Source organism: Protomyctophum parallelum (genome assembly GCF_964188405.1).
Source record: "Protomyctophum parallelum genome assembly, chromosome: 3".
Lineage (NCBI taxonomy): Eukaryota > Metazoa > Chordata > Actinopteri > Myctophiformes > Myctophidae > Protomyctophum > Protomyctophum parallelum.
The window spans coordinates 54,668,374-54,740,462 of NC_139698.1; the positions used below are offsets into that span (position 1 = coordinate 54,668,374).

Genomic DNA, 72,089 nt, shown 5'->3' on the forward strand with positions numbered 1-72,089 from the left:
GCTTAGGGTCGACGACAGAGTACAGCATCTTGCAATGGGTCTGGTCCACAAGATTCGATACACCACCAAGATACCCATGTACCTGTCTAAATACTTCCTTAATGTAAACGAAGTCCACACCCACAACACCAGAGGGAGTGCAACAAACCATGTACAACCCAGATTCGGCACAAACAAGGGACTAAATTCTTTTCGCTCCTATGCCACCAAAATGTGGAACGCCCTACCAACAGTCATTAAGACATGTGAATCCCTTGACTCCTTCAAAACCGCTCTCAAAGGGCACCTACGGATGGCTGCAATTCGAAACTGGCCTCTGTAAAATCTGAATCCCCCCCCCACCCCATTTCCCCTCACTGTATATGTATCTTTTCCCTTTTTGCTTCCTATATGATGAATTCCTGTTCTGTTCTTTAGCTACATAGAAGTGTCTATTTGTATGTCTCTAAATGTTTTGATGAATTGAACAATGTGGACCCTGTTGTAAACAAGTGTAATGCTTAATTGGGTCGTCCACTCACAGTTGACAGTCTTTGTATTGAGTTTGTGCTTAAAATGTACTGTAAATTCTACAAACTGTTAATAAATATTTCAATCAATCAAAAGCCTTATGGCTCATTATTGCGGGACCACATAACATCACGTGTACTCATACCTCAAATCGCCTCTGATTGGTCAAAGTTCAGGAAGGTAAACGCTTCTCTTGCCTCCCGCGGCGGTGAAGTGCAGCTTCAGAGTCCCGCCTCCTCCTCCTCCACAGTGAAATCCAACACCTATGACATCACATGTGTGGTCTTGGCTCCTCCCAGGCAGTGCCTGCAACACGGCTCAGTGTGTGAAAAAGCAGTGCCACTGAAGGATCCCACACCACATTACTCCCTTTGCCACAGCTGGAGAGTGGAGACATATCGCTGGTGAGACGCAAGGCAATTCCTCCCATTTAACGAAACATTGTCAATGGAATAACTGAGGAGGACAACAGGGAAACCACATTCCTGATTTACTTTATTTTTTTCTTCTTCCAAGAGACCTCTATCATCAAGGATAATTTTACTTGGGATTCTGTTGGATTGGCTTGGATTCTTTTGGAATTGGATTTTTTTTCTGTCTTTCTCTGGCTCTCAGGAATAACTGATTAAAGATAAAGGGAAAAAAGGATTTATTTGTAAAGGACCAAATTTACATGCATGGGTAAGTGTGACATTTGTGCCCACAGCATGGTAGTAGCATGGTAATGATGAAACAACCAACAAAGGATTAGTTCTAAACGAAAGTAGAAAGCCAATTCTGTACAGTTGTTTTTTTCCCTTAAGTCTTAACTGGCTTAGCCTTCATCTCCAGCAAAATGAAAGTTAACTTACCTCTTGTGAACAAAAACAAAGTAACTTGATGTGATACACTTCAATAGAGAGGTCTTTTCTTACTATTATTTTGTCCTGTTGCCTTTTGTCCTTGTTCACTCTTGCTTGTTAAGCCAAAACAATAGTTTAACCTTGTCTTGGCTTAACTCTATTGGTAGCCCTACAAGCATAACCCAATGGTACTGAAGTTTCTGACATTTTTGAGACCCAGACCATGGGGTCCTATATTTGCACTAAAGTTGACCCACACTACCACTACTTCTCAAACTTTTCTCTTTAGTGTGTTGTTCTTTTGTTGTGTTGTTTTGTTTGTTCGCTTTTCTCTCTGGAACCTTCATGGTGCTATCGTTTTAACTCAAAGAAAAGAGATATATTGTTCCTTACCATATAGCTTTGCTTTAAAAAACATTCGATTACACAGATGGCCGTGGGCAACAGCATGTGAATGAGAAATGTTGTGCAATTTATTTGGTTGCATGGTCAGGCTTTTCAGGGTGCAATTTTCTTCGCCCTTAGAGAGTGCAGTTCTGACCGTAAGTTCAGTTATCTTATGAAGCCATTCTAATGCCATGTCATATAAATGCTGGTCTACAACTAATAAAATATATTTTTTCTATTCAGTGTAATAAGTAAGCTGTCAGTTTACTAGAAGTATATCTTCTCCGTTCATGGGCTGTGTAAGCCATAATTAACTTAGACCTAAATAATACATTAACCCAGCTCTCAATTATAAATCTTATGAAAGAGTATCAAGCTGGCAGTTTAGACAGTGAAGGAGTTAATGTGCCCCACGTGGCCCACTCCTTCCCATCCTAAATCTCATAAAAAGATAAAATAGTGCTGCTTTTGTGATTTTGGTTTAAGACAGCCTTCACTGGAGAGTGTCGGCCTGTGTTCAGACAGTGTAGCCATCCTGTTCGTTAATAGCTTGGTTAATCATGGTTAATTTGTCCACACCTGCAACCACTTTACCAACCAACTAGCCCCTTTCGGGACCCTACGTAAAACTTTTTTGATATTTTGTTTAGTTTTACGTTGGGTCCCTGCTCGCTAGTGTATTTTCGTATGGAAATTCCTAAATGCGGATGTGGAGATTCTCTCTAAAACGCCTCCCCGCGGCATGTGACGCCATTATTTTCCTTGAGTTATTCTGAATTCGGTAACTTTAAGTAGCTATACATCCCGGTGCGAATATCTCCTGTGGCGCGGAAGCCGTTAAGTATTTTTAATCTTTGTTTGACCGATTTGGTCGCTTTATTTCTTCTTGTTTGTTTACCGTTTATTGTACCGCCTCCCGGTGTGCGGTTGGCTTGTGAGGCTACGTCCCTGCCTCTGATCTGCTGTGTCATAGCTATAGCGCCACTAGCTAGCCAGATAGGCGGTACAATGAGGTGTCAATAAACAAGAAGAATCCAAGCTTCCAAATCGGGCAAACATATATTAAAAATACTTAACGGCTTCCGCGCCACAGGAGATATTCGCACCGGGATGTATAGCTACTTAAAGTTACCGAATTCAGAATAACTCAAGGAAAATAATGGCGTCACATGCCGCGGGGAGGCGTTTTAACATGTAAACAGAGCCAGTAAATGTTTTAATCAGGTGGCATGGACGACGAGGAACAGGACCCAATGCACTGGGTCGAACAAATGTCAGAAACTTCAGTAGCATTTGGGTTCTGCTTGGAGGGCTACCAACCAACCATATCTCCCTCGGTAGAGGTATGTTGTGTGCGTGCTAAGTGCTGCATGTTGTCATTTGGTGAGATCACAGCACTTTGCATGATTTGAGCCCATCTGGAAGGCAGTGTTTCAATATCCTAATGGTGAACATTGCGTGGGCGTTGGTCCCCGGGGACTCCGTCTCGGCCTCTCGAGAGGTCCCCTTGTTTTTGTGGCAATCTCTTTTGTAATGATGACGCGTTGGTTGGTGTCATTCCTCTGTCCTGACCTCACCTTATATTCCAGTATTATTTATTTTGTATCAGCGTAGGCCTACCACACATTTGCTTCCTAACGCAAATGTGTGCCACTTTTCTTTTTCTCTGCCCCAAGCAATGTTTTTGTTATGGGCACTGGGCGTGCTCACGTTCAGAGACGACACAAATATATTCACCTCTGCAGATCTGTTCTCTCATATTTAGCAGAGCATTGCATTTTTGGTTATGACTTGGTTATCAAATGTCTTGCTTTTTCTATTTTTTTATATATATATATATATATATATATATATATATATGTGTGTTTTTGATAGTTTTGAGTGTTTTTATAGTGTTGTGACAAGTTACTAAGTAACGAGTTACCTTACGTAACGGAACTGCTTTTTGTGGTCTCTCTTCTTTCCCATTCAGTAATGCCATTCCATTATAGTTACTGTGTTTTCAATGGGTGAGTTACCCACGTTACGTAATGTGATCATCAAAGTCATCATAACGATGATGATTGGTCAACATAGGGTAACATTCCAGGGTAAGCCAATCATACACAGAGTTGGGCGGGTAAGGTGGAACGCCTCTATAACTCTATGGAAAGCCTTAAGGTGGAAAGTCTGGTGACGCACGGTTAGGACACTCAGGAAAAGGGGGAGAGAGATGGGGAGTGGCACGCGGCAAAGGCCATCGGGCTCGGGAGTCGAACCCGTGGCATACCGTTTAGCTGGCTTGGCAGCCTAGGTGCCTAGACGGTTGAGCTAACCGTCCGGGTGAAATATCTTGCTTTTGATTGTTGTTATGATGCGTACCTTCTTTTATATATATATATAGTTTTTTTATCTCACAATTTTTGGAACCCATTTTTCACCCATTGCCAATTGCCTAAACTATATTCCTGGGTGCTACTCTCCACTCTGCCAATGCTTCCTTCAAGGCATGAGGAGTGAGCAGGCCGCTTCTTACCACCTGCCAGGGGGGAGATGTAGTGAGTAGAAATAACTCTATAAAAAAAAAAGATGCTATACTTACTATGCAGAATATATCTTGGTTGTTCACTTACATAATATTTAGATATGGATATATTCTGTGTGCTTGTCCAGTATGTCATTTAGTTAGGTCTAGATGTTGTTTAGACAATCTCTTCTCAAACATTTTCATAAAGGAACCCCAATGTATTTGGCTGCGGACGGACCCCTATTCTAAAGTATATTGTGCCTGTGCCCCATATAAAAAGATCCCTCTTTGGGAGCCAGTGGTTTTTTAGACTACTATTAGAATTTCCTAAATGCATAAATTGTGAATTGTTATCCTAATATACTGTATATTTTCCCCCCTTCTGTTTTCTCTTCCTAGGTGTTCGTGTGCCATTGGGAAGTGTCTAGTTGGGGGGGCGGGAGGAAGCAGTGCCAACCCGGAACATGGTGCCTAACATTCACCTGTCAGTGCCCCTCCTGCCCAGAGGGGCGGCGCCGTTCCTACTTCTACTCAGCTACATGGTGTTCTCCTCTCAGGCTGACAGTAAGTAAATGACAACTCCTCCATTCATATTTCAGTGGCATTACCGTTGCTCATTGGTTTTATCTACCGAATTATTTTGAGTAACGAATGATAATATAGTAGATAGTGTGGTTTGTCAGACTTCATTTGAAAATAACTTGTCATACATGCATATTTTATGACCAGTTACAAGACTACAGAATATCCCTTGCTGCAGATGCTCTCCTCTAAGTGCCTGTCATTTTTGTATAGCTATTATTAGCTACATTGTTGGATATTTAGGGAGCAAAGAAAGAACTCATGCTGTTCAGTTTCCCACTCACTTTTAGCACTGCAATATCCGATATGAAAATATATAGTGAATGTTTTTTTTTTAACCCGAGATGCAGAATTTCTAGTGAAAAGACGAATTTGGGGAATGCAGTGAAGCGCTCTCATTGGCCCCTGTGCCCCGCTGTCGATCTGAATGAAGGTTGCAACTGCAAGACGGCACTCGGAAAAAGATGTGTCACTGTTGCTGGGGTCGCGGTTGCAAGGCAGCACCCTTCCGAAGACGGGGTCAGGGACAAAATTAATTCACACATGACCTCAGCTACGGCGCTGTCACAGGGTCACTGTAATAGCAAAGCCACAGATAAAGTGCCTGTGGATGCCAGTTAAGCCAGAAGCTGTCTGTTGCCCCCTTTATGTCAGAAAATGTAGGGGGGCGGGTCTCCACGGAAGTACTAATCTAGGGGAGGATAACAAATGAGGTTACTGGGGTCGAACAGGGTCACGGGGTGACTGATGTGGACATTGACGGCTCCAAATTTTGCCGGCCCTGAAGTCAAAGGTCAACAATCAAAATCCAGTGGGGGAGATATGGGAACTTGTTTAAGAGGATTAATCGCTGTAGGGCTCAGCGATAGTCCAGTACCTGCCTGTAGACCCTATCGCAATTTGGTGTTGGGGGAATTTCTCACTTGAACTGAGTCAATGGGTCCCTAGACATGAAAAATCAACGAGGTGCTTGTCCGCCATAGTGCCACGAATGGCGCAATGGCCACATCAAAAATGGCCACCATCGGCTATGATGAAAATCCAACCTTTTTGTTTTTTGTGTTTAAGCACATGTAAAACATTAATTTTGACTAATTGTGGTGTGTGGAATTCATTTCTGATATTGTTTTGATGATTTGGGGTGATTTTGACCTTGAAAGGTCATAGTCAAGGTCATTTTGCTATTCCACAGACCTTGGCCATAACTTGTCCATTTTTAGGAGTAAGAACAGGTCTATTTCAACTAAATCTGACTCTTAAAATTAATTTCTGATATTGTTTTTACCATTAGGGATCATCCTGTCATTGAATTATTGATGTTAATGTCATTTTTTAATAATTTGATTATGATTCTTTAGTCGCTTTTATTATATATTTTCATGATTTGTTTTCTTTACATAAACAAAATACATGGGCATGAGAAAAACAACAACAGCACCATATGTGCTGTGTGAATAAGCCCATTGTACAAAAGACTCTGTCCATGGCCCAAATGAGCCAATTCATTGCTATGGCAACCCCATAGTGGAGGTAAGTCAATATATCATAAGAATCGTTCACTTGATGGTACAAGCACCAAATTTGGTACACAAGTGCTTCAGAACCTACTCTCTCAGAAAAGTACGATGTCCACTTGAAAAAACTAAATGGCCACCATTTTTCAAGATGGCCGCCAAATGAAAAGGGCCTTTTGTGGCGGTTCTGGACAACCGTGGGTCCGACCAACTCGAGACCGGGCACTGCACTCCCTGTGGGTGTGTGGAACGTGTATGTCGAATTTGAAGTGGGGCGAACAGTTCTTGAGTTACGTGGATTACAGACGTACAGACACACACACAATTTGTGCAATTAGCAGATCATTGGAACGGTTGTTCGCTTGGTGATACAAGCGTGACATTTGCCGTGAACATTCCTTTGGTCAACTCTTTAACTTTTTAAACTGAGCCATCCAAAAATCCAATATGGCGGTGATATTTCAAGATGGCCACCAAAATTAGACTGGTTTTGCATTTCTGCATATATTTGGCTATACCTTTGTGATGTACTGAATAGTGATCGACCGATATGGTTTTTGGCCGATATATCCGATCACCGATTAGTGGACAATCAAAAAGCCGATAGCCGATTGTTGGTGCAAGAAGCACCAACATCGTTTCAGTAACACTTCCCCCTCCATCAATTGCAGCACATGTACTGTAGCAGCATATATAATTTTCAATATCTATCTATCGATCTATCTATGAATGCACCAAGTGTGTGTGTGTGTGTGTGTGTGTGTGTGTGTGTGTGTGTAATTGTCCAGAACCGCGCCAAAAAGGCCTCTGCCCGGGCTCTGGACCGGGCCCATGCCCAGTGTCCATATATGGATCTGGCCTGTTCTGACCTCACAGCACTCCATATTTGGACCTGACACAAGACAGAACTCCACAAGCTGGCTGCATATACTCCCTATTTGGGCATGCCTTACAAAGAACTCCATATATGGGCATAAAAGGGAGACAGACATAATATCTGGGTGGGGCATTCATTTATACAACTTTCATCGTACCAAGTAGGTCAGTGCCCAATGGGCTGTAGAGGCCCTACGGGCACCGTTCTATAGTTTATCAAAACCGGATTTTCAATGAAAGTGGTTGTTTCACCATGTTTGCGCATTCATGAGAAATATAGTAATCGGTCGTTTCTTTCCGATTATTTGTTTTTAGCACCGATACCGATATTAATTAAAATCATGAATATCGAAGCCGATAATCGGTCTATCACTAGTACTGAACCATACTGTATAATACTGTACGGCACTGTAGGGCACCATACTGTACCATACCGTACCGTACCTTACTGTATGGTATCATACTGTACAATACTGTACTGTACTGTACCGTACTGCATGGTACCATACTGTACCATACTGTACCTTACTGTATGGTATCATACTGTACCTTACTGTACTGTACGGCATCATACTGTACTGTACCATACTTTATGGTATCATACTGTACCATGCCGTACTGCACGTTACTGTACCGTACTGTACTTTACCGTAGTGTACTGTACAGTACCGTGTGTGTGTGTGTGTGTGCGCACGCACAGGGAAAAGGGGAGGACCCTTTTGGTTTTGTTTTCTGCATCTTCCTCTGTGACCTGCCACCTTCATGTCATCTCTCACAGCATCCTTAAACCTCGTCTTTGGCCATCCTCTTACCTGGCAGCTACATCTTCAGCATCCTTCTCCCAATGTACCCTCATCCCTCCTTTTCACATCACATGTCTAAACCATCTCAACCTCACCTCTCTTGCTTTATCCCCAAACCTTCTAACCTGGGCTGATCCTCTAATTTAGTCATTTCTGATCAAGTCCTTCCTTTTCACTCCTAATGAGAACCATAGCATCCTTAATTCTGCCACCTCCAGCTGTGCCTCCTTTTCATCAGTGCCACCGTTTCCAACCGTACGGCATGGCTGGTCTCACTACCATCGTATACATCTTCCCTCTCACTGGTAGCCTTCTGTCACAAATAACTCCTGACACATATGTCCCATATTCTCAATACACTGGCTTCACTTGCTAGAACATTTCCATCTCTATACTCACCTTAACCTGTTACACTACTGTCGACTGTCTGGTCAATTGGTACAAATAATTTTCTCCCTCCCTCACCATCTCTCTTTGCACTTACTGTACATCTCATATACTTTATCTTAGCCCTGACCACTTCTTAGCCCACACCACCTGACATCACATCTCTCTCTTCTTACCCATCATCTAAAAAAAAACCCAATGGGCATTGCCCATTGACATATATTCAAGTCTGTGTGTGTCTGTACATCTGTAATCCACGTAACCCGAGAACCGTTTGCCCCACCGACTTCACCGAATTCGACACACACGTTCCACACACCCACAGGGAGTGCAGTGCCCGGTCTCGAGTTGGTCGGACCCACGGTTGTCCAGAACCGCCACAAAAGGCCCTTTTCATTTGGCGGCCATCTTGAAAAATGGTGGCCATTTAGTTTTTTCAAGTGGACATCGTACTTTTCTGAGAGAGTAGGTTCTGAAGCACTTGTGTACCAAATGTGGTGCTTGTACCATCAAGTGAACGATTCTTATGATATATTGACTTACCTCCACTATGGGGTTGCCATAGCAATGAATTGGCTCATTTGGGCCATGGACAGAGTCTTTTGTACAATGGGCTTATTCACACAGCACATATGGTGCTGTTGTTGTTTTTCTCATGCCCATGTATTTTGTTTATGTAAAGAAAACAAATCATGAAAATATATAATAAAAGCGAATCGAATTATTGAAAAATGACATTAACATCAATAATTCAATGACAGGATGATCCCTAATGGTCAAAACAATATCAGAAATTAATTTTAAGAGTCAGATTTAGTTGAAATAGACTTATTGTTCCTGTTCTTACTCCTAAAAATGGACAAGTTATGGCCAAGGTCTGTGGAATAGCAAAATGACCTTGACTATGACCTTTCAAGGTCAAAATCACCCCAAATCATCAAAACAACATCAGAAATGAATTCCACACACCACAATTAGTCAAAATGAATGTATTACATGTGCTTAAACACTAAAAAACAAAAAGGTTGGATTTTCATCATAGCCAATGGCGGCCATTTTTTATGTGGCCATTGCGCCATTCGTGGCACTATGGCGGACAAGCACCTCGTTGATTTTTCATGTCTAGGGACCCATTGACTCAGTTCAAGTGAGAAATTCCCCCAACACCAAATTGCGATAGGGTCTACAGGCAGGTACTGGACTACGAGGGACATTGTATCCCTATGCTACATTGATCCCCTTTAAAACGCTTTCTACAAACCAAGGGATAGCATTTATGCATTGCTGCTGCTGGTCCATGTGTTTAGTCTCACATGGTCTGATATCATCTATTCCAGCGACTGAGTAGTGTTGATTTTGACAGCAAATTTTGATTTTGTTTAGTTTAGTCGTAGTCTTTTGAATAAAATGTAATTAGTTTTAGTCACATTTTAGCCATTTAAAAGATTTTAGTTTTATTCTAGTTTTCGTCGACTAAATATCATACAATATTAGTCGACTAAATCTACAGTTGATTTTGTCGACAAAAAAAAATACACTTGAAAATAGTTTAGTTTAGTTTATTTGCACAATAAAAACAGTACAAAAGGGTAACATCAATAGAAGTGTGAAGTGTGTGCAGGTGAGAAAAGAAACCCAGGGAGGGCTTATATGTGGTTCTCACCAAAGTTAATATACAATTTAACAAATAGTAATATACAAATAGTAAGACAAAGTAATCAAACATAGGTATGGAAAATAACAAAAACAACAAGAAATTCATTATTTACACTTGTGAAGTGTGTGTGTGTGTGTGTGTGTGTGTGTATGTGTGTGTGTGTGTGTGTGTGTGTGTGTGTGTGTGTGTGTATGTGCGCGCGTGTCTGAGTCCGAGTATGTCTGAGTATGCACAATAAGGCTACATTATGTTAGAATCAATTGGAGAGGGTAACTTCAAGAGGCTGGCCCTCAATCTATGTTTAAAGTTACAGAGTGAAGATGCAGAGTTGGCAATAAGTATGTGTGAATTCCAGAGTAAACAACCTCTGACTTTTATGGAGAACTGGCTAAGAGTGGTACGGCTGAAGGGAGGATGAATATTGTGGGAGGTTTAGGTGTCTGCCCCGGGGGAGGTTAGGGTTAGGGTGAGGGAGGAGGTAGGTTGTCGTTCGGACCAATGCTCCGTCGGATGAAAGTACTGCACTCGAATATTGTCGGATTGTCTAGTATTATAATCATGAACTTTTGGTCTTTTTGGTCTTAAAATATTCTTTGAAAGTTATAGGAAGCATATTTGGAAGGTAAGTGCATTTATATATGAAAGAACAGGATTGTAGTATGTTAATGTCATAGATAGACAGTACATTTAGATCCTTAAACAAAGGAGCAGATGGAGCCAAATTGTGAGAAGAGGTAGCTATTCTTACAAATTTCTTTTGAATAATTAATAGTTTGTGTAAATTGGATGGATAAGTACTTGCCCAAACGGTATTGCAATAAATGAGATATGGATAAATCAAACTGTAATAGAGGGTTAAGGGGCAAGCCTGATGAACCAGGCCCCTAATTCTTCTGATGATACCAAATGATCTTGAAACTTTGTTGGTTACTGTATGTATGTGTTCTTTCCAAGACAATTTTTCATCCACCAGGATTCCTAGGAACTTGGTGGATGAAACTTGACTAATTTCAATCCCACCAATAGAGATCTTAGCTCTATGATGACAGTATTTTTTGTTTTTGCTCACAAAAACTATAAAATTAGATTTATTTACATTTAGTGATAACTTATTTGCAAGAAACCATTCGGATAGCATAGCTATGCCAGAATTGGCCTCCTTTATGAGGGATTCACATTTTTTGTGAGTTAAAATCAAATTAGTATCATCAGCAAACAGAATTGGGGTAAAAGATGAGGATACAGCAGCCAGGTCATTGATGTAAACAATAAATAATAAAGGTCCAAGAATAGACCCCTGAGGGACCCCACAAGACAACTTGACTTTGGATGAAGAACAACCATTGGCATATACATATTGTTCACGGTTGGAAACATAACTATTCAGCCATTGTAGTGTTATAACATGAAATCCATATTTATGTAGTTTATCAAGTAATATAGTATAATCAACAGTATCAAAAGCCTTAGAAAGATCTAGGAATATGCCGAGAGCAAATTCATTGTTATTAATGGCTGAGTAGATTTTGTCAACCAGCTGTAAAAGAGCCATATCGGTGGAATGACGTTTCCTAAAACCATTCTGATGCTCATATAAGATATTGTGTTCGTTTAAATGGTTAAACATTCTATTGTAGACCAGTTTCTCCAACATTTTCGAAAAACATGGTAACACTGATATTGGTCGATAATTATTAAAATGTCTACAAGTCTACAAGTCTACTGCAAGACTAGGATGTGTGTGCTTTTAATTTGATGCAACTATTTAAAGCTTCCTCCCTCTTAGCAGGGGAAGGGCCCGGGGGATTCCTAGGTCTCCCTACGGGCATGTTAATGGAACTGTGTGGACAGATGTTAGCAGGGGTTCTGAGAAATCGGGATGATGCTAATGGGGTCTCTCAGGGCGACCGTGGCATTGAAAGCCATTCCAAGAATCCAGCTCAGAATGTGAGCACTCACGCGTGCACACTGCCAGGCACTGCTGAGGACTAATCACAGCAGTGTCATTAGATCAACTTCCCAGGCTTCTCCCTGCATCTGTTATGAAGTCACCTGCTGCCCAATGAGAGTTTATTACAATCCTGCGCAAATCAGATCTTCAGCTCTTGGGGGAAGCCAGGAAGAAAATGTCATTTAAATGTCAGGCATGCTAAGGGTAGTGTGAGGGAGGGTGATAGGTCAGATGAGTGTATGCGTCAGATTGTATCGAAAACTCTTAATATAACACATGCGTGGACAACTAGCCACTGCAGAGCAGCCAATATGTTACTTGTTGGCTTGAGTTCTTTACATGTACCTCATGTACATCACCTAGGGAACAGGAACCTTTCCTCTGTGGTGAGTCTGGTGATAGTGCTGTTGTGATTTTGCAAATTTCTTTGCTTTAATGCAGTAGCTCTCAGTACACGTCTCAAAGCAAAACAACAGCGGCCCGCAAGGAATAATGCTACAAGCGACAAATTAACGCATATATTTGATAACAGGCTGCAGATGAAAGGTGGCCCTAAGGGGCCACCTTAGGGTGTGGTTATTAATCCACTAATCACAATAACGAATGTTATTTGGCCCTCCTAGCTTTCAGTCATTTTTGACAGCATAACAACATCCAAGGAATTCCCGTTGGACCTCCTACAGACTTGACAAGTGCCACCGTGCAACCATAATCGGTGCAATCCAGAACTCTGATTAATCTGCCAACATTATTGACTCAGGCATATTAGCATAAATATAGCCCGCTTTAGACTGCAGATTGTGATGGTAGATTTCTACATGTATTTTCTTTGGATGACAGGCCTGTAGGTGCTGTCTCTACTTGGACGCTAGTGGCTCATGGGGATGAGACCGTGGCTGCAGGATGTTGTTCTGTTATCGCATAGACTTTGCTACCACTGTCACTCCAGCCACACCACGTTAGTATATACACACAGAACCTCAACTCTGCCACCCGCACGTTTGCTTTCACACACACACACACACACACACACACACACACACACACACACACACACACACACACACACACACACACAGTCACGCAATTTAATGTTTTCAATTCAATTCAATTCAGGTCTTTATTGGCATGGGAAAACATACGTTGACATTGCCAAAGCAAAAGTGGAACAATACAATCAAAACAAAATGTATGTATACACACACACACACACGCACGCACGCACGCACGCACACACACACACACACACACACACACACTCATTTCCACCACCCACCACAATAACCCGGCTAACTGTGCATGGCTGTAATGCCTGATGAAACTCTGCTGCAGAGATGTCCTAGAGACTCTCTGTCGCCACCTTACTCGGTCTCTTTATATTATCTCTTCAATTCAATTCAATTCAAAGGGCTTTATTGGCATGAGAAAACATACGTTTACATTGCCAAAGCAGATTATTATTATCTCTTCATGCAACTCTCTCTCTCTCTCTCCGTCTCTACCCCTCTCCCCCCTCCACCCATCGTCAGTGGCATTAGTGATGCCGCCAGGCGTAGGTGGGGTTGGGGTGATTTACCTTACAGCGCATCAAAGGGAAAAACCTCCCCCAACAGCATCAGCCACATCTGACGGTGGTGCTATGTTATGTTAACTAGATATCGATCCCACCCCCCCCCCCCACCCCCCCCCACCCCCCCCCCCCCACACACACACACACACCAAACCACAACAGCAGAAGTACAAGAAAGAAGAAAGGACTCATTCCCCCACCTCCCCCCTAGATTCAGAGATTAAACACAATCTGGCAGGGGTTAGCCAGTAATATGGAAGTTGTCGCACACATCTACACAGCTTGATTTCCCTATGCTATGTGTAACCAAGTGGAGTCTCTAAGTACTCCTAATGTCACAGTAATACTACGCCACTCCCAATTACAGGGTGGGAGACCCGGAATACATAAGGTAAGTGTTCAGTTTGAGTGAACAATAATTGTCGGTTGCTCATGTACATAGAACTTTATTTAGAAAAGTACACAGTATTGGCATTTAATAAAAACATTTACAAATGTCACCAATATAGATTGCAACAGTCTTAATTAGTCAGATCATAACTTGGGTAAATAGCTGTACTGAGATGTACTATTTGATTAATTCCACACACAGTTAGCACAGCAAATCGAAGCCACTCTGAGCCAAAAGTAATTGGCATTAAACACTTTAAACACAGCAAAGATCACTGCAAAATAATATCAAAAGGCTAAAAGCCATAAACACAGCAAAAAGGTCAGTAATCAAGTGCCAGTCTGCAGCATAACCATTAACCAAGTATATGTCTGTCTTTAAGGGTAGCCTATTACAGCCGTTGTTCAAGACGACAATGCGGGACTCGTTTAAAGCCACCTGGGCTATTTCAGTGATAGATCTAATACAAAAGAATAAAACTGTAGCAGCATAGAGTTTAAAAACCAAAACAAAAAGGTAAAAAAGAACAGAGCAAACATTGAATTAGCCTCATTGAATTAGCATCACAATTCATCCTGGGTCTAACGTGCTTGTTCTAGTTGTACTTAATACAATTTGGACATTGCCATCATTAGCATTACACTAGTACTATGAAGTGCATTCAAAGTATTTATGTAGGTTAGCACATACCCTGTTAACAGGTGTCAGGGCAGGTTGTTTGTACAGTGCGCGTTTGCTCGTTCAGAACGCCATCTGTGTAATATAAATGCATCATGAGAACTCACATTGTATACATTACAAAAAGACGTAATGCTGTCGCAATACAGACGTTAAGCCTACCTCTAGTCTAGACTCATGTCACACACACTTGCAGTCTCTCGTTCCAGCTCGTGTGTACCACGCACACACACACAATAGCAGGGCTCTCGTTCACAGCGTCTACCAACGAGAGAAGCATTGACATAAATAACTGGAACACCATTTCTTAGATTCACTGATTGTTTGTGCTGTCGCCGTACGAGGCAAGCCTACCTTTGTTTCTAGCAGTCGGTGTATACCAACACGCCTACAATGACAGGGCTGTCCGCTCTAAGTCAGAGCTCCACCAACGTCTAACAATAGAAGATATAAACGTAAGTACTTGGGAGGTTGTCTACATAAGTCAACCTAGAAACCAGACAGCACTATATTAATTAAAGCTTACCTCGACACGGCGACGCGGACACAAACATGAAGCAGCGCCAGACAGCTTAAACAAAGACGCCGGAAGTGGGCAACCTGGGTAATACGCAGCCTCCCCCTATGCCTGACTAGCTACGTTATATGCTGAGCTGAGGGGGTGGTGCTATGAAACGTATTGGTTCAGTCCCACTGATTACATATGCATATCTGCAACTGTAAATAGGAGAATACAAAAGAATGCATGGCGTGTCATCTTTCTTTGTTCCCACCATGTAAACCCTCAGTGGGGTGAGGCTGAAATGTGCACTCTGTGTTGTTGTTGGAAGTGTAATGGAATCATGGCTGGGCGTGGTGTCCTCTCAAGCACCTGTGTTGTTGTTGTAAAAAGTGAATTTACCTAACAACGACTCAACAGCAACCACCCTGGCCTTGAACCTTCTCACTGTTGTGAAAATACAAGAGAACAACTAAAAAGGGGAAAAACAAGAATGACGAGTCATAACTGGCAGGTGTAGAAAGCTGTCGTTTATGAACATCTACAATATAATCCGTTTTTGTGCCGCAGCCCCTGCCTCATCTCACGGCTTCACGTTGCATGTATACTACGGTCACTCACTACTAGAGGTAGTATAGTGAATGTAGGCCAGGATGCTTTTCAAGCACCTGGCAAAAACCCAGAGGTTTTGTAAATCAAGCTGCCTCACACTGGAGGCTCATAGGGCCCCTGCCCTAGTGCCCTATGGACCCACATGGCTCGGGAACCGTTGGACTACTTACTTAGAATCCAGGGTTATCTAAATTATTATCGTGTGCATATTGTATTGATGATGTTATTAGCAGAGTCACGGAACACTGCTGTAACCCTCTTGCATCCTGGATTCTTTAACTTATCAAAACATGGCAGCCTTGTTTTAGGTTTGAGTTGGTTACATCGTAGCCTGGTGGTGGTAAACCATCTCGGTCACGCAAATTCACATTATCGGGGGCTTGGGGCAGACCAGTCATGTGAATTCACACGACCAGAATGGTTTACCAGGCAAACGTAGTACAATGTTTTACTGTGGATGGGGGAGTTGCTTGTTATGTATGGAGGGTGTACGGGACAGCATGGGATTTTTAAAAGATTGATCGTTACACAACAAAGTGACTATGAAGTGTATGGCAGTGTCCTTACGCACCGAACGTAGCAGTGTTGCGAGTTTGTCGCCCATCAGTGGCTTACACACACAGTAAAAGCCTCTGTGTTCATTTATCCCTGAGAATAGGACTGTACCTCATTAAAAGCAATCAGAAATGGTGATTTTGATCATTCACAGAACAATGTATAAGTCGTCTCCACTCATCAAGCTCACATACAGATTGGTTAAGACAATGTTTTATTCATTTAAATAAGTTCTGGATTTGAGCTGTTCTGTGCACAGTGGCTTATGAACCCCGCCACTTTCTTCTCCTTTGTTAGTTTGATTGATTGTTTTTTTTTGTGGAAATGGAAAAGTATTTCTAGATGATGATGTCATGTTTTACTTCACACACAAAACTCTTACGAGTATTCAGCTCTGGCCTCATCTTAATTTCTTATTCTCTGTGCTTTTTTCCCCTCCTCTTCTTAATCTTGGAACCAGTCCTGACTATAGTATGTCCCTTGTACGAGTAATGCAACGTGTGGTAATGCAAGTCCTTATCTCGTCTTTGCCCTAAGGTTGAATGTAGCACCCGCGCTTTGCAATAGATTAGAGTACAGCTACGGACGGTGGAAATGTGCCCGCTTCCAGGCACTATGTTGTAGAAACAGTGAGAAAAGGTGAGAAATTCGACATGATGCCCAGGCAGGCAGGCAGGCAGGCTGCACACACAAATGCAGCAGCTTTTCTTCATCTGCTATGATGCAACTATAGCTGCAGTCAGTGACAGTGGCTGTGAAGGATTGTTAATGTAAGCCTTTGTTGTGCTCTGATTAATCACTGCATGATAATAGTGTTTGCTATATTATACTGTAATAGTCGCTAACCACCTCTCCTCTACTTTCCTCTCCCTTCTTTTCTCAGGTCCGCCAAGGTTTGTCAAATCGCACGAGGACCAGACAGGCATCTCGGGCGGGGTTGCCTCCTTTGTGTGCCTGGCTTCCGGGGAGCCCAAGCCCTGGATCACCTGGATGAAGAAGGGCAAGAAAGTCAGCTCCCAGCGGTTTGAGGTGGGTGGTACATTGTTATGCACAAAGAAGCTGATGTACAGTAGGCATGCGCACACACACACAGACCCACGCACGCACGCACGCACGCACGCATGCACATATACCACACACAGGCCGATAGAATACAATCAATCATCCTGTTATTGAGTATCACACCAACTCTCTTCTCTTCTCCGAGCAAGACCAGACAGCGAGACCCCCCTCCACCCTCTTTAATCTTCTTCCATCTTGATTCATGTAGTCTCTACTCTCACCCTTCCTCTCTACCTCCCCCCACTGCTCTACTCTCACCCTTCCTCTCTACCTCCCCCACTGCACTCCACCATCTCTGGCCGTACATCCCCCCTCTTATCTCAGCAACTCCCTCACCCCGCCTATCCCACCCCCCAACGGTAACAAGACTACTCGCCCCGTTTCTGTTTTCCTCCCAGAACTTTCCCCAGTGAGTGGTGGGAGAGGCTGGACAGCAGACGGCTGGACTTTGAATTTCTCTAACTATAAACTTTCATGACAGCAGAACAGCCTAAGTACAAATATAATTTATGAAAAGCTACTACAGTGAAAGTCTGTTCACAGAAGTTGTTGTAGGATATGTGGGGGATTATCTGACGAGGTACCATTTGAGGGGGCAAAACCTTACATATACTAAATAATACTAAATTGTTTATAGGTTCAATATAAGTCAAATAATATAGCCTTTCCACAGGAGTATCTTTTTATATTTTTCCAAAAAGAATACAAACAGCCAATAGCATATTACAAAGTTATCCCCCTCACTGGGGAAAATTCCGGGAGGAAAAACGGGCAAGCACCGGGGCGAGTAGTCCAGTATTCCCCCCCAACTCCCCTCCCCAGCATCACCTCTTTGAAACCTACATGAAGAGTAGGGGAATGCCTTTGGTTGGATCACACACAAGCAGCACCTAGAGAGGGTTTCCTTTGTAATGTTATTCAGTGCTGGTGCTCAGGGAAAGGAGGATCATTTGAGTGTTCCCCCGCCACAACCAAACTTCACTTTGTTCAACCGCGCGGTGCTAGCCTAGCACCGGTTGTAGTCAGACCGCGATTCATTGTAAAACAGGCTCTAACAGCAATGTTTATTTGTGCTCCAGAACGTTGGCTTTGTGAAGGAACGTTGTTATAAATTAAAGTTACTTTCATCTCATACTTGGTTTTCTTCCCTAGAGGGTTTTTGTTTGTTTCTTTGCTGGCAGGCGGCTGAATGAACAGAGGGAATAAACTGACCTACGCTGCAAAATCCTGAGTGTTAGTTTAACTTTGAGACGAGAGTCAGACTTTTGCTATTTGTCGAAATGGAGCAGGGTGTAATACCCGCGGCGCAGTGGCTGGTGAGAGCTTGGATTAGGCTGAATAGTACTGTCAGTCAAATAGGGCTGGTATGCTCTGCTTCAAGTACACTGGACTATGAAAGGCAGAAGTCCATGGACATTCTGCAGGATTTTCTATCCGTGTACATGTCTGTCTACTGCCTGTTTAACCCAAAGTCTTCTGAAAAAATATATATTCAAAGATTTGTACCGCATTTTCATGATTTTTCAAAAATAGCAGACCTACAAGCTCGTAGCTCTATGAGCTTGTAGATCTGCTATTTTTCAATAGCTAAAGTATAACATAATGCTTAGTTAAAACACCAAAAGGGGTTCCCGCCCAAAATGGGTTAAACAATGTATACTTACCAGTAAGACGCCTGAGAAGCGACCTCGCCCTAAAGGGTCGCGTGCACTGGCCATATATGGAGTGTATCTTGAGTGTACAGGGTGTGATGAAGTCAGATCAAGATATGGAATGTCAGAACAGGTCAGCTCCATATATGGAGATCTAAGGGTGGCAGCAGGGGCAGTGTATTGAATATACAGGGTTTGATGAGGGCCCAGGTATTGGGCCGGGCCAAGAGCCGCCATTGGACAGGCCCCAATGAAGTGAACGGAGTTTGCGTAACTCTGTCTTACTCTATGGCTCTGGCCTGGGGTGAGCGATGGGGATTTGAGTTAGGTGACGTGACAGAGTGACGGGGATTGTGGGTTAGGTGTCAAATAGTTAACTGCAACCTCCGGTCGCAATAAGCACCTTGAAAACAGTTTGATGACCATGCGCCAAGACAAACTTGGCAGTATGTTTAATAATCTACTGTATCTAATTGACTAATCAGATCTCACTGAGGTGTACTAGTGGGTGAGTAGGAAGGTCCACATGAAGGAGAGTAATAAGGAATAAGTAATAAGGAGAGTAGTTCCAAATGTCAGCAAGAATACCTCTCAGTATTCTTTATAATAAACAAACACATCTATGTGTACTTATTCTTCTCCCATTTGACGACCACTTATCCCCTTCACACGAGTCGACACATTTTCACAAATTTGGCATTTAATGGGAATATCCCGTTCCATGGACCTCTAGTCTAATATTAACCCCTAATTGACTGCCGAGTGTGACCGTGGACCAGGCCTCTTCATGGAGCCCATCAGAAGTGTGACCGTGGACCCGGGCCTCACAGAGCACGACCTGGAGCAGATGTGGACCAGGCCCCTCCACGGAGCCCACCCTGTCCATCTCTCTTCTATTCTTTCTTCCTATTCCCCCTCTACCCCCCCCCCCCCCCCCCCCCCCGACACGGTCAAGGCAGATGGCCTAGAGTCGGGTTCCTAAAGGGGAATTTTTCATTAACATTGTCACAATATTGCTTGCTCTGGGTGGATCTTTGTTGGTTGTAAAGTGTCCTGAGATAACTTGTTGTGATTTGACACTTTAATCAAATTGAATTGAAATTGAATTGAAATCCCCCCCCCCCCCCCCCCCCCCGTTCTGACCCTGTCAGGTGATTGAGTTTGACGACGGTGCTGGTTCTGTGCTGCGGATCCAGCCTCTACGCATGCACCGGGATGAGGCCATCTATGAGTGTAGAGCCGGCAACACATTGGGCGAGATCAACAACAGTGGCAGACTCACTGTGCTTGAAGGTAAGATATTCCTTCTATGTATTTGGATGTACTGTATGTATCCACCTACCTATCTACACAGTCAAATATATTCCTTCTATGTATTTGGATGTACTGTATGTATCCACCTACCTATCTACACAGTCAAATATATTCCTTCTATGTATTTGGATGTACTGTATGTATCCACCTACCTATCTACACAGTCAAATATATTCCTTCTATGTATTTGGATGTACTGTATGTATCCACCTACCTATCTACACAGTCAAATCCTCAGGGTTAATTTATCCAATTGTAACTCCTGAGAGTCTACAATTATAACGAAATGGGTTAGAAAGTTAAATGAACAATGAGGATTACACTGTTGTTTACCTATCTTTAGCTATCTCTCTAATATGTATACCTCTCAAGCTGTTATGAAGCTGTGAAATGAAATGAAAATAACACGGTGTTAGGTGAACTTCACTGTGAGATTCCTACTTTAACACACTCTGCCTTCCAACCGAAATCTTAACAAAGCCTGGTCTCACCCACCACTGCCTCATAGCCTTTGGTCACTGTTTCACATTATGCTAAAGCAGCATGAATCCATGTGATCTCACCAGTCATCGTTTCAGTTTGCACCAGCACAAGTACATTTTGTTTGTTTGTTTGTTGTTTTCCTTTGGCTTTTGTGTTGTCATGTCCACATGTGTGTGTCATGCTGCTCATGCTGAGTGCTCGCTGCATTTTGTACTTCTCTCAACTCTACTCTACACTACTCTCAAGTTGAGAGTTGTGCATTATGCACATTCATTAGAAAGCTGTCTCTTTTGTTATGACCAATATGTCATGTCACAAGTAATTATGATAAACTAGGGTGTATGGCTTAGCAAACCGTAACAGATTGAGGCCTTGATAAAAAAAAGAAAGTGTAAGGATTACCAACCATGCAAAATAACAATAACAAATAAATAAAAGTCTCTCAGTGAAAAATACTCTTTGCCTGAGGCTGCACCCCAGCTAGTAAAAGGTTCAAACTCTGACAACTTTCACTGCATGTACTTAAATTGGACTAAATTGATTCGTTATTTATTGTACCAAACTCACAGATTGCCACCTTGTTTTTGGGGTGGTGTTAGGAGCTCTTTCTTTATACCTCAATATGAATTGGCTCAATTGAAATTTGTTCTGTTCACGGAAATGGGGGGCATCCTTTTGTCCGACAACTCATAGGCCCGACGGGGCAATGCTCCGAGGTGCGCTGCGGGTCGGGAGAGGGTTGCGGTTAGGTTTAGGTGTCTGCCTCGGGGGAGGTTAGGGTTAGGGTGAGGGAGGAGGTAGGTTGTCGTTCGGACCAATGCTCCGTCGGATGAAAGTACTGCACTCCACGGAAATAGAACATTGTTTGTTTTTTCTCCCTGTCTATTCTCTAGGCAGCAATTAACCTTAGTCTAATGCGTCTACTGCGCTCTTCTTGGCGTGACTTGCACGATTCTCAACATGTAAGTTTATCAAGTACACAGCCACCTCCTACTAGCTAATTGCACAACGCTTGTAGTTGTAGCCCACACGGCCTCTCAACACCTTTTACATGTGCGAGTTTACACTGAAGCCCTAGTGCTGTGGGAGCTGTTTCCACTAATCATCCATACTGTGAAAAGGCCCTGGTTTTGTGTCAGCCACTTGTGCTAACAGGTCCCCCGCAATGCAAACACTAGGCAGAAGAAGGGGATAGATTCACATATAAGCTTCGCAGCATCTGTTTGCCTTTTAACTTATTCCCTGTTTGTGCTTCCGATATGAAAGAGGCTTGTGTAATAACTCCTTTGGGGTCTTCTGCACTGTTAAACTGATGCTTCGCATTTTCACAGCCCCTTATGTGCCAATAAGTCTCAATCATAAATATTCTATAGTCAGTCCGACTAGAGTGATTGCACACATCTCTTTGTTTTATGTTCAAATTAATTTCCAGGAGGAGACATAAGTCCTTAACCCATTCTGACCGGGCACCCATTTTGGTGTTGGCATCATGTCGTGCTTTAGCTATTTAAAAATAGCAGATCTACAAGCTCATATCGCGCCACCGAGTGGCGCGATACGAGCTTGTAGGTCTGCTATTTTTGAAAAAATCGAAGAGCGACTGACATTTTTAGAATCTGATCTCAGGTCAGAATGGGTTCATCAGACCAGTGTGTGTCCAGTGGAAATCTCGTATGAATCTGATCTCAGGTCAGAATGGGTTAAAAGAGTAAAAGAAAAAGAGGAATAATTTGCCAGGCAGTTTGCGTACTTAAAATGTCAGCTTTCCCTGTTCCTATAGCCAAATTAGTGTCATGGTCTGGGAAAGGTGTCCTAATTTGGATGTGTTGTATGAAATGAACACTCCAGTGTCATAACAGGCAGATAGTGGATTGGATTCTGTGGAACTGAAGAGACTGGCTTCACCGCAAAGATAAGAGGCCATGTACAGATCTGTGAACCATAACTGAACATGAGACCATCTGGGCAATGGTCCAAGAACGGACTTGAAAGTGGGAAGCACAGCTTAGACACTAGAACAACGTAGCACACCCCCGTTCGCTCATATTCTACATGTGTTTTTTTGTTCATTTTGTCTTTTGTTATATACTCACTTAAGTAATGTTTGTATTTGGACCCAGAAATAAGCAAAAGGCAGTGTAGTGTGCAAAACTGAAGAAAAACAAAATAACTAAATCATTATCAAACATATTCACACTTTTTGCCCTCTTAGTGGAATGCTAATTTAAAGGATCAAAAGTTGTAACAAAAGCCCATAATGCATTTTGTTAATACCTATCGTTATTTTGTACAGATTAACTTCAAGTGTCAGGCAACCTACTTGAAATGGAACATACAGTACGGGCAAATTGTAAGTCTGTTCTCCCAGTACTTTCTGCAACTTTCTGCAGTACACCCAGTAACAGGGTTGCTGGTGATTGAGGGTTCTTTCTCCGGTGGTTGTCGCTGTTTTTTGAAAGCACGTCGTTCAACCTCTCAACACTGTGCAAAGCATTTATGTAAATCGATGAGTAGCTTCCGTATTGACTAAAACATTTTGAAATAAGCCTGTACAGAAGTAGTCAGCTCAGAAGGAGAATAGACTGCTTAAATGGCAATTGGCACACTTGGAGGAGCGTTTATGTCGGAAATAATTAATGCGTGATGCGGCTGGTGCCAGGAAGACATATATGCACTGAAGGCTAGAACCCTGTTGAGAAAGGAAAGGAACAACTACTCCATTTGCAACTTTCTGTTATGTCTTGTTGACTAATGAGAGTCAACCTTCTTCCACTTGGGACTGCATGTGACTTTAAATGTTTTTGTTAATTGCTGTAAAGTTAAGGATGTGGGTGACAAAAGTAATTTATCAATCAACATATGGAAATTTCATGAAATCTATATTAATAAACACAATTAATGAACACACATTTTTACTCTTTGGAAACTTTACCGCTAATTAACCCATGGGCACGGCCAAGTATCTTGTCAAGGTGCCCAATGGCAAGAGTTTTATCAAGGCGCCCAATGGCAAGAGCTTCCATCACCATTAGCACTGCGCCCCTTATTTCCCAAGGCCCTGGCCCCAAGGACACTCATCTGCATAGAAGAGGAACGAGCAGAATACAGATCTGAAAGCAAGCTGATAACCAGACTCCCCAAGGGGCTGAATAATTTCCTCAGTGTTAACAACATCAGAATGTAACGGAGAGCGCAAAAAAACCCACTTAGCCATTTGCCTGTAACACCTAATTTCTGCTTTCATCATGGTAATAGTGGTTCATAACTCATGCTTGGCAGTTCTTCGCATTCATTGGCGCCTTTTGATGCATTCCGCATATCCTCAGTGAAGCCGAGTCAAGATTTGTATTGTTACACATAAAGGAACATACTGTAAGACTAAAATTCTTTGGTTTTGGTTCCTCAACTTTATAGTAGCAAACAATAACAAGGACCTATTATCAGGGTCTACCCTCCTTTAACAAACAGTTAATTGATGACGTTCCCCTCTCATGTTGTCTCTCCTTGTACATTTCCAGGGAACCAGATCCCACAAGGCTTCCCAACCATCGACATGGGCCCCCAGCTGAAGGTGGTGGAGCGGACCCGAACGGCCACCATGCTGTGTGCCGCCAGCGGAAACCCAGAGCCAGAGATCACCTGGTATAAGGACATGTTACCAGTAGACATCAGCAGCAGCAATGGCCGTATCAAGCAGCTCCGCTCAGGTATGCATTGATTTGATTTGATATATATTATATACAGTATATATTTGTATTATAATTTACGGTATATTTAGGTGTAGAAACCTTGTATCTCCAAAAATGTGGACACCAGGTTGAAAGTGGTTATATTGTTTTGTGCAGGTTTTATAAATATTTAACCAATAAAAAGTATTAGGACAAGAGGTGACCAAATAATAACTACATTGGATCAATTTTTCTATATCCTGAAAATGTACGATTTTGGACACACAAGGTTTCTGCCCGACAACGAGTATTCAAAACCCAGATCTTCAGCCTGAAGATCTGTGTAAAATTAAAATTAAGTTAAATTTAGCCTGTGGTATTTATCCGATGCAGCTGCTGTGTTCAAGGCTTGTGAGGTGCACTGCATCGTTAATCCGTGTAAATATGACATCAAATTATGGTTAACCACAGATAACTGTGAACACTCCAAGGGTACACGTTTACAAAATGTGCATCCCTAATACAAAGGCCCTCTCATATTTGCCTTCAGTGCCAGTACTGTAAATCCCTTAAGACTTAAAGTTGGTGTGCGTGTGCGTGTGTGTGCGTGTGCGTGTGTGTTTGTGTGCGTGCGTGTGTGCGTAATAAGTGTTAAATAGCTCTATATTCTGAAAGTAATCATTGCTATAGCGTGTTCAGTAACAGGCATCTCCTTGGCTCTTTAGCTCTTTAGGAAACAGAAAAAAAATGTCATGGTGGTATATCAGTTTCATCCAATTAGGAGAAAGAACTCATGCAGGATACAGGATAAACAAGTACAAATGGAATAAATGAAATAAATAAATAAGCAGACAAATGTGGAATTGGAACACACATTAACACAATTAGCGCCAGGATTTCTTTCAAAATAGAAGCCGGGAAGATATGGCAGCTTTTACTCTGAAAGCCGGGGGCTTCCGTTCCGTACAAAAACCGGGAGGCATAATGTTCCTTGCGTATACCTTTACGATCATTCCGATAAAGTCTCTCTAGAAGCGTTAATATTCCGGGTGAGAGGCATGTTGAGAGGCAGAAATGAAGACAGAAGTATAGCCATCTGGTCAAAACCACGGAGAGCTCCTTAGATTACGCGTGGCGAGCCTTTCTTTCTAATCGCTAAACAGGGATGTGAACGGGACCGCGCATGCGCGAAAAGCAAGGAGTACATTGCAGAAGGATAGGCCAACCCAAAAAATATATGAATGAAATGAATATATTTTCTCTGTTTGATATCAATGAAAAAGCGCTAGGACGTGTACTGTACACACGTCGTCGCAATCAGTCGGTTGGAACTATTTGGTATAATAGTCTTCTTTATTGGCCTAAAATATTGTCTATATACATACTTTCATGAATCCACTTGCTGACCGGCTGTCGGTATTGAGCAATTTGTTTTATAGGGGTTTATGTGACCCTACCATTAACATCCCATATAAGGCAAAAATGTCCTTATGCTTTTAGTAGCATGTGACATGTCAAACTAGGGGGGTTTCATGATTCTGAATCCTTTCCAAGCATTGGTTTTGCACAAAAACACTTTTGCGCTAAAAACGGCCATAGGCGTCATCACAAATGTGATGAGGTAACCCACCTCATTGGTAACCCACCTGAAAATGTTACTGAACAAACACTGTAGCAATGATTACTATCAGAATATAGAGCTTCAACTTTTTTTGTTTCAATCAAAAAACATCACTTAAGTTACACCAATAATGGCAAAGGAAACTTATTTTTGTCTCTCATGACCTTGTTTTGTAGACTGACTTTTCTAAATTAGATTCCAGGGCTGAATAACCTCACAAAGGGACACAGGGATGTGGGGAATTAATTAACCCCCCACATTTTTTTTTGTAGTAGCAACAGAAGGATGAATTTGTGACCAAAAATAATCATTTTCCTGCCCTTTACAACAAATGAGCCTTAAGCCTCACTAAAACATTTAATGAGGCCACATTCAGTCTGGCCTACGGTGCATTAGCATCCGTTCACCAGACGACTTGATAAATAAACAGTCCAAGCCTGACCCGGATCAGGTGGAAAAGGTGCGAGTTTGAAGGATTAGTGGCTTTAAACCGTGGCCAAATCTCATCACTCTTTGCTAAATGTACTTCATTTAGAGCGTTAGGCCAAGGATCAAACACCACCCCCCACCCCTCCCCCCCCCAACCGTCCTAGCTCCATGATTAAAGATGGAAGCCCGTCAGTTCGCTAGCTGCCCACTGCATGGTGAATGTAGGTCACTGGAGTGAGTTCAGATCCCCCAGATTCTGTACAGGGGAAGATTTGAAAGACATCCTAATCTAAAGTAGCACCTTTACTGCATTTATTTTGTATGCGTATGTACAGTAGGCTAATCCACCGTGTCAATTTGGACTGCAGTTGCTTTATTGTTTAGGTGTTAGAAGTATTTGATGATAAGTGTGTACATGAAACAATGCACATTTGCTTTCAGCACAGATCTTTGAATTAGCCTTTCTCTGGCATGTGAAAAGTCCTTATACGTAACACCCTCTCAGCTCAACTTTTCCTCTTATCTCTCGCCCTGTCTTTTACAACAGCTGCCATATCTGGCTTTGCATAAATGCCTATGATCTGAAATGAGTCCAATATCTGTTCTTATTGCAAACCCCACATACACACACACAACGCACGCACAACACACATTTTGCTTCCATGCTTTTAACAGCAGATGTAGTCATGTAGCCCAGCCTCATCTCCTCTTGGTGTCTAACCCCCTCGTTGCATAACATGCTCGCCAACACACCTGTTGTAACATTTCTTGCTAACCCACTGTTGAAGTTCTATTCTCCCTCCATTCAGACTGTTCTGTATGCTTATAGACAATAGCCTATCTTTAACTTTGACTTGAGTGCTTTTATTGTACTACATCATTCTGTTTAACCTCTCTGGCTTTAATTAATTTCTTCTCTCCGTCATTTTTCTCATTTTAGTAATTCATCTCGATTCGAAAAGAGAGAGGAAGCCATTTCAGTGACGGAAAAAGATGAAATATTTTTAAGTTGTGCATAATTTGATCATTGCAGCAAAGCCAGTACAAACAGACCGTACTGTACAGTACAGTTGCTGTACATACGGTCTTAAATTAAATTACACAACCATAGCAATGTGGTCTGAACTAATTGCTCAGATATTGCCTGAGGAAAGAAACAATATTTTATGACCTGCAGATAAAGCCAAAATCTGTGTTGGTTGGTACTTGCTTTATTGCGTGCGACTTAAGCATATGCAATATAAATTGGGCAAGGAAAATGTTTTCATACATTTCTTTGCCGTGTCGAAGTAGCTTCCACTCTCCCGCTGTTTAGTATTTTTGTGCCTCTGGCCTGTTGGATTGGAAACATCATTTATTTGCTGGAATGTGGAATGCTAACTAATCTCTCCCACCCTGTTTGCACAGAAATTACCCCCACCTACTAGGCGGTACGCCAATTAGAGGTAAGGATGATGTACAAAGTGTGTCGGAAAAATACAGTATCACGTCCATTCCCAGTCACATCAAAGTCAGCCCGCCCCGTCTTCCCCCCATCCCACCTTCAGTGCCACCTCACCAAGTTCATTTACTGTTTGCCCCCGAACCCGACACCACCTTCCACTTCCTCCTCGTCAGTCCACACAGTGTCCTTCAGCCTCTATGTTCCGTCTGCCCTGTGTCTACCCCCCCAACAAACAAACAAACAATCACCAACGCTATAGGAGAGTGGAGGTAGATGCCGGAGAAGGCAGTCTAAGGTGTTAACACTGTGAATGAGTCTCTGCAGGATTTATAATTGGCCCCGGTTAAGAATGAGCTTCTGAATTACCCCCATCCTCTCCCCATCTAAAGCAAACCCATACATCTGCACACCACTGGCACATTGTCTAGGCCCAAAGGTTTTTTTCTCTTTCAGTGGAAAGGAGTGGATTGCTGTTGCAATTTAAACTAAAGGCCAGCGTTGCCACAAGAGGCTCTGCTTACCTTCCAGTCTTGAAAATTGAAACGGCCCAATTTGCATATAGAGCCTCTGCTGCCTCATCCTCTGGCATGGGAAGAGGAAGTCTAGCCAAAATTGTTAAGGTGGAATCTTCGACCTCTTGTAATGGAAATCATTCTTTCTCCCCCGAGTACCAGCACAATATCACCGCAGCGGCATTGAGGTAAATAGGGGAACGCCTGGTGCGAGCTGAGTTTATCGGATGCTTCTGTGCACTCCTAACCTGTCTCTGGCTGTCTTTCTGTCAATGCATGGTTCCTGGTTCACTAAACATTCTACCATTTCTGTCACATTTGTTTTTTTTAAATGCAATGCCCCCTCCACATACTGTGCATTTAGACATGCAGCCAATATGCAGCTAATATAACTTAAACACTATATATAACCTTTTTGACTGGAGTCCCCCAGATGTCTATACTTGGCACCCTCCTTTTTTTCTTCTACCAAATATATTTGCTGGAAATAGCCAATCTCCAAGCTCAGAACACATTGCAATGCGCGGTGATCTTGTAGATCTGCTATTTTTGCAGAAGGTTTCCCCCAGAATAGGGATCCTACGTGTGGTTAAAGAACCTGGATGCTTGGGGTCCTGTAACCACCGCCCTGACAGCTGTAGAAGACGAGCAACGATCTGGTCTTTTCTCCTTTCAAGAGAGTCTCAGATTGACAGAGTGGTGGCGTTGGCATTAGTATGCAGGTGAGCGCCAGGGTTGAATCAGACGGAGGTGTGCGAGCCGCACAGAGCTAAAACCCCTGAAGGATGTGAAGTGGTATTATCTGATGTCACGGCCGGCCCTCCCCCACATTTGTTGTTGCTTCTCTTTTTCCGGGCCGGCCACGTTGCTGCAGGTCTCGTCCCGGGTATTTTTCAGTTGGTGGTAGAAACTTGTTTGTTGCATTCATCTCATACTTCCATGATATATAAAGAATGTACCCCTGACATCATTGTACACCAGAATCTGCTTTGTCATTTTTCAAAATGCATGGTGTCTAGCCCGCCTTTATCGCTAGCGCCATGGGGTTTTGGAGAGGTGATAACCGTTATCACTTTGTTTGTGACGTCCACAATGTACACAAGTAGTATTTCTTTGAAATGTATACTTTTTTGGGTTATGGGATTCAGGTAAGTTTGTTATTTGTGTATTTTCTTTTATTCTTCTCCCTTTGAAATTTCCTTGGGCTTTTGAAGTCAATACGTGAGCCGCAGATGAACAAAGTCACAGCTTGCTTCGTCACTCATTCTCCAATTGAATAGCAGCAGTTGGTTCATCTGAGGCTGAGCTATGTAACGCTGTAGCCGTATCCTTGGCTTTCTCACTTTCTTAGGAAACAATGCTCTCAGCCTTGCAGATCATGGCTGCAGATACTCTGTACTGTTAATTATAATACAAGCCATTTGGCACGATCACTTTAACCCCACTTAATGTGTACTTAAAAACAGGCTGGGGGGAGGGGCAGATACACTCGTTGTTGTTTTTCTGCAAAATGTTGGGCCTTTTCTGAAGTAACGGCAGCAGTTCATTTGCAGCCCGTCACACCATCTCGAACACACATCACACTATATCTAAAGCAACGATGCCCGCACTCTCAAAGCAGACCCAATTCAAAAACTCAACGGATTCGATCCGATCAGCACCCTCTCTCTCTCGCTCTGTCCCGAAGGCCCGTGATTCTGCATGGCACACGCCTGTCTCGCCAGCTTTTTCGTTGTTGTTTCTTTTTTGTCCCTTGACACACCGAGGCAAATGCTGTATGTTGATTTGTGGATTGGATAAACTTGCCAAATCAGCATCCTCAGTGGTCGGTCCCTTGACGTCCCCCCTCCCCTCAACAACACTTAACCATGCACAAATGTAGGCTCGGCGGCTACGTGGTTTACTGTGAGTCACTGAAGAGTTGTGTTGTGTGGTCTAAGCCAGTGTTCCACAACATTCCATGGCAACTAAATGTATTCATCCCTCACACAGGAGCTCTCCAGATTGAGAACAGCGAAGAGTCAGACCAGGGGAAGTATGAGTGTGTCGCCATGAACAGCGCCGGGACCCGTTACTCAGCTCCTGCCAATCTTTATGTCCGAGGTAAGGTCACACACCTATACTAAATGCTGTCCTAAATGTGGTGCCATCAAACCAATGTACAGAAATGTCTCTTTATCGCTCTCTCACTGTTGTCCTCCGTCAGATCTACTCATCCCTCAGTTCTGGTTCTACCTTTCTTTCCTTGTCTCTCTCTATCCCTCTGTCTCCCTCTCTCTCCCATTATCTGTCTATGTCTCTCACATCCTGTTCCCTCGCCAATCATCCTCCTTCCTCCTACGTCATATTCCTTCCATAACGATGAGCTGAGATAATCCCAGCCTGTGTGTGTGCGACTGTGCGTGTGTGTGTGTGTGTGTGTGTGTGTGTGTGTGTGTGTGTGTGTGTGTGCGTGCGTGCATCTGGCAGTGCCGGCAGGTGCTGAAAGTATAGAAATAAAAACAAAACAGCTGCGTTGCATTTTCTCCACAGGCCTTACCCTCCCCATGGCCAGGACTATCTATGTTCTCTTATCTTATTTTGTGTATTTTCTTGACATTCTTTGACGGTATTGAAAGGCTTCAATCCTTCCTATATGGTTGAGAGACACTGGAACGCAGCACTGGGAGTTTTTTCCACAAACTTTGTTTTCGTTCCGCTACTTACATCAACCGGACCAGAGCGAGGGTGCGAGGAGGCAGTGTTGCGTGCCAGTGTTGCTAGATGCCGGTACGTGGAGATGAGAGTTGGTACCGGGTCAGCCCTGCAGGTACCAATGAGACTATCTGAAGAACATGAAACAGAATTCATGTGTGAGTTGTTAGTGTGGGCGCAGGTGAAGAGAGAGAAAGTGGCGAGGTGATGGAGAGACACTCAACTATCTCCTCTAACTTTTAAAAAGGCAGATATAGTATACACTCCATACAAATAACAAGGCAAAGGAAACGGGATCAAGGCAGCTACAATTTACAATTTACAATTTAGGCATTTAGCAGACGCTCTTAATCCAGAGCGACTTACATTTAAGCAAGAACAAAAAAGCATTTATCATGAAACATGCGTAAGCTAAGAAAGTAACAGTGGAATATCTATATTATGAGACTATACATATAAACTATATATCTATACTACTATGCTATACATATGTACTATGGCGTGCTATGACTATATACAATGCAATTAGCCAATTATAGTGCTGTCTACATAACATGCTATAAGTCTATCAAATGCTATCTAAGTCTACCGAAATGCTATCTAAGGGGGTAGGATAAGTGCTATGGGCCATGATGGAGTCTGAAAAGGTGGGTTTTCAGACTACGGCGGAAGATTGGGAGTGATGCTGCAGTTCTGACTGCAATGGGAAGTGCATTCCACAGTTTTGGAGCCAGAAGGGAGAAGAGTTTGGGACGTGTGGAGCGTTGTCCCGGCGTTTTTAGTGAGGGTACTTCCAGCTTCCCTGCGTTGGCTGATCTGAGTGCGCGGGAGGGTTTGTAGGGTTCAATCATACTTGCTGATATGGGGGAGCCATACTTTTGGTTGCTTTGAATGCCAGCATCAGAGTTTTGTATTCTGTGTGGGCAGCGACCGGGAGCCAGTGGAGGGAGCGGCGCAGATTACATTAGATTGAGTTCTTCTCACTACAACACCTTTGTGACAAGTCCCGTGTAATTAATTCATGTGGGATGTGCGAGAGCAAATTTAACAGAAGCGGTTAGGGATTGCAGCTATGCAGAGCTCTCCTCGCCTGTTCCAATGTGGTGTCATGTTCCACATCCGTCGATCACGCCGCCCTCTTTGTTTGGGAAACGTGATGGGATGCTGCCGATCATTGGGCGAAGCCCACAGGATTCTTCTTCAATTTACGAAACATCAGGGAGACCGGCATGCGTGCGCCTTTAGTGTTTGGGGGGGAATTCACACGAGTGTGAACCAGGTTCCCCCTCTAATTATGGTGCGGTCCAGAAAGCCGTTTCCTTTCCCCGACTGGAATCTCAAAAGGTGCTTTTGTGTTTTTTCATTTCGCCACATAATGAGGGGAATAACAAGCATGGCTGTAACGATGTTCCGGTTCAAATTAGAAAGGGAGGTAGGGTAGCGGGAGGTGTGTGTGTGTGTGTGTGGGTGGGGGGGTGTCACATTTGAGAATCCATTTCCATGGGGGCCAGTGCAAAAGAGCAATTACAGTCTGGACGCTTTTTTTCCCCCTCTCGGAGTGAGGAGCTGAGACCTTGTATGTAGTGCATTAGGATAAATATCCCATATACTGTAGATTCTGTTGGGGGACTTCCAGGCCGTTATGTTTTAAATATGTATTGACCGAGTGATTGCCGGAATACTATAGTAATAATAATGTATATAATGAGAGCGTTCTCTGATGTGCTCTGTCCTCTGTGAGGGAGATGTTATGAAGAAGTCAGGAGTGGCACTTTGCTGTGCTTTCAGCTCACAACGCGCTGTGATAATGTTGAGCGTGTCATGAATTCCACCACATTGGCAGTGACGGATGTTGACACAGTGCTGTCAAGTGAGGGTTGTTGAAAAAGTTCCTTTTAAAAAGTTACCCAATTTTTGTAAACACAACTTTTTAAGTTAAAAAAAACAATAATAATATATATATAAGCAAGCATATGTAAATGCTGGGTCTCTGTTTATCCAGGCCAGCTTTTCAGTATCACGTCGAGCCTCTGCATCGTTGCTTGCATGCCTATTCCCTAGCGACGTCAGCAGGCCCTCCGCGTCTCCATGGGAACCCTTTTTTAATGTCAGCCTATCTGCATATCAGAGCCTCACAAAGACAGTGGGGGACGAGAGGGAGTGAAAAAGACAGGCCTGAGCCCTACATGCCAGCCGGCGTAAAGGGCAGTAAGTAAAGTAAGTAAGAGCAGAAGGAACCAGAAAGTGGGAGGGGAGGGGGGACAAACAATGGCATATCTGCAGGGTCTCTCAATGATGCAAGTCGCACCACCATTCACTGACACTGACAAAAGAGGACCAGATATAGTCACTCTGGAAAAAAAAAGGGCTATGACTTGAATGTATTCCCTTTTTTGCGCTGTAAAAGAATAATGTGCACCACCCACTCCTTCCCAAAGTTTCTTGTGAATTTTCATTCTGTGACAGCCCACATAATTCTATTTTGCATGCCTGAGCATTACGGACAATAGTGGTCAGCCCCTACCATTGCCCACCCTGCCAATGCCCAGTTTTTATCCCTCATTATGTGTAGTCCCTGACACTGCCATTGCCTCTCACATGACGTATGGAGTTGGAGTTTCACCGGGAGGACTTAACGCATGTGGAGGAACACACGACTCCTCTCGGTTTTTTCACCCTGTACAACCTGTAGGAGTTGCTAAGCAGCAGAGATCGCTGTCCCCACCCGGCTCCCCGCCCACAAACGGGGCCAACAGGAACTTTACCCTTGTGTCACCCGGACACTCTTAAGCCTTAGCCTTTGGGGGCTAGGGCAGAAAACGTTATGATGTCATTATAAAACCATCCAAGGTTGACTTTTTGCTTTCTCGTTTGTCTTCTCCCTCTTCCTCTCCAACTTCAGTGCGCAGGGTCCCGCCCAGGTTCTCCATCCCACCAACCAATCACGAGGTGATGCCAGGCGGCAGCGTCAACCTGACGTGTATGGCTGTGGGCTCTCCCATGCCCTACGTCAAGTGGATGATGGGCGAGGTGGAGCTCACCAAGGAAGAGGAGATGCCCGTGGGCCGCAACGTGCTGGAGCTCACCAATATCCGCCTGTCTGCCAACTACACCTGCGTGGCCATGTCCTCGCTGGCCATGATTGAGGCCACAGCCCAGGTCACTGTCAAAGGTAAGAGCTTAAAGCCCGACTTCTGTGTTTGAGTGATTGAATACTGTTTTAACAGTTTGTAAAAGGTACAGAGGTACAGTTATACAATAATGCTAAAAGTATAACACAAAAAGCCTGGAGGGCTTGTTTCCATGTGATCCTATGTGAACCATGGTATTTTTAGCATTGCCTTTTTTGCAGTAAACGAGCCGATGCTTTTAGTATGTGGTAACACATGCATACAATATGCTAACACATGCTAAGTAGAATATAAAAAAGAATCATGTTTAGATAAAAACAAGACATCTTTCTATAACCCGAGTCCCAACAGGCGTCGTCCGTGACTTCCATCGTTCCCGAGTAGCTAGTAAAGTCTAATAATGGCATGACATCCTGTGATAGTTAAGCTAAGCTGTACTACATGCTGGCTGCTTGTGGCCATCCTGAGTTAAGATGGTGATGCCCTACGCCTCATTTGGCCAAATGGAAATAGTGATCTTTATAAATATTTCACCAATAAGAAGTGCTTCACAAGATCAATGATCAGGATCGACTAAGAGACTAACTTCAAAAACATTCATTTTTACATGAATAGATTTTCACTCACGCATGACCTGTCATCAGAGTTTTACATCCAGCATGTAGTGGCATGTTCATGTATTGGCCTACTTTTGAGTGAATGTCTATGGTCCTGGTTTCATAAACCTACAGGCTGTTGCAGAATATTGGGAAGTAAAAACGAATTTGTGTGTGTGTGTGTGTGTGTGTGTGTGTGTGTGTGTGTGTGTGTGTGTGTGTGTGTGTGTGTGTGTGTGTGTGTGTGTGTGTGTGTGTGTGTGTGTGTGTGTGTGTGTGTGTGTGTGTGTGTGTGTGTGTGTGTGTGTTAGGGTTGGGTGACGATACGAATACATCGTCAATCGCGAATATACAAATCCAATCGCCGAATATTTTTATTAGGCGATTTCTCTGGACGATTTAGCCCAATTAACATGTAAAGTGTGAGCAACATGTGAATCAGCAAAGTAGTAACAGCGGCCGGGTGGAAATCCCCCGTTATAATGGTATGCTCCCAGCCTCCCACAGTCCCCGCACTCAGCACTGTCAGCAGCCAGCATCGGGCACCGCGGCACGGCACTTACGGCAGCCTGGCTGGGAGCCTGTAGCCTACATGTTGTTTAAAGATGGAGTGCCGTGATTTTTTTCCACACTTAAACATGATCATCAGGTGTATATGAGGTATAATTTTTTCAAAAAAGTGTACAGTATTTGTTAAAATGATGGTTTTATGTGGACACACCCACCAGTTCATTAGGTATGCGTGAGTTTAACCATAGCACCACCCACCTAATCCAGTCCCTCCGCCTCCTCCTTTAAGACCACCCACTTGTCCTAGTCCCTCCCCTCCTTATAAAAGGACAGCCCATGGCTCTGCCCTTTTGTTTACAAAATGGCAAATTGGTGTCTGTAATGTAACAAAAACTCATGTTTTTGTGAATGTTAGAAGTGAACACTTCCCATATTTCTGAGATATCGTATAGGCACCATTATGCACTTATACTGCCACCATCCATGTATAGGCATATAATCCATGCATCCATACCATATCAGATCTGTTTTTTCTGATTTTTTATAATCATTTATTTATTTCCTCCAATTATATTGACCCTATTGTCGCAATCAGCTCAGCTCATCATCCAATTCGATCATAGTTTAACAGCAGAAACAATTAGTTTGATAGATCATTTAGCCTACAATATATTGTAGGCTATTGATTTCCTCCAGCTAAGCACCCTGGCATTAAAACTGCCCTTTATCTGACTGCATTGAGTTTCAGCAAAAGTCGCCAGATCTAAAGAAACAAGCGGCCAGGTCCACAAAAATAAGTCACAGAAATTGCAGTGAATATTTATGAAAACGTTTCAACAACACCAATCCTTTTAACAACATATTAATCTGAGGGTCCTTCACATGAACCATTGGTCAAGTCAACCACATCTCCCCTGAAAGTTACTTATATGAAAACAAGCCCAAGTCGCTTGTAATAGCCAGACATGGCAACATGGCTTCCAGCGCGACACAACATACTTCTAATTCTTGACTTTACACTCAGCCTCGTATAAGTATTAGGACCTACATACATATTGACTACAACAGCCAACAAGAATGCACACTGTGACACTACACTCTGTATCAAAGCCCGACCACTGTGATTATAAAGAAACAACCTACTCCTTGAGAACAACAAGAGCAACTATACAGCAGAGCAGGTAGGAGGCTGGTTTGTTGTGTTTTCCTTGATTAATCCTGAGGACCCGACGTGAACATTTACTTGCTTAGTTGCTTCCAATCTAACGAAAAACAGTCTGCTCTGCTGTGAACTGGTAATGTGTGAAATGACTGTTTGAAAATCTGCCACACAGTTAGACACACACAGAGCAGCAAACTGGCTGCGCTGTTCAGTTCACACGTGTGTATGTGGCAGGCAGCTCCGCCCACAGAGGTTGTCGTATTTAAAAAATATGTATAGAGGGGGAGGTGCGTGTGTGCGTGCAATATTTTTACGTCACACTATCCGTGTTTACTTCATTGGCCCGTTTGACCGTCAAGGGTTCAGCCTCCAGGAAGAAACCCTAAATACAAAGTTATTACACCATTGGACATAAAAACGACTCCAGGGTGTCTAATGAAGTACTGTCACCCCATAGACACATGAAAAGCTGGAAAAATACAAAAATTGTGGCACTCCATCTTTAAGCTCCGGAGTCCAGACCCATGCAGTTTAATAATATACAGTCACAACAGAATGCACACTGCTGTCTCGTGTCTCATCACAATCCCAATGCGCCACCCGTGAGTGGCGGGGGGGAAATAAAAAAAACTGTCTACTAGTGTTAGTGTATAGGCACGGGGATCATTCATTAGCTTAGCGATTAGCTTAGCGTGTAGCCAATACTGGTGCAACCCACTGATTGAACTTCATCTCCGCCTGTAATCCAAGTTATTTTTATTGACAACGTGAACGAACCGTGGATCAGCCCGGGGCGGCCGCAGCAGCTTGTGGGCTCCGCTCCGAGCCTCCGACGACCGGTGCGGGGAGGGAAGGGAGCTAGTTACCCTGGCTGCGCTGCAGTCTGCAGAAACAGACTGATCTACAAGCTCTCAACGCCTAGCGAACGGAGCTGCGAAAACAGGCAGGACGCGGCGCCTTGAGATCTTGCAGATCTGGCTTTTTTGCGACCTGCAGTGAGCTGTTCTCACTTTACTTTTATGACACAAATACATCGTCAATCGGCAAATATTGGTCAGACGATTGGCGGTTGAAAAAAATTGGCATATCGCCCAACCTTAGTGTGTGTGTGTGTGTGCACGCGTGTGTGTGTCCAAGCTGTCCAGTCCAGTACCTGCCATCTTGCACTGTGTTACCAACTCCTGTCTGTATTGATCCCACTCTCCACTTAGCTGATCAATATCCAGAATGTCACAGTCATTTATATGAACCCTTTCTTCAAAAGACTCCCGCAAATTCCCAATAAAGCCTCTTTATTCTTTCTTTGTGTATTGCCATTTCCTCTCCATAGGAACAACATGCTATTTTCTATTCATTGGAACCTGCGAACACAAAAATTGCACATCCAGCCACGCCTGGGAATTGACTTGATGACAGCGTTCATTGCAGATGTATTAGGAATGGATCCGTGTTCAAAAAGCACTCACCTAGTCGGTGTGTCGCCTGATCGCCTATGGTCAAAATAATGTTATTCTCCCTGGGAGCCACTAAAGTGCATTTTAGCAATGGTCCTATTAGATGTACCAGAGTCATACACAAGCAATTTACCCAGTCTGCACCACTAACTGAATATAAAGGAATATAACCCTTGTCTGTTTGTCCATCCCCAGCCTTGCCCAAGCCACCAACCTCTCTCATCGTCACAGAGACGACAGCCACCAGCGTGACACTCACATGGGACTCTGGCAACCCGGAGCCCGTCTCCTACTACATGATCCAGTACCGTGCCAAGGCGTCTGATGGAGGCTTCCAGGAGGTGGACGGAGTGGCCACCACTCGCTACAGCATTGGCGGACTCAGCCCGTACTCGGAGTACGAGTTCCGCGTCATGGCCGTCAACAACATGGGCCGCGGGCCGCCCAGCGATGCCGTGGAGACACGCACGGGCGAGCAGGCACCCTCCTCTCCGCCGCTGCACGTGCAGGCGCGTATGCTGAGTGCCAGCACCATGCTGGTGCAGTGGGAGCCGCCCGAAGAGCCCAACGGGCAGATCCGCGGCTACCGCGTCTACTACAGCTCTGACCTGTTGGCGCCGCTCAGCGCCTGGCACAACACAGACGACAGCCGCCTCACCACCATCTCGGGTCTCACCACTGACATCACGTATAGCCTCCGCGTGCTCGGTTTCACCTCCGTCGGGGACGGACCGCCCTCGGATGTACTGCAGGTCAAGACACAGCAGGGAGGTGAATTAATGACAAAAAGTGGGTGTGGGTGTTTATGTGGGTGGGTGTGTTTATGTGGGTGTATGGATGCAGGGTGTTGGACTGTTGGTGTGTGTTGGTTTCGTTATCATGCGACTGGACTTGCCAATTGTAAGAAGCAGCTTATTTATTTCTGATGACAGGACAGACTTTGTCTTGTTTTTATTTTATTTTATTTTAACTGGGAACCTGCAGAGGCGGTGCTCCCAAACAGCCTTAAACAACTAATACAGGAGGACACAGTTACGGTAAAATATATACCAGGACACCTTAAGGAAAAAGATAATCTCACAACAGAACAAACCAGGTCACTTAGGGAATTAATCAACAACAAACAAATGATAATCAAGCCAGCAGACAAAGGCTCCTGCATAGTAATTATGGACAGACACCAATACCTGTTGGAAGGTGAGAGACAACTCCACAATCAGGATCATTATAGACAATTAGACCAACCAATTTACATACAGACAGCAGCTATAAAGGCCAAAGCCATCGTAAACAAACTGAGAGAAAAAAAAGCACATAAACGCCAAACAACAACAGTACTTAATAGGACAGGACAGCCCACGAGCCAGGATTTTTTATCTTTTACCAAAAATACACAAGAGCCCGGATTCATTGACAATACCAAATGAAATTCCTCCCGGGAGACCAATTGTGTCTGACTGTGGCAGTGAGACTTATCAGACAGCAGAGTATATCGAATACTTCCTAAACCCACTGTCAATAAGACACCCCAGTTTTATAAAAGACACCTACGATTTTGTGGACAAAATTAAAGAAATTATAGTAGGAAAGGAGGCCTTCCTGTTTTCGATAGATATAGACAGCCTCTACACAAACATTGAGACAGAAGCAGGACTACAAGCAGTAAAATAAGTATTTAGTAAATACCCAGACACAAATCGACCAGAGGAGGAATTACTCCAATTACTAGACTTAAATCTAACCCAGAATGATTTTTCCTTTAACAACAAGTTCTATTTACAAATCAAAGGGACGGCCATGGGAAAGAGATTCGCACCATCTTATGCGAACATTACATGAGCATATGGGAACAGACAGCGCTAGAAAAATGCAGACTAAAACCAACACGTTACTATCGGTTCCTGGATGATATCTTTGGGATATGGGAACATAGCAAAGAGGAATTCCAGGAATTTATTGATGTGTTAAATAGCCATCATAGATCCATGACGATAAAATATGTGACACACACAGAAAGGATTGACTTTCTTGATGTAACAATCTTCAAGGGCCCAAACTTTAACACAAACAGGAAACTAGATTTAAAAGTATTCTTTAAAGAAACGGACACTCACGCCTTACTACACAAAACGTCATTCCACCCGACACACTCCTACACAGGAATAGTCAAATCACAACTACTAAGATTCCATAGGATTTGCACGCAATGAAGTGATTTCAAAATAGCTTGTAAAACGCTATTTAATGCCCTCAGACTAAGAGGATACACTAGGACCTTCCTCCGGAAAGCTCACAAAACCTTTTTAGAAGTAAGAGTGCGGGATACAGGCCCTAAATTGGCACTGATAAGCAGTTATTCCACACAGAGCAGACTAGTCAACCACAGAATAAAAAGGAATTTTGAGAACCGAACGGATGATCTTCTAAAAGATTATAAAATTATATCGGCCTATAGAAAAAACAAGAATCTTAAAGATTATCTAGTACACAGCAAGCTAAAAGAAATCAACACACCAGCACGCCAGGGACCAGAATACTTCAAACCCAAACAATTAGTCAAAAATAGAACTACAAAACGCGTGTTGGAGATTAAACAACAAGTAACAGCCAGAACCAGCAACTGCATTTATTTAATCACATGTGAAAAATGTGGTTTGCAATATGTCGGAGAAACGGGTAAAACAATAGCTACAAGGCTGGGACAACACAGATACAACAGTTTGACTGTTTTACACGCGTAACCCGCATTTTAATCAACCCCCCTTCACTGCCGAGATTGTTGTATTACCTTTAGAGCATACGCTGAATTATTTGGGCTTTTAATCCGCGAAAATCCAGCGAAATAAGGTCCCTCGGTTTGTTGTGATCCGATCGTACCATCCACCATCTTGGTGCACCCGGACGCACACAAGACTCGTCTCCATGAGGCGTTGTACCCCATTCATTTGCATTGGCCTCAATTTCCCAGAAGCCCTAGCAGCCCACAGCATGTGACGATTTCCGGTTTCGTCATCAAAACGAAAGCATCTAGTCTCTATCTCCGCGACGAAGACGGAGTTTATTTTTATTTATTACAATACGGCGGATTAATCACATAAAACAAAAGGCGGGTATGTCGTATATAGCAACGACAGTAACCTGGAGTAAACCATTCCTGGCAGTAAAACTGTTTAACAATGCAAAAAAGACAACCACAAGGTTGGTTCAACATTTCATGGCTCACGGCATTGAAGCCCTAAAAGGCACTGGACTTCAACACAATCCCAACTGGACAGTAGGACAAAGATTCATTCATTCATTCCTTGCATTGTGCCTACACATGTTGCGACCTTCGGTCCAACCACCCCACCCCCCCTCCCTACGAGCACGCTGGCTGGTGAGGCAATGCGCCACGCAGGCGGTCGCAGCGTCGCACCTCGCCCTCTTCCAACCCCCCTCCCCCCTCCCGTTCTCTCCCCTCAGACCAGCAAGCGCCTCCTCCCTCCCCCCCCAAGTCCATCGCCGCGCACCACAGGACCACACCATCTCCCCCTCCCCCCTCCCCCCTCTGTCTTTCCGCCGTGGTCGATCTCGGCAACAAACACGCAAAAGATCCCCTTCCTCCTCCCCATCTTCGTCCTCAAGTGGGCGTTCGACCCCCACCTCCCCGTCCCCCCGCCCCGCCCCGCCCGCCAGAGCCCCTCCCGGCGTCAGGCTTGCCACTCTCCCACCCGGAGCCCGCCGCCGCTGACAGGCTCGCCGCCAAGCTCGCTGCCGCTCGCCACTCCCTGACCCGGAGCCCACCCAGCACCAGGCTCGACGCCGCTCGCCTCCCTCCCCCCCCTCCTGCCGACCCGGAGCCCCCACGGTGCCAGGCTCGCCACCGCTCACCCCTCCCTCCTCCCACCCAACCCGAGCCCAACCAGCGCCAGGCCCGCCGCCGCTGACAGGCTCGCTGCCAAGCTCGCCGGCAGCCTCGCCGGCAGGCTCGCCACTCTCTGACCCGGAGCCCACCCAGAGCCCACCCGGCGCCAGGCTCGACGCCGCTCTACTCCTTCCCCCCCCTCCTGCCGACCCGGAGCCCCCACGGCGCCAGGCTCGCCACCGCTCGCCCCTCCCTCCTCCTCGTCGTACAGCACGCCACCATGCTCAGGCCGCCCCTCCACCCCCCACACCCCCCCTCGCCTCCCAGACGCCAACAACTCTGGTCAGCTCCCACCTTCACTTTGGCCTCAGCCCCCCCAAGTGTCTCGCAGGGAATGCCACTCCCCCCGACACCTGCTCAGGCAGCACCCCCCCCCCCCCCCCCCCCGAATCACCTCCGTGTGCACACCGTCTCCCCCAGTAGACCGGCACAGCACGCCCCCTCCCTGGACCCGCACAACTTGCCAGCGGTCCCCCTCCCTGGACCCGCACAACGTGCCAGCGTGCCCCCTCCCTGGACCAGCACATCGTGCCCCCTCCGGTCGGTCCTCAGCCCCTCGTCGCTCCATTACTCCTGTCACCGCCAGTTTAGGACGCTCCATCCGTCCGTGGCAGAGCGGACGGTCGACGGTCTAAGCGAGAGGTATTCCTTTCCAGCGTACCAACCGGAAGGCGGCGTTGCTCGTTGCTTGGCTGGCCCACTCCGTTCCGGATGCGGCCCCGCCCACCCGGGCCACACGTTCCATGACTCCGCCCACCAGCCTCCTCCTGCTTTACAGCAGCAGCAACAGACACGTGCCCGGCCCACATCCCTCCTCCCCCCCTCCCTCACACACACGCTGGCCGGCGCACGCATCGTCTGCTTCAAACCCTCCTCCTCCCTCCCGCCCTCCCTCCTCCCCCACAACCACGCTGGCAGGTGCGGCAATGCGGCCCCAGGCGGGCGCGTAATACGCCCCGCAGGTGGTCGCGGTGACGCACCTCGCCCACTTCCATCCCTCCTCCCGTTCTTTTCCCACAGCACGCTGGGCACGCTGGCGGTCGCGGCAACGCACGCCGCCCACTTCCAACCCCCCCGTCGATGCGCAGATCGAGACTGCATACAATTCCACAACAACAATCCCCGATGACATGCAGCGCCGTCGGGCCCATGAGTTTGAAACACCTTGACCCACTCCGCACATCAAACATACTCTGTGAGACTTACCCAATAGTCTTTGCCATGCCTTTTTTGGGCCACGATTCGACACAAAGAAGCATCCCAATTCTCTAGGCCAACTCAAGATAATACTCCCCCCGATAAACTCTTCTCATTGCCCACGTCCATCCTACACGTGCCACTCCTACCAAACCATCAACGGAAGCACTCATCCATCGGTCCCGCTCAACTCTCCCCTCAGTCTACCCGAATCCATCCTCCGCCACATCCCTGCATGATGTTCCTCAACGCTGCAACTCAAGACCATCTCCTCACAGAGACTGGTTTCGCCACTCCTAGCTCCACCCCAGTCAAATATTGACTCCTACATCACTCCTACTCCGGGCACTGCATCAGTGTCATTCCTACCACACCACACGAGCCCTTCAGATCATACCGCACCCCTGGTCAATGGTCATCCCAAACCTACCACAATCATAGTGATTTTGAGAAGGTATACACGACTAGTATACCCCTACCCCAACATCCATCCATCCATCTTCAACCGCTTCTCCGTAGTCAGGTCACGGGGACAACAGCTCCACCAGAGAGCTCCAGACTTCCCTCTCCAGAGCAACATTAGTGACTTCCTCCTGGGGGATTCTGAGACGTTCCAAGGCCAGTTGGTCAATGTATTTCCTCCAACTGCGCCTTGGTCTGGCCCCGGGGTCTCCTCCCAGTGGGACGTGCGTCGAGGACCTCCCTAGGGAGACACCCGAGAGGCATCCTAACCAGATGCCCGAACCACCTAAACTGGCTCCTTTCCAGGCGAAGGAGCAGCGGTTGTACTCCGAGTCTCTCTCGTGTAACTGAACTTCTCACCCTATCTCTAAGGGAGATGCCAGCCACCCGTTAAAAAAAACTCATTTTGGCTGCTTGTATTCGTGACCTTATTATTTCGGTCATCTTTAGTGTCCAGTGTTTTATTATTTTAACCAAAGGTGATGTAATGTTAGACACCACATTATTCATACATTAATCATTGTTAGTGTTCATTCCTAGTGTAAAATGCTGTATACACAGCCCACTGTTATTTGAGTGCATCAATGTTTATTCCTCCACAGACCCTCCAGAAAAGCCCTCAGTATCAGCGAGTCCACCAGGAGGCGTTGTTGAGGGCAGCACGGTGACTCTGACCTGCAGCAGTGAAGCCAAGCCACCCGTAGACACCTACACCTGGTACAGAGACGGAGGAATCGCCTCTATCTCCACTGGTCCTCAGCTGGTGAAGGACAATGTGTCTCCTGCAGACGCTGGACGATACTTCTGTCAGGCCACAAACACACATGGATCCCAGAGGTCACCTCCACACACTCTAGATGTTCAGTGTAAGTGAACTAAAATATCTCTCTCTCTCTCTCTCTGTCTCCAGAGAGAGTTTGTATGTTTGTATGCTCTGCATTAAGTGCGTCTGCTAAATCCCTAAATAGGTCAACAATAGTATACACCCCCAACTGAACATGTTAACTCACACTGATGTACTGCTAGACAGGAACCATCTACTGTTACACTCAAACTCATTCATTTGCTCATGTTTCTCTTCAGCAGTTAATCCAACAGTCCACACAATGGGTAAATAAAACAAGAACAGACAACTATGCAACATTGTAAGCTGATTTTTGTTTTCCTTATAATCAAAGTAATATTACCTTTTTACTGGATATTATATTGTCTGTACAGAGTCTGATGATGTCAGGTTGGTGGAAGGAACCAGTCTCTGTACTGGTAAACTGGAAGTGAGACACCAGGGAGAGTGGAAACCAGCGGCTGATTTTACGTCTAGCTGGAACCTCCAGTCATCGTCTGTGGTGTGTCGACAGCTGGGCTGTAGCTCTGCTGTTGACAACAGATGGAGGTCTGGTTCTACACGTCAACCTGTGTGGTGGATTACATCTTCCTGTGTTGGATCTGAATCTTCACTGAGGGAGTGTGTAACGATGCAGGCTGCTGATTCTGTGGATAGACTGGAGGTGATCTGTTCAGGTAACAAAGAATAACTTCAACACTGACAATCATCAATCCATCCATCTAGTCTCTCCAAGAATATGCAGAGAAAAAGTCTTGATTCTGCGGAGAACAATACTGATTCTAATATTCCACATTATTTTGCATTAAGAAATGACCCAACCTGACAATCTACAATAGCATAAACCCCCAACCTGACAATCTACAATAGTATACACCCCCAACCTGACAATATACAATAGTATACACCCCCAACCTGTCAAATCTACAATAGTATACACCCCCAATATCTGTTCTCATTTTGGACGGCTGCATCTCTCCACAGCGACACTGACAAAGCACTGCGGACCCCCAGAGGTCCTCCAGATGAACAGCATCATGAAAGATACGAGACGAGACGCGTACGCACCCGGAGAGAAGGTGTTGTACGAATGCATGGTGGGATACACTTGGACCAGAGGACTCCACAGTGTTACGTGTGTGGATGGACAATGGACACGTTTAACAATAAAATGTGGAAGTAAGTGTACGTTTGTCAGTGTTGTTTGATTGAAGTGTGTGTGTGTGTGTGTGTGTGTGTGTGTGTGTGTGTGTGTGTGTGTGTGTGTGTGTGTGTGTGTGTGTGTGTGTGTGTGTGTGTGTGTGTGTGTGTGTGTGTGTGTGTGTGTGTGTGTGTGTGTGACATCAGTCACAAGGAGGTCCTGATTCTGGAGGTGGGGTGTGTCTTTGATTTGTACATGAACCAGGCATTCCAAGATAAACATTCTTAAGTATCAACCATTACTTGGATTGTATAACAAACCTGGGGTATCGCTGTAGATTTGCCATACTGATATTCGGAAGCCTGGGCCGGGTGCATAAACTGACCACTTGCCAAATACTGTTCTGTATCGGCTGTTATAGGCAGCTTGTCTGTGTGGAGGAGGAGGTGCCATGTGTATCATTAAGTGTACATGAACTGTCAACCCCGTTATATTTGTTTCCTTGTCAAATGTATTGTAATTTGTGGATTCAAGTAAATACATTGAAATGTGTGTGTGTGTGTGTGTGTGTGTGTGTGTGTGTGTGTGTGTGTGTGTGTGTGTGTGTGTGTGTGTGTGTGTGTGTGTGTGTGTGTGTGTGCGAGTGCATGCGTCGATGCGTGTGTGGAACAAGCTTACATTGTATTTCTTGCCTTGATCTCCTAACCGCACATTTCTCTCCATGGCTCGCACACACACACACACACATGCACGGAACGCACACATGCACGCACGTACGCACACACACACACACACACACACACACACACACACACACACTTCTCTCCATGGCTCTCACGCTCTGTCTCCATTTGACTCAGGAAAGTGCGGCAAGCGGAAGCGCAATATGCTCACAATCAGCGGAGGCACTCTGTCCCGTCCTGGAGACCATCCATGGCAGGTGTCTCTGCAGCGCAGACGCAGAAACACATTGAATGCGTTCGGACACGTCTGTGGAGGCGTCCTCATCCATTCCTGTTGGGTCCTCACCGCTGCTCACTGCGTGTAAGATGCTCTGAATGCTATGTGTGCTAACATGCTGCTATGAATGCTATGTGTGCTAACATGCTGCTCTGAATGCTATGTGTGCTAACATGCTGCTCTGAATGCTATGTGTGCTAACATGCTGCTCTGAATGCTATTTGTGCTAACATGCTGAGGTGTGAGATGTCATGCTGACCAGATTGTCCATTTCTGAGTTTTGACTCAACAATGAAACAATAATATCTACGTTGAAACTATATACACTATAGCACTATAGGACATGGCATCTGTCTACATAACATTAACTATTTAAATGACATTGTAGCCTTTTCATAAGCCTGTAAGGTCGTCAAGGCTATAGGCCAAGTCCTACGGAGCTAAGATGGAGTCTGAAGAGGTAGGTTTTCAGACTATGGTCCAAAGATTGGGAGTGAGTCTGCAGTTCTGACTGCAATGGGAAGTTCATTCCATAGTTTAGATTGGGAGTGAGTCTGCAGTTCTGACTGCAATGGGAAGTTCATTCCATAGTTTAGATTGGGAGTGAGTCTGCAGTTCTGACTGCAATGGGAAGTTCATTCCATAGTTTAGATTGGGAGTGAGTCTGCAGTTCTGACTGCAATGGGAAGTTCATTCCATAGTTTAGATTGGGAGTGAGTCTGCAGTTCTGACTGCAATGGGAAGTTCATTCTATAGTTTAGATTGGGAGTGAGTCTGCAGTTCTGACCGCAATGGGCAGTTCATTCCAGTCTGGGAGCCAGAATAATGAATGAAACGTCTCTCATGTCTTAATGACTGACTGTTGTTTCCCCAGTGAGACTAACGACACCATGGACATGCAGGTGGTCTTGGGGGGAGTGGACAAAGACATACATGAAGAGGAAGACCAGATCGTCGACGTGGACAGAGACTTCATTCATGTGGATTATTGGGGAAGCAGAAAATACAACAATCCAACAAATGACATTGGTGAGACCATTAATTTACTCTATGTCTCTGATTGGTCCATTAATTTACTCTGTCTCTGATTGGTCCATTCATCTACTGTGAGTCTCTGATTCGTCCATTAATCTACTGTGTGTCTCTGATTGGTCCATTCATTTACTGTATGTCTCTGATTGGTCCATTCATCTACTTTGAGTCTCTGATTCGTCCATTCGACTACTGTGTGTCTCTGATTGGTCCATTCATTTACTATGTCTCTGATTCGTCCATTCATCTACTGTGTGTCTCTGATTGGACCATTCATTTACTGTATGTCTCTGATTGGTCCATTCATCTATTCTATGTCTCTGATTGGACCATTCATCTACTGTATGTCTCTGATTGGTCCATTCATCTATTCTATGTCTCTGATTGGTCCATTCATCTACTCTATGTCTCTGATTGGACCATTAATTTACTGTATGTCTCTGATTGGTCCATTCATCTACTCTATGTCTCTGATTGGTCCATTCATCTACTCTGTCTCTGATTGGTCCATTAATCTACTGTGTGTCTCTGATTGGACCATGCATTTACCGTATGTCTCTGATTGGAGCATTCATCCATACAGTAGATTCTACTGTATGTCACTCACACAGCATGCTTAAAGGTCTAAATGATGACATCATGTCTGTCAGAGATGCTAATGTTATGTAACTATTGTGTTTACTGTGTCTCAGCATTACTGCAGCTGCGAACCACCAACGGAGCATTCTGTGCCAATGAAACCAGCTACGTTACAACTGCCTGTCTGCCAAACAAGATGTTCCCCGATGGAAAGAAGTGTTGGATCTCTGGATGGGGCGAAACTAAAGATGGTACGTGTCCAACCATTTCACTACCATTAATCACACCTTAAAGATGAAGTGCCGTGATTGTTTTCCACCCTAAAACATGATCATCAAGTCTTATTGTCATATAAGGAGTTATATTTTTTTCAAAAAAGTGTACAATATTTGTTCTAATGTTGTTTTTATGTGGACACGCCCACCAGTTAATTAAGTATGCCTGGTTTGCTTGGTGGGTGGTGATGAGTGGTGATCCACCTGAAGTGAAGCCACACCCACAGCTATAGTTGGGAGAGGGAGGGCTTAGAGGAGGGGTTGATAGTGTGATGTCACTATATTACTGTTCATTTCATTGGCCCGTTTGACTGTCAAGGGTTCAGCCTCCAGGAAGAAACCCTAAATACAAAGTTAATACACCATTGCACATAAAAACGACTCCAGGGTGTCTAATGAAGTACTGTCACCTCATAGACACATGAAAAACTGGAAAAATACAAACATTGTGGCACTCCCTCTTTAAAGCTGCTTTTAATATTTAATATCATATTGTCTATGTCCCTCAAAGTTATTTCTAATTGTTTGAGACTCAATCACCACTCTGATATAACCAGTCCTTGTAATTTCTTTCTGGACTTTGAAAGCAGTTTTAGCTGCAATACCACAATGTCCTTAGGTGGTGGGGGTGCTGATATGCAGAATATTTAATATTTGAGTCATTATAATACTGATGCTAGATAAAAACCAGGCATGTTTCCATTCCATGCCAGCTTGGAAAATCAACAATGGGGGACATTGCTGATGACACATGATCATGATCACAATGAGGACAAAATCAGTTGAGCTGTTCCTGAGAGCAATTTCCATTAAAACACCTAATATGATATGAAAGCCTGATTGTTGAAGATTGGTTATTTGTGGGGATATAAAACACATATGGGAGCCCCAAAAACACAAACTAAATTGAACAAGTTTAATTGTATGTTATAGATCCTTTAAATAAAAGCTACACCAGTCTATATAACACAGGGGTAAACCAACGAGTGTTCAAGTCTCTCAGATATTAACACAGGGGTAAACCAACCAGTGTTCTTGTCTCTCAGATATGATCACAGGGGTAAACCAACCAGTGTTCTTGTCTCTCAGATATTAACACAGGGGTAAACCAACCAGTGTTCTTGTCCCTCAGATATTAACACAGGGGTAAACCAACCAGTGTTCTTGTCCCTCAGATATTAACACGGGGGTAAACCAACCAGTGTTCTTGTCCCTCAGATATTAACACGGGGGTAAACCAACCAGTGTTCTTGTCTTTCAGATATTAACACAGGGGTAAACCAACCAGTGTTCTTGTCTATCATCAGATATTAACACAGGGGTAAACCAACCAGTGTTCTTGTCCCTCAGATATCAACCCATCCAAACTGTCACAAGGACAGGTTTCCCTGATGTCTCAGCAGCGTTGCATGGCGTTTTATGGATCCCTTCTGGACGACACCATGATCTGTGGAGAAGACAAGAAGGGACTAGTCAGCACCTGTAGCGTAAGTGTGTGTGTGTGTGTGTGTGTGTGTGTGTGTGTGTGTGTGTGTGTGTGTGTGTGTGTGTGTGTGTGTGTGTGTGTGTGTGTGTGTGTGTGTGTGTTATTGATGCTTGTCAATATTCCCAGTAGAGATGAATAAAACAATTAGGTCTGATCAAAAAGGTTTAATTGAAGATAATACAAAAATGAGAATAAGTCAAAGAGATAAAGTAGATCAAGTCAAAATGATATGTAGGTGACTCATATGGCTGTGTGTCTTACAGGGTGACTCATATGGCTGTGTGTCTTACAGGGTGACTCATATGGCTGTGTGTCTTACAGGGTGACTCATATGGCTGTGTGTCTTACAGGGTGACTCATATGGCTGTGTGTCTTACAGGGTGACTCATATGGCTGTGTGTCTTACAGGGTGACTCATATGGCTGTGTGTCTTACAGGGTGACTCATATGGCTGTGTCTTACAGGGTGACTTTATGGTTGTGTGTCTTACAGGGTGACTCATATGGTTGTGTGTCTTACAGGGTGACTCATATGGCTGTGTGTCTTACAGGGGGATTCGGGCGGACCCGTGATCTGCAGGGACGATGGGGTTCACTACCTGGCAGGCTTGGCCAGCTGGGGGAGTGCTGCGGCATGCGATGGTGAAAACCCTAGTGTCTACGCCGACGTCCACAGACACGTGGAGTGGATTTCCGGCTGCATTGCCAGCTATGGAAAACAATGCAAGACACAGAGTGTGTCGGAATATGACTATTTAGGATAAACCTATTAGCGAGCCATTGTGCACCAGTGGTGAAAAGCAACTAATGTTTATTTTTTTAGGTATTTCCATTATCCTAATAGTTTTACCTCTACTCCACTGCCACATATGTGCCAGTAGAATAGTCTATGGAAGAGTGTCAGAGTGGTAGGAGAGGGTGAGTATGTGGTTACTTCCATCTCACCAGCCCTTCCCCTGATTGGTTGGGGTTGCCTACTGGATCACCAGCCCTTCCCCTGATTGGTTGGGGTTGCCTACTGGATCACCAGCCCTTCCCCTGATTGGTTGGAGTTGCCTACTTAAGGCCAGAAAACACCTGAGGTCTTCAGCATTATTATTTTTTGAGTGGTGCAACCACTCCAAGGAACAGCAATGTCGGCGTGTACACCTATGTGTTCACCTATGTATGTATTAATGAGTATGACTGACTACCAGTAGGGGCGCTGTTTGCCAGAAACAGAGAGAGATAGTATTAGTGCTGCACTGTTGCCTGCTAATGAGAGAGAGAGAGAGAGAGAGAGAGGAGGGGGGAGGGGGGGGGGGGTAGGGGAGTTGCACCGCTCAGTTCACACGGGTGTGATCTTTGTTTTAGTGATGTTCTGCCCGCCTGCCATGTTTTTGGTTTGTTCTGCACGTGTATGATTTGCCATCTTAAACTTCATTAAAAGGACAAGGTTCATGTTTTAGTTTATTAGGAAAAGTAAAAGATGAGTGTTATTTTTTTTTTAATTTGCTGCTTTCTTTCGTTTTAGGGATTTTAGCTGTTTTTGACAGGGGGGGGTGGGGGCATTCGAGCATGGGGCTAAATATGTATTTTTTTTACCACATTTTATTATTACTTGCGCAAGCAGAGCGCGCAAGTACTAGTTTCGCCCGGTTACTTGCACCAGCAGAGCACGCAAGTACTAGTTTCGCCCGGGACTCGTATGCACCGTCCCAGCAAATGGTGCCTGATACGGCAGTGGTGCCAGATTACATACATGTATACATAGGAGCATTACCTTTAATCCTCCCAACACTAAAACATATCGTCATTACGTCACCATCGAAAACCAATTACACTCTGGCATTGAGAGCTAGTTATACAGATCTATGTAATCTGGCACCACTGCCGTATCAGGCATAATTTGCTGGGCCGGTGCATACGCATCAAAATTGGCTATCTCTCAATGATGACGTAATAAAGATGTGGATTAAAGGACCCAATGCCTGAGTGTAATTGGTTTTCGATGGTGACGTAATGACGATATGTTTTAGTGTCGGGAGGATTAAAGGTAATGCTCCCGTTATGTATACATAATCTGGCTCCATTGCCGTATCAGGCACAAGTAGTCACACACACACAGGCACATACACAGAACTCCATGTGGGACACCGGCTGACAGTTAAAACGGGTGCTATGACAACGTATATCATTAGGTTGCATCGTTCCCAAGTAGGCCGGTGGCCGACTGCGACGGGCACATACAGGTCTAGTTTATATAATAATCCATTTTAATATGTTATTAGGATGACCCTAAGGGGAAAAAAAAACTTGAACGATGTATTACTCTGTCACGCCTATGGTCGTGTGTGGTTATGATTAATTATGAGTGTTATGAGTTATGAGTATTATTTTGGATTATAAATATATATGTTTATTGCTAACATTATATATATTTATATGGTGGTATTGTTATAGTATACGTATATGGAATTATACCTAGGCCTAGGTGTCTTCTAATATATCTATACCTGAGCAGCAGTTGTTATGAACCTGTATTAGACTAACTCTCCTCCCATGCAGAGTAAACTAATGGGTCTTCAGACAGACTGATTGTCATCAGCTGTGTGTCTGGGGTACTCCTGTTGGCCATGACAATGGAGGCCTGATCATCCTCCCTGATTGGCTGACGGTCACGTGAGGGAGCTAACGGCCGTAGCTCTCACACTACTAAGCTCATTCACCCCCAGACAGGCACTGGGGAAACACTGACTTCCAGGGTCTTTCCCCCATCCGTCGTATTACTGTCGCATCCAACTGTTTTGCCTTATTTGTGAAGTTGAACTTTTGTTTAGAGACGTTATTCCCTTCGGAAAGGAATAACCTTATAGTTTTGTTTTGAGATCCGTTTATTGTATTACTTTTGAGTTAAGAGCCATTCTTTTGTAAACTTGTTGATTATTATAATTTATTCATCATACTTTTGAATAAATTCTTGGATTAAGACCTTGGTTTCGTTTCTCCTCCATATGTTGCATTACCTTTTACCCCTAGACATATGGTTTTGTAACACAGAGTATAAATACAAAGAAAATTATTTTGCTCAGAGAACTCTCAGTCTTACATACACAGGACATAAACAACATCTATAGTGCAAGAAAAAAGACAAAAAAACAGGAAAAGAAAAGTGCAAGTGAAGTGACAAAACAGTGCAATACAGTTCAAGGTCAGCTGTTCAGCAGCCTGACTGCCTGGGGGTAGAAACTGTTACTGAGACGGGTGGTACGAGATTTGATGCTCTGGTAGCGTTTTTTGGAAGGGAGTAGTTTGAACAGGGTATTTGCGGGGTGGCTGGTGTCTTCCATGATGTTGTGGGCTTTTTTCATACAGCGAGTGGTGTAGATGTTATGGAGACTGGGTAATTCTGTGCTGCCGATGATTTTAGCTGCTGTTTTAACGGTCCTCTGCAACGTATTGCAGTCCTGAGAGGTCGTGTTACCGTACCACACTGTGATACAGCCAGTTAAGACACTTTCAATTATACAGCGATAAAAGTTCACTAGTCCTTTTGTACTTAAGCCAAATTGTTTAAGGCGCCTCAGAAAGTACAGTCGCTGCTGCGCCTTCTTGAGGATGTACTCGTTGAGTGACCATGTGAATGTGTCTGTGATGTGTATGCCCAGGAATTTAAAGTTATCAACTATGTCGACAGATGACCCTTTGATGGAAATGGGGGTGTGGATACCTTTGGACTTCCTAAAGTCTACAATGATTTATTTCGTCTTATTGGTGTTAAAGATGGAGTGCCACCATTTTTTTCCACCCTAAAACATGATCATCAGGTATTATTACAATATAAGGGGGAAGAACTTTTTCCAAAAAGTGTACAGTATTTGTTAAAATCATGCTTTTATGTGGACACGCCCACCAGTTCATTAAGTATGCCTGGTTTGCCTGGTGGGTGGTGATGGGTGGTGATCCACCTGAACTGAAGCCGCACCCACAGCTGTAGTTGTATGATAAAGGTTAGGGGAGGGGCTGATAGTGTGGTGTCACTATATTACTGTTTACTTCATTGGCCCGTTTGACTGTCAAGGGTTTAGCCTCCAAGAAGAAACCCTAAATACAAAGTGAATACACCATTGCACATAAAAACAACTCCAGGGTGTCTAATGAAGTACTGTCACCTCATAGACACATGAAAAACTGGAAAAATACAAAAATTGTGGCACTCCATCTTTAAGTGAGAGGTTGTTGTTATCGCACCATAGAGTTAGATCCTCTATCTCCCTCCTATAGGCCCTCTCATCACCGTCGGTTATTAGTCCGATCACTGTGGTATCATCCGCAAATTTAATTATGATGTTATTCTCATATCTGGCGACACAAGTAAACTCAAGTAAACATTCATGGTATTTTTTACTTAAGAAGTATTTCAAGTTTGTGATGGGCCTACTTTATACTTCTACACTTCACTACTTCTCACAGGCAAACATTGTAGTTAGTTTTGACTCCACTACTATTATTTTATTTATACCATTTTAATTTATTTTGTATCTTCTCTCACCTGCTATCTGTGTCTTCAGCTGGTTTACTTCACTTTGAAGCGGGTCCTTCTCCCGGTTCAGGTTGGTGTTGTCAGACTCTAGCCGGTTCTTCTCCTGGTTCAGTTTGCTGTAGTCTGTTGTTGTTGCAATATTGTAGTTAGTTTTGACTCCACTACATTTATGTATTTATTTTATTTATACAATTTTAATTTATTTTGTATCTTCTCTCACCTGCTATCTGTGTTTTCAGCAGGTCCTTCTCCTGGTTCAGGCTGTTGTTGAGGATACTTATCTGGGTATTATCCAGGGTCAGGTTATCGTAGGTGGACTTTAGCGTGTTATAATGATGCACCAGGGTGTCGTTGGTCATGCTGTTACTGCAGGGTGAACGATCTGCAAGGACAGAAATGGATGATACAGACAGTTATTGCTACTGTTCATGATGAGGTTAACCCTTGGACTGCCAATCCCAATTTTTTTGTTTGGGTAACAAATTGGCATATTGTTAATTCATCGTTTTAACATACAAGAAAGATCTGGTGGTTTGAAGAGATGTTTTTTTTTTTTTTTCATTCCTAGTGTATTCTCTCGAATTGCCACCAGATGGCGGGAAAGCACCATTATGCTGATTTTGGCCAAAATAGACGGATCTTCCTAAGTCACTTCCGGTTCAACGATCAACAACATCCTGTAGTATTTTGACCCTAGTCACTAGCTTGGCTGGTCCGGATTGCTAAGCTAATGCTATATTTTTCATATCTAAGTCAAATTTACCTCAAATCAACCCCAAAACATCGCAAAATATCACATTTTTTACAGCGACGCACATAGAGACGGCGCGCATGCACGATAGCGCACAATCATGCGGATTTCGGCCGTTTTTTGGTAAATTACATCCAACATTAGTGATATTAGCGAAAAAATATAATTTTTTGCTCTTTTGACCCGATAACTGATATTGATTGTCATTCCGTTTTTTTCCGTGAACGGGAGGTTTAGATTTTTAGATTAATTCTGTTTTTTCCGTTAATTGTAGGCCAGGGGTTAAGCATCTGCGTGGACATTTTGATTTGAGAAGAAGAAAAAACTCAATGTTGTTATTATTTACGTGCATTAAATTGTCAACACTAGGCCTACTTTATTCATCATCTGTTGGGAATTGATTACATGAAACAGTCACCCGTGCGCCCAGTCCCAATGTTTGTGAACAAATAATTAGTCTATAATACACACAAAAATAAACTTAAATTAAAAAGAAAAACAACATTTTTTACAAGTTCTGGGTTAATACTGTGGTGGCCTTAATACTTGTCGCATCTACAAAAATGTCAGGCAACAAACTCCCTGAGTGAGTGATGTGGTAGTTTAGTGACATGTAATACTCACAGTGCACAGCCTGGGCTATGGTCACACCCATAAGTATAAGACACAGCATCCCCAGACACCCAGCAACCACTCGGAGAAGCCTTCTCCCTGTTTTAGAGCGCTGTCCTGAAACAGAAAGTACAGCTAGTTGTGCAGAGAGAGAGAGAGAGAGACTGAATTAGAGTCTGAAAGCTCTGCTATAACTGAACAACAGCTGTCTAAACCAGGGGTTCTCAACCCGTGGGTCGCAACCCCTAGGGGGGTCGCCAAATTATTTTTTGAAACTGAATGGCTGGATGCAGTCAGTTTGTATTGGGGGTGGGGAGGGGGTGCGGGGCGGGGCGGGGGTCGCGAGACAGGGCCAAAGCATTTCAGGGGGTCCCCAGCCAAAAACGTTGAGAACACCTGGTCTAAATCATCATTATAGTGAAGGATACGCACTTGTTACGTTTTGTGCTGTAAGAAATTCTGAATCAAATCTGAATAATCTTTTATTGAAGGACAGACAGCTGCTACATGTATTTCTTTTATTATTTCTTTTTACATTTTAAACATTTCAGACAAAAATGTAAAAAGAACCACTGCAAATCATCCGCTGACAAAACTTAAGTGAGGTGCTGGAGAGACAAAGGGAACATGAGAAAAATAAAGGGAAGCTCCGCACACTCAGATCTGTGCACAGTCAATGTATTTATTTAGCAAGCTTGCGGTCTACTGACCTTTCAGTAGACCGAAAGCTTGCTAAATAAATACATTGATTGTGCACAGATCTGAGTGTGCACTGTGCGGACACACACACACACACACACACACACACACACACACACACACTAAACGTATGATGACATATTGACCATGCAGAGCACAGTGACGACAGTAGACAAAATAAGGAAGTTTGGAAACTATATACAAACACACTTTTCAGCAAATTACACAAAATGTATACCTTCACCATCACAACCTGTGTTGGGTCATTTAAATGTTTGACCTAATGTGAGTCCAGAGCACTTGAAGTTTCAGTAGTAAAAAAATAACATCTTTTCAATAAATTTGAATCATTGATGATGATTAAAGGTCACGTGTTATTATAAATACATACAATAAATGCTATCCTCTATGAATACATCTGAATAGATTAAACAAATAGGGGTGACTTGACACATCAAGCACATAATTGTGTGTCTCGTAAATCAACATTTCGATGTAGCTTATAGTGATGTGACAACATGTAGCCTACATTTAAAAAAATAAAAAGACAAACCACATTTTAACATAAGGGGAAGAGATAAAGTGTTAGTCATTCAGGGTCAGGCGATTGGACAGTGTGTGTTCAGAGATGGAGCTCAGATCAGATGTTAAGTCATCATTCAACAACGTGACACACATAAGTATTGTTTAAAATTGGGCCTAACTGTGAGCAGCAATATATGACTGATCTGTAGCCTACAGCACTTAATTGTTTAGTAAATAATTATTTACTAAGTAGGTCAGTCAGACTCGTTTATTGTCCCCGTCAGCTGAGAACGAGGGTATCCTTTGCACTAGACCCCTGTCTGGGAGATGGAATGAGTATGAGCACCACATATAGTACCTCCCAGCTCTTACCGCACGCACATCTTAGATACCCAAGCCGTGCTACTCATACGCTGAGTTGCCGTTGCCCGGGACCAATTAAACCCAGACAAGGTTCTGACCAGATGTCCCTCTTTGCGTGGGACAGTCCCTCATTTCCTAGACTTTGACCCTGTCCCACATTGTGACTGATGACAGGCAATTGCATCAGTGTTCAAATGCCCTAATAGTTAGTCCCCTAATAGTCGGCCTTCTGTTGTAAAGCTCTCTCATTGTCTCTTCCTGCAAGATGTGTTTTTAAGCCTGTTAAAATACAAATAAAGCATGATTTTGAAACAAAATGTGAGACACCAGAGGAGTTTATAAATGATAGCCAATAGGCCTATGGTTGAATATGACATCAAGGCATTTAATAGCAACTCAAGTAGTAAGTTGCTAACCCGGTACTCAAGTATCGCTTGTGTGGAACAAGTGGGATGGGGTCCCCCCATCCCACTTGTACCACACAAGCGATACTTCTGTCCCTCAAAGGAACAGTTTGGATCTGGTCGCCCTACTTGTGGTCCAAAGGGGAGTGCTCTACTAACTATACTGTATGACCCTGGCAGCTGTCTAGAAAAGGGTCCATGTTGGTTGGATCAGGCTGTAACCTTTATAGTCATACAGTAAGTACAGTACAGAACTTGTATTGTACTGTGACTCATGTCTGCCCCCTGCTGGTGAAACTTTGCATCGCCCAAGCTGTGTTGAAAAAGCAGGGCTAAAGAAGAGCCATTCACATCAGGCACTGCCCAGAATGGACAGTCTGCTGGCCATTCTGGCAGATATGCCTGATAACTCTAATGATAACTATGATTATAATATTATTCACCGTTGTCTTTGTCATAGTTGTGCCATCCACTTTGTTCTATAGTTATAGTGCTGCATGTGTGTGCGTGTGCGCACACGTTTGTCCGGGGATAATCTTGCCTACCGGCTGGACCGATTGGCACAACGTTTATTAAGCATGTATACCAGTAGGCCAAGGAAGTACCTTTTTTTAATTAACTTTAAATGTACAGTTCCCCCCCCCCCAGTTGGTTATAGAGACACAGTTGGTTGGTGTGATTCAATTGAAATAGATGAGCCAGGCAGCCGTGGCTGACCCAAACAGAAGGAACACAACCGATGGACCATGTGCAGACCGCGGCCATCTTACCATATAAGTGCTAACAAGGTGCAACTTCCCATTGGCATCCAAACAGAAGTCCTATCTGCTTGTATTAAACAACGTCAAACTCACCAACATTGCAGCTGTACGAAAAGCTTTATTATTCACTTTTTATCCTCAAAGTGTTTGTTTCATAAAAATCCACCGTAGACATGTTATGACATTTGTGGACTTGTGTCCTCGCAGGTGATTATTTTTCTAAGTGTTGCAGTTTGGATGTGCTCGTTAGATATCACTCAACTTTCAGACAAAAGCCCCAACTGTTACTTCTCAGGAAACAGGGGGAGAGAGCGCCCCTTCCGATGGTCCTCCAGCACCTTGATGACATGGGTGTCAAAACAAACATTAAATTACCACTGTATTACTCATCTTTTAAAATGTATAATTAGTCGCCAGAATCAAGATCCTAGGTGGTCTAAAACTTGAGTTATTGTAAAATAACAGCAGGTGGCGGCCATTTTGAAAAATGGCTGCCATGGTCACAGGGAAAATCTAAATTGTACCACTGTATCCCTCGGAAAGTGCGCTTCGTTTGGCAGGTGTGAAGCATCATTCGAATCCTAATGCGCATCAAAGAACTGCATTCTACTTCGACCAAAACGGGGATTTCGCTTCGCTTCCAATATCCGCAGCAAATAAAGGAAACTGTGGCGGGTGAGGAGCTAAACACAGTTGGAGATGGAGAAGGCATATTTTACGCAGCGCAAAGATGTCCCGTTACCGTGGATAGACCATAGAGCTATAAAGGATAGACGTGGTCGAATGAGGAGACTGAAGCCCTGGTCAAAATGAGGACGAGTTCATTTATCAATTGCTTAAGGAAACACGTAAAAACACTGCAGTAGCCTACAGAATATTCTGTCTGTCTCTGTGCGTAAACATGGACTTTCATCCCGATAAACATTTTGTGCTGCTGTCTGTTCTCAATGCGCTCAGCGCTGTGCCTCCATGCCCAAAAGAACAGTGCGTGGCCGCGTGCGAGAGAGAGAGAGAGACCGAGGGTGAGAGAGAGAGAGAGAGAGGTCCAGTCCCCGACGGCACGACACATGCACGTGTGACGTTATAATTTTAACACCATAGATTTCACTGTGTAGGCTATAGTTTATAAATTGAACACATTGGTCCCTGCTGCGATTCCTTGCTGCGCTTGAGACAGCTACACACACACACACACACACACACACACACACACACACACACAGCACCTTTCAGTTCAAACACATTTCAAGAAACATTCAATTGATAATTGATAAAATGTATATTAATGAAATGCTTGTTTCTTTATTTAGAAACAATCCTTATATGTTTAAAAAACTAAATTATCAGTTAATGTACAGTGTAACATGAATCAGCCTAACAAAGATGTCAATGGTTCGAAGTTAACTATGGAATTGTGCGTTTTTTGTCTGTCAGTGTACTCAAAATCCCCATTCACTAGTTGGAAGAAACACACCATTGTGGAAGGTTTAAAGGTTTTTTATTGAATGAGAGAATGAAGTGATGAGGAGGAGTGTGATGATGAGGAGGAGAGCGGGGCGTGGGTTCCGGGGGGTTAGCCGACCCTGAAGTCTTTGGGGAAGGGGTCGTGTGGCGGTCAGCCCGCGGCACACGTGGGGCGTGATCGCGTGGCGGTCAGCCCGCGGTACGCTTGGAGGCGTGATCCCCCCGTGGGAACTGTGAGGAAGGGAGGAGGTGAGGAGAGATGGAGGAGATGGAGCAGTGGAGATGCTGCTGGTCTTGAGGTGGTGATGGGGATGGTGGCGGGATACGAAAAGCATAGAGGATACTGGGTTGTCTGAGGCGGGTATAAGAAGGCTCAGGTAGATTGACGTGGAGGGCGGAGGATGGCGTGAGGGTATGGTCAAGGTGTGTTTCTCCACCTCCTGAACATCAGTTGTTCCAACTCCATTTCACTAGTTGGAAGAAACACACCATTGTGGAAGGTTTAAAGGTTTTTATTGAATGAGAGAATGAAGTGATGAGGAGGAGTGTGATGATGAGGAGGAGAGCGGGGCGTGGGTTCCGGGGGGTTCGCCGACCCTGAAGTCTTTGGGGAAGGGGTCGTGTGGCGGTCAGCCCGCGGCACACGTGGGGCGTGATCACGTGGCGGTCAGCCCGCGGTACGCTTGGAGGCGTGATCCCCAAAAAGGACTACGGGGCGACTACTAGGCCAGGGAGTTGTGGGCCTGCTTGATGTCGTGGAGGGAGGAGCGGATGTAGGTCAGGTATGCCTGGGAAGACCATCTACCTAGCAGGCGGACGGTGTGGTCCTGGAGGCCTCGGCTGGCGGCTGTGGAGGCGGCGCCAATGCGGAAGGAGTGGCCGGAAAAGTTTTCCGCGGGGTAGCCTGAGATGGTGAGGATTTGGCGGAGGTGGAGGAGGAACCAGCCACGGGTAGCGACGGTTCCGTGTTCGTCGATGAAGAGGGGGTCCGGGGGGAGAGCGTGCTGGGATTGTCTGAGGCGGACGTGGTTGGCCAGGGATTCAAAAGGACTGGTGGGAGAGTTGAGGCGGAAGAGGTAGATGGGGATTGGGCGATGCTGGGAGGTCTTGCTTCGTTTCAGGGTGTAGACCAGTGTGTCGTGGTCGTGGGAAGTTATGTCGGAGAGGCAGGGGTGGATTGCGGGGTCGAAGTTCCGGTTGGCGGCTGTGAACTCTGAGCAGCGGAGGAAGCCGTAGAAGGCGAGGAGGAACATGGATTCGAGGGTGGAGTTGAGGGTTTGGTTGGCGTAGCCGGATCTGATGGTGTGGATGCAGGAGGCCAGGATTTCTATGGTGAGGGGGAGGCGCCGAGGGGGGAGTCGTGGTTCGCCGCGCTGTAGGCCTTTGAGTTGGAGAAGGATTTGGGGGTGCTGAGTGAAGGGATGGGGTGAACCGGTTAGGAGTTTGGTGAAGAAACTGATCCCGCAGAGGTAGACTCGGATTGTGGAGGAACGGGTGGAGAGGGCAGAGGCGCTGTGGCTGATGTAGGCGGAGAGGGAGAGGAGATCGAGGGAAGGGAAGGGTAGGTTGTGGCGGAGATGGAAGGACTGGAAGTTGATCCAAGCTGTCCGGTAGGATGAGAGGGTGGAGTCTGCTATGCTCAGCAGGACGGATTGCTGGGACTGGAGGATGAGGTGGTGGAGAGGATGCTCTAGGGGAAGGTGATGTCGGAAAATGGAGGGACTGGGACCGGAAGGGGATCGGAGTGTGGTGCCAAGGTCTTGAATTTCTGAAAGAGAAAGCGGGAAAGGGAGTCAGCGATGGCGTTGTGGTGGCCGGGGACGTGGGCAGCGCATAGGAGAAACTGGTGGGTGACAGAGAGCCAGGTTAGGCGGCGCAGGAGGGACATGACGGGGAGAGAGGAGCAGCGGCCTTTATTGATGATTTGTACGACTGCCTGGTTGTCGGTGTGGATGAGGACACTCTTGCTGGTCCACTCTGTGCCCCACAGGGCTGCGGCGACGACTATAGGGTAAAGTTCGTAGAGGGTAGAGGATTGGGTATGGTCAGGGTCGAGGAGGTGGAGTTCGCCAGGCCAGGGGGAGGAGAACCACCTTCCGGCGTAGTAGCCGCCGAAGCCTACTGAGGGGGCCGCATCTGTGTATAATTGGAGGTCTTCGGAGGAGGAGACAAAGTCATTATAAAAGAAGGTGATGCCGTTCCAGTTGGAGAGGAGGAGGTGCCAGAGGCGCAGCTCCATTTGGCAGGGGGAGTCGAGCGTGACTTGGTGGTGAAGGGAAGGGACTGAGGTGGAGAGGTGGAGGAGGTTGGAGATGAAGGAGCGGCCTTGGGGGATGATGCGCATGGCGTAGTTCAGATGGCCGAGTAGGGAAAGGAGCTGTTGCTTGCTGCACTGGGGGAGGTCCATGTAGTTGGAGAGGAGGAGGGTGATGCGGTTGAGCTTGTCGGGGGGCAGGGAGGCTTGGAGTGAGACAGTGTCCAGAGTGATGCCTAGGAATTCGAGGGAGGTGGAAGGGCCCTCGGTCTTCTCTGGGGCGAGGGGGACGCCGAGGTCGTTGAAAAGGGAGGTGAGTGTGGTGAGGCCGGAAGCGGGGGGTGCGTGAGGGGGAGTGACGACGAGGAAGTCGTCTAGCAGGTGGGTGACGTAGGGGAGCTTGCAGTTGTTGAGGAGGATCCAGCAGAGGGCTTCGGCGAGGGTGTCAAACAGCTTTGGGCTGCTCCTGCAGCCGAAGGTGAGGCGGACGGCGAAGTAGTAGGCGTCCTGCCAGAAGACCCCAAAAAGATGCCAGCTGTCGGGGTGGAGGGGGAGGACTTTAAAGCTGCGGTGACGTCGGCTTTGGCCAGCTGGGCGCCTTGGCCGGCGAGTCGGATGAGGTTTATGGCGCCATCTATGGTGGCGTATTGCATGGAGAATGGGGGGCTGGGGATGAGGCTGTTGATGCTGGGGGTGGAGGTGCCGTGGGGGGAGGAGTATTTCCGGAGTATTTCCGGGTGGCGATGCCGAGGGGGCTGATGCGGTAGATGGGGAATGGTGGGGTGGAAAATGGGCCGATCATGAAACCGTTTTTGACTTCTTTTGTGAGCAGGGTGGTGACGGAGTCGGGGTCGGTGATGGCGGACTGGAGGTTTTGGCAGATGTGGCTGTTGGTGGGGAGGGTGATGAGGCCGGGGGAGAAGCCGTAGTTCAGGCCTCCGAGGAGGAAGCAGACGGTTGCGGGGTCTGGGTGGCGTGATAGTGCGGCGGCCTGGGCGGGGATGTTGATGGGGTGGAGAGGTGCCGGAGTAGTCAGCTGATTGGTGGGGTGTTGGGGCAGGAGGGGCGGGCATGGGCGCCCCCACAGTGGGTGCATACGTGGAGCATCCTGCAGACGGAAGCGGAGCACCCTATGCCATTGAAATTGTTACAAATGGCCTCGGTGCCGCAGTAGAGGACTGGGCGGCCACGTACGTCAGTTGTTTGTTTGGAAGCTGGGTATTGGGGGGGTCGTTGCGGGGGCGGGGCGCCGATGGCAAGGAGGGGGGGAAGACTGGAAGCTGGTTTGGTGGTGGGTTTGGTGGTGGGTTTGGTGGTGGGTTTGGCGGCGGCGTGGACGTGCTGACTGGCGGCAGGGTACTGGCTGGTGGCGGGGGTGCGGGTGGCGGCGTGGACGCACTGGCTGGCGGGGTGGGTGGGGTTGCCGCACAGGTTACAGGCGATGGCGAGCCTTCCTGCGAATATCCGGCAGTAGAGTTCCAGGTCTAGTTGACCCCAGTATGTGGCGGTGTTGAGCTGTTGGAGCCTTGGTGGTACTCTAGGAAGAGTGAGCCGCCGAACCTCACGGCTAGGTCTAGGATGGTGGTGTGGTAGTCGTCCAGCTCCTGGTGCCGGGCTGGGTAGGTGGAGCAGATGACATCTCTGTATTGTGAAAATGCCCGGCCGAACTCGGCGACGGTGAGGATGGCGGAGCGTGAAGGGGTGGGGTTGCGGAGGTGGATGGAGAGGTCTCCGCACTCAATTAGGCGGGATTCTGAGTTGGTGGTGGAGGGACGGAGGAGGGTGGCCAGGTCGATGTCGTTACCTAAGAGAATCTGGTTCCGGAGGGCGGCGCCGATGTTCTGGGGGTTTCTTGCTGGGGCGTTGGGCGGGACGACTGCTGGGGTTGCTGTGGAGAGAGAGAAATTGGGAGGACGGGGGGGGAGAGGGTAGGAGGGGTCGGAAAGGACGCTGGGGAGAACCAGCGTAGGGTGGTAGGTAGCCGGGAGGTGAGGGTAGGCGGGGTGAGCCTGTGGGAAGGCAGGAGAAGCCAGGGGGGATGGTGGGTGGAGCCTCGGCAGGAGAAGCCATGAGGTGGGTGGGGGGAACCTCGGCAGGAGAAGCCATTAGGGGGGCGGGGGGAACCTCGGCAGGAGAAGCCATGAATGGGGCGGGGGGAACCTCGGCAGGAGAAGCCATGAGGGGGGCGGGGGGAACCTCGGCAGGAGAAGCCATGAGGCGGGGAGGGGGGGCCTGGGAGGGCGGGTAGGCTGGGAGAGCCTGTGGGAAGGCCTGGATCAAAGCAGCCACGAGAGTGGATGGGGGGATGAGGGGAGTTTGAGTGGGGGGGGGGGGGCGGGGTTGGGGGGTGGTGCGGGCTGCGCGGCGGAGGAGGACGAGAGGGAGGAGGTCAAGAGGGAAAGGAGGGACGTGAGGGTGTGGGGGGCAGGCACTGAGGTAGGGGGGTCTGGGGGGGGTCTGGCTGATTGGAGGGATTGTGATGGCGGGAGGGAGGGGGGTGGTTGAGCTGGTTGGAATTGTGCTGTTTGGGGAAAGTCCACAGCTTCCTGTAGACGGTTAAGGATGATCCGATTGAAGATCTTACTGGGCACACACAGTAAGGTGATCCCTCTGTAGTTGTTGCATTTCCTTAGGTCACCCTGGCCTTAGGGATATCTGGCTGTTCTGCTGGTGGTAGCCTGTTCAGAACCTCTTTGAAGTGCTCTACCCATCTTTCGAGCTGTTCCTCCGGGGTTGGCCATTCTTGTCTGTGATTGGTTTGTTGCTATGTCGATATGTTCCAGACAGCTTCCTTGTGATGTTGTACAGTTCCTTCATGTTCCTTTGAGCCGCTGCGAGTTCTGCCTCCTTGGCTAACCTCTCTACCTGTGATCTCTTGTCCCTCCTGATGTTCTGTCGCACTTCCTTATGGCACCTATTGTACTCCTTTTGTGTCGAGGCTTTTTCGGCTCTTGTTCTTGAGTTGTTCACTTTTTCTTTCAGTTCTCTCCTCTGCTGGATTATGTAGAGTGTTTCTGGTGTTATCCATTCCTTGTGTTTTTGGGATCTTCTCCCCAAGGCCTCATCACATGTTGAGCTCCAAGCAGCTTTCAAGTGATCCCACTCTTCATTTATTGTCCATCCTTCCATCCTTCCTAACTGTAGCTCTGCGTTTTTCTTCGAGAGGATATAATAATAATAATAATATACGATTTATATAGCGCTTTTCTAAGTACCCAAAGTCGCTTTACAGAAAGAAATACAGACATATTTATTAGAAAACAAATTAAAAGGTTTAAAAGGTTAAAAACTAGGAATAAAAATCAAAAGAGGGGCAAACAAGAAGGGTGTGTGTGTGTGTGTGTGTGTGTGTGTGTGTGTGTGTGGGGGGGGGGGGGGGTTATGTAGGGAAAGTGGGTGAAAAGTGGGTTTTGAAAAGTGGGTTTTGAGTGTGCTTTTGAACATTTCGAAGGTGGGGGCAGCTCTGATGTGGGTTGGGAGTGAGTTCCAAAGAGAAGGGGCAGCCACTGCGAAGGCCCTGTCTCCCCATGTCCGTTTGTTGGATCTATGGGTTTCCAGTTGGTTGGCAGTGCTTGACCTGAGGGAGCGGGAGGGGACATGGCGGTTGATTAGTTCAGAGAGGTAGAGGGGGGCCTGGTTGTTGAGGGTTTTGTAGGTGATGGTGAGTATTTTGAATTCAATTCTGGACTTGACTGGGAGCCAGTGGAGTTCGCGGAGGATGGGTGTGATGTGGTCCCTGGATCTGGTTCTGGTGAGTAGGCGGGCGACGGAGTTTTGAACATATTGTAGTTTTCTGAGGACCTTGGTGGTGACGCCATACAGGAGGCTATTGCAGTAGTCGAGTCTGGATGTGATGAAGGCATGAATGAGTGTTTCAGCGGCCGTGTGGGATAGCATGGGACGAAGACGGGCAATGTTACGGAGGTGGAAAAAGGCGGTTTTGGTGATCTGGTTGACATGGGGCTGGAAGGAGAGGGTGGGGTCAAGGATGACACCAAGGTTGCGGACTCGGGTGGAGGGGGTGACAGTGGAGCCATCAATGGTGAGGGAGAAGTCATGGGAGGAGCGGGTGAGTGAGTCAGGGCCAATGATGAGGATTTCCGATTTATTGCAGTTGAGTTTTAGGAAGTTTGTTTGCATCCATGTTTTGATGTCATGCAGTCAGGCAGGAGGTGAGAGTGGAGTGGGTGATGGCAGTGATGGTTTTGGCGGGGAGATACAGTTGAGTGTCATCGGCATAGCAGTGGAAGTGGAGACCATGAGTGCGGAGTATCTGGCCAAGGGGGAGCATGTAGAGGATGAAGAGAAGGGGACCAAGTACTGAACCTTGGGGGACGCCGTGGGTGACAGGTGATGTGAGTGATTGGCAGTTATTGATGGAAATAAAATGCTGTCTGTCAGTGAGATATGATTGGAACCAGGAGAGGGCAGTGCCAGTGATTCCAAGGGTGGATTTGAGGCGTGAGATGAGTATGGAGTGGTGAATGGTGTCGAAGGCGGCACTGAGGTCAAGGAGGATGAGGATGTTGAGTGAACCGGTGTCAGCAGATAGAAGGAGATCATTGGTGACTCTGAGGAGGGCAGTTTCAGTGCTGTGTTTGGTGCGGAAGCCGGATTGAAATTGTTCATATAGGTGGTTTGTTTCCAGGTATGCAGTGATTTGGTTTGTGACGACTCGTTCCAGAATTTTTGACAGAAATGGGAGGTTTGAGATGGGCCGATAGTTATTGGGGGAGTCAGGGTCGAGGCCGGGTTTTTTTAGGATCGGTGTGATGGAGGCAAGTTTTAGGGAAGGGGGAACGAAACCAGAGGAAAGGGAGGAGGTTATTGTTTTAGTGATGAGTGGTGAGAGAGTGGGGATACAGTCCTTGAGGAGGTAGGTGGGGAGGGGGTCCAGGGAGCAGGTTGAGGATTTCATGCCTGCAATGACAGTTGACAGCTCAGAGGGTGAGATGTCAGTGAATGAGGAGAAGGAGTGTGTAGTGGGTATGGTAGGCTCAGGTTCAGGTCCGGGGGGGGGGGGGGGGGGGGGTGGCCAGCTGGCTGTGAATGTTGTTGATTTTCTCATGAAAGAAGGTTAGGAAGTTATTGCATTTTTCAGTGGTGAAGGAGTGGGAAATGGTGTCCATGGGTTTGAGTAGTTTGTGGAAAAAAGTACTCTGGGGTTGCCACTGCCTGACTGAATGATTCCAGAGTAGTGAGAGGTGCGGGTGGAGTTGATGGTGTCCTTTTAGAGCTGCATATGCTGTTTATGCATGACGGAGTGAACAGTGAGCCCTGTCCTCTTGGACAGCCTTTCCAGCTGCCGGCCCTTGGACTTGAGGCTGCTGAGTTCATCCGTGAACCAGGGAGCAGTGTGGGTGAATGAGACGGAACGGGTTTGAACGGGTGCAAGCTGGTCAAGGGAGGAGGAGAGTGTGGTGTTGTATTATGTTAACCAGTTCGGTGGGGGAGTCAGACTGTGTGAAGGAGGAGATGGAGATGGCGTCGGAGAGGGATACGGAGAGAGACAAGGGGTTGATGGATTTTAACTTCCGGAACTTTATGGTGCGTTTTAGCTTCTCGTGGGGGGTGGGTGTGTCAATGTGGAAGTCTATGGCAAAGTGATCTGAGATGGTAGCACCAAAATTGGTGCTAGATATTTGGCTGATACTGGAGTTGGTGGAGCAGACTAGGTCGAGGGTATGGCCTTTAACATGGGTGTTGAGTGAAATTGAACAGTGTCAGGATGTCCATAAATTCGGAAGCAGCTGTGCAAGTGGATTTTTCCACGTGGAAATTGAAGTCACCCAGGAGTGTGACAGATGGGGATATGGAACACAGTTGTGTGAGAAATCCTGATAGGTCGGAGAGAAAAGATGGGTTTGGCTTGGGGACTCGATAAATGACTGCGATGACCAGGGGTTTGGGGCCGGATAGTTTGAAAGTGAGGGATTCAAATGATGGTGGGGCCTGGATGGGGATTTTGGTTAATTTGATGTTAAGCCGGTGGATGGTAGCAATACCACCACCGGCACGTCCGTCCAGGCGAGGATTGTCCATATAGGAATAGCCGGAGGGGGTAGATTTGTTAAGTGTGATGTATTCCTGAGGTTTTTGCCATGTTTCAGTGATGAATATGAAATCCAGGTTTTTGTCAGTGATGTAGTTGTTGATAATGGATTCCTTGAGGTTGAGAGAACGGGAGTTAAACAGTGCGCATTTGAGATGAGATGGTATGCTGACGGAATGAGGTGCTTTGACTAAGGCTCTCAGACAGACAGGGCGCACGTGTGGTTTGTTGTGGTAGCTGTGTGACGTCACGGCTGGACGGCGACTGGGCAACAGAGATGGAATGGAGTTTCGTGTACAGGCAGCAAACTTATGTCGGCTACCCCTATGAGAGTAGCGGGGCCGGCGGAGAAGTCCGTGTTCTTTGATGGTTGTGGTATATCCAGGAGTTATTGTGATATTGAGTTGGTGGAGTTCGACGGAGGAGTAGTGGATCCTCATGCTGTCCGGTGGTATCGTTGACGGGGCTCTGGCTCTGCTAACCGCAATCCAAACGAAGCTAGCAGGCAGCCCCACTATGCTAGCAGATAGCACAGAAGAGCTAGCCGGTAGGCCAGCGATGTCAGCGGGCGGTCGCAGGCGGAGCTCCCGCAGACAGAGAGCGAAGAGGCCGAGGACTGTAATCCAAAGCATGCCGGGCACACTGTAGCGTTGATTTTGCTAGAAAACAGATAATCTGCTGTAACACCAGCCAAGCGACGAGTGAAGGCAACCAGGGCCAACTACGCCAACAAGTGCTGGTAGCAGGTTACCGCAGACAGTTTGATCGCCGAGTAGGTCTCTCCAGCGACAGAGGCTAACTACACCGCGGACAACAAGCAGAGCTATCCGGGTGGGGAACCTCCTCAGCGGGGGTGAAGGAGTGGAGGCAGACGGATAGCCAGGGAGGCTACCGGCAATGTCGGAATAATCCTTGCCAGGAGGAACGACCACAGCTCATAAAAAGGGGCACACGAAAAACAAAAGGTACAAAAGAAAACTAAACATTAACTATTCAAACAATGCTGTTAAAAGAAAACAAAAAAGTCTAAACTATAAGGATCGGAGAAGCGGCGACAGACACGCCAGCGTCCTCTCACGTCCTCTGACTGAAGGAGACACATGCTGATAACAGTGATATCCTTAAACTGCTCTGTCACTTGAGCATTGCTGAGAGATTCAGTGTTGTATTTCGCTCTTTGACCTTTAGCCCGTTGGTGTCTCTTCAATCTTAGCTTGAATTTCCCTACCAGGAGGTGGTGATTTGAGGCTGCATCTGCGCCTTGTCTTGCCCTAACATCTTCCATGGTTCTTCTTAACTTTTTGCTGATACAGATGTGGTCAATTTGGTTTTCTGTGACATGGTCTGGTGACACCCAAGTTGTTTTGTGGATTGTCTTGTGGGGGAATGCACTACCCCCAATCACTAGATTATTGTTTACACAGGTCTCCGCAAAGATCTCGCCGTTCTCATTCATTCGCCCCACTCCATGTTTTCCCATTACTGCCTCGTATCCCTCATTTTGGCCTCCAATCTTGGCAGGTTTCCCGAACGCATCGCAGTCGCAGTTCCATGTTGTAAATATGAGTTGGTGCGTCGCTCCAGCACAGCGTTTATGTCTCGTGACAAACGTAACAGGATTTATTTGGGCTTATTTGGGGGAAATGGAGGTCTAAAGGTTAGTCAGCGGGGTGTTATCGATCCAGAATCAGTCCGATCAGCTATTGATTATGTGCGGGGGAAATTAAGCGGCTTTGGGGTTGGTTGATTTGTATTTGTACGTTTCTTTGTTACGTTCACATCGGTGACCAATCCAATTGTGTTACCGGCCAATTATATTTGTATTTTATGTATTTGTTTTCCGCTGTGTACAACATTGGGCGTTGATTTAGCAGTGCATGGACATCAACAATAAATACATTTATGTACAACAGTTCAACCAAACGTGGATCTTTTTTACCCCAATGAAAATTCCGCCGTCACGGAATTATTTAGGTAACCAGTATCGGTGAAACCCCAACCCCTATTATTTGTAGCTATACGTTAGCTGACTGAGCTAAAGTAGCCATCTATACAACAAGTGATTGATGTGCTGCTACCATTCAAACTAACGATTATTTATTGATTATTGAGGCACGTGACTCCCTGTCACGAAGAACTAAAAAGGGGCATCTTTTTAATGTACCGTTAGAGTTGGCGTTAGCTCTTCCTAGTCATGAATTATGCTTTGTCAAATTCAATTTCAAGCTTTGGTGGAAATGGTAAATGTCGAAAATGTCGGTAATTTCGGCGTGCACCCATATTTTGGCGTACGCACAGTTGATAAATGAGGGCCTTATGTGTCGCATGGCAACCCAATGTGAGTTTGTAGGTCAGCTGTGTTTGCCCAAGAACATAGGGGTGCGTGCTACTAGGGTCCAAACTGGGTTAATGGCTTTAATATGTCCTCTATATTCTATCACGGAGCAAGTACATTTACCAACCGTTACTTAAGCCATTCAACAGCTAGGCTATAAGTGTCTGTCGGCTTATTGTTTTTATATTTGACATCAGGCTGGTGGTCCGGGGCTTGACTGAGGATTAGTCGTGTGCAGTGTTGTTTTTGGCAGCAAATATTTGGATTTTAGTTTTTAATCATAGTCTCTTGAATAGTTTTCCGTTTAGTTTTAGTTACATTTTAGTCACCTGGAATGTTTTAGTGTTAGTCTAGTTTTAGTCGACTAAATATCATAACATTTTAGTCGACTAAATCTACAGTTGATTTAGTCAAACAAAATGTATGTTTAGTCAAACAAAATGTATGTTTTTTTTTCCACTTGCTGAAAATAGCCGATCTACAAGCTCACAACGCGCAACGCGTTGTGAGCTTGTAAATCGGCTATTAATAATTAATTAATGCAACTAATTGTAAAAGGACTTATACTGGATCCCTTGTCCACTAGTCCCTTCCTAACATATTAGTCTAGTTTTTATTTGTTGACGGAATTGTCAGTATATTTAGTCTTAGTTTTAGTCATAGCTTAGTTTTCATGTATAGTTTCCATTTAGTTTTTGTCAGTGGTAAATGGTAGTCAACGAACATTTTTCGTCTTCGTTTTAGTCGACGAAAACAACACTGGTCATGTGTGTGCGTGCACCGTGCGTGCGTGCAGTGCATGCAGTTCAGTGCACTGCGTGCTAGCAGAAAATAGCCAAAGCATATAGTGGGCTGGTTAATGCACATTTTAGCTACTATAGTTTATTATTTCAAAGTAATTAATACCTCTGAATTGTTGTAGTCACTTACTTCTCCACCACTGCAATCAACCAATAGTAAGAAGTACAAGGATCAGATCCTAAAGCAGTGCTAATAACAACCAACTAATAGTACGGCAAGTTTATTTGTATAGAACATTTCAACAGCAAGGCAATTCAATGTGCTTTACACAGAGCATCAAGCAAAGGGAAACGCATCATCATAGAGATGTACCAATAAATAATTTTCCTTCCCAATATGAAACAAACCAGACAAATCTAGATTAATCGAAAATCTAGGTCAGGACATTGGTTCTCAAAGTGAAATCCAGGGTACCTCCAGGGAAGTCCAGGGTACCTCGAGGGGGTTCCAAACAGACCCTTACATGTCTGTAACTCTGAGAGTGTACACATGGAACCAGGTCTGTAACTCTGAGAGTGTACACATGGAACCAAATGGACCCTTACAGGTCTGTAACTCTGAGAGTGTACACATGGAACCAAATGGACCCTTACAGGTCTGTAACTCTGAGAGTGT

The 72,089-nt window shown here is 45.4% G+C and overlaps 1 protein-coding gene across 1 annotated transcript; it reads left to right on the forward strand.

Moving 5' to 3' along the window:
• Positions 1-4,709: 4,709 nt before the first annotated feature.
• On the forward strand, positions 4,710-50,792 carry LOC310856757 (uncharacterized protein; the record flags this gene model as incomplete). Its single annotated transcript, XM_083762232.1, has 16 exons — positions 4,710-4,809; positions 17,204-17,349; positions 20,186-20,327; positions 24,350-24,538; positions 30,498-30,608; positions 34,102-34,371; positions 38,248-38,823; positions 44,218-44,481; positions 44,699-44,725; positions 44,834-45,136; positions 45,444-45,638; positions 46,461-46,644; positions 47,435-47,589; positions 48,285-48,422; positions 49,797-49,933; positions 50,483-50,792. The coding sequence occupies 16 exons, from the start codon at positions 4,710-4,712 to the stop codon at positions 50,693-50,695; spliced, it is 3,150 nt and encodes a 1,049-aa protein (XP_083618358.1). The 3' UTR covers positions 50,696-50,792.
• Positions 50,793-72,089: the final 21,297 nt, after the last annotated feature.